Source organism: Triticum aestivum, chromosome 2A (assembly GCF_018294505.1).
Source record: "Triticum aestivum cultivar Chinese Spring chromosome 2A, IWGSC CS RefSeq v2.1, whole genome shotgun sequence".
Classification (NCBI taxonomy): domain Eukaryota; kingdom Viridiplantae; phylum Streptophyta; class Magnoliopsida; order Poales; family Poaceae; genus Triticum; species Triticum aestivum.
The window spans coordinates 786,377,510-786,449,598 of record NC_057797.1 but is presented as its reverse complement, the minus strand read 5'-3'; the positions used below and the strand labels follow the sequence as shown (position 1 = coordinate 786,449,598).

Genomic DNA, 72,089 nt, shown 5'->3' with positions numbered 1-72,089 from the left:
TCCTTCGTTGCACTGCCCTCGCGTCTCGCCGGCGTGCCGCGACGCCTCGCCCAAAAAGAGCACGCCGGCCGCCTATCGTCCTCTGCCGCGACGCCTTAGCCCGCCAAGGCCAGCGCCGAGGCCGACAAGGCGCGCAGAAAAGCCAAGGGCCTCACCAAGTAGACAACCACTGCCAGTGCCCCGCCTCGCCGCGCCGTCTCCGCCGCACACGCCCTGGCTCCATCCTCCCACGCGAGGCACGGTGGCTGCCGGCGCAGGACGGAATGGATAAGACTACAGAGAGGATAGCGGGCTGAATTCAAATAACTATAGGGTCTTTTTTGTAAATGTGAAACGTTTTTCTACTACGCCACTAAAACAGGGATTGCGGGTTGATTTCATGTAAACTGAGGGGCTTTTTTATAAAACTGCCACGACGACGGACCCAATTTTCTTTATTATTAGGTAAAGATACGATTATTATAGTCTAATATGTACTCCCTCCGTCCCATAATATAAAAGCGTTACCCTAGTCATCCTATCCTCGATTGCCATAGTTTTCTTTGAGCGCGCTAGCCCGTGAGACTGGCCGCATTGGGTTTGGGGGGTGTTAGTTTGGAGTGTGCTCGATCCCAAAAATGGTTTGGCGCCAAGGGTATTTTCCATTCCCGCTACTATCCTCGCCCGCGTTGCCTTTCACAGCTTCCGGTTGTCCCTGGTCCCCTGCCTCCGACGGCATGGATGGCACCTCGACCCTCGCATCGGACTACATCATTTTGGAGTCCGGATCCCTCACCTCCGAAGGCTCCTACGACTCTTGTGGCTGATGTCCTCCGATAATTGGTCGCTGCCGCCTAGACAACACCTCGTCCACGTCGTCGCCAAAGATCCAGACATAGAGGTGGCAAAGCCGACAATGGCACACGAAGGCGGCGGTGTAGGGATAGGAAAAGAGGGCACAAAAACTAGATGCTCGCAGTCTGATAACCCACAGGTATGGCCATCGATTATAGTCACTAGTTGACCCATTGTATCTTTGGCGCAAAGACCAATTACAAACAAAACAGAAAAACTAGGATTTGATTTAATTTAATTAATTAGACAAGCGCTCCTAGGTATTTCAAAAGCATGCCTGGATTATGCATGTGAGGTCTTGATTTTTCAGATGAAGTTTCTCTTCGTATATGGTCATAAGGTGTACCAAGGCAAGGGCGCTCCGAGGAGTGATGCACGAAGTGTAGGCTTTTTCCTCTTGAACAGTAACTTGAGAAATCTAGTTGTGAGTGGGCAGTCGTCATTTTTGGACAAAACAACTGACGATGATTCATATGGCGGAGAGCTTGGCATCTTCGCAATAATATTATCATCGGTGACGGAAAGGACACAATACAAGCTTCTGCAAATTGTATCCCGAGCTATGTGTTATGCCACAACCCTAGTTTATCACTTATTAATTAGGAGTTATCGTGTGCACATGATCATTTAATAGCATCATTATTTAATTGTGAAAATCAGGATAATTCATAACCTCATAAATTCCAAAATACATCCCAAAAATGAGTGCACCGATATGTGTCCTTTAGAAGTCTCCCTGTAAACTATCAAGAATTTTGTAAAGATAAATAACACACTTGTAGTTCAAAGCCTTTTTTTAATTAATATTGGCTTTATATTACAGGAATGAAAATTGGAAATCTTAGTGGGAAAATGTCAGCCAGGGGGGCTGTTCCAGCGAACACCCTATTTTCCGTCGGATTCGTTTTCACAAATCCCGGCGTGGGATCCAAACCACGTTGGATTTCCAAACCAGTTCACTATAAGAAAAAAGACAACGGACTAAGTTTCAAAACACAGAGCTGGCAGACCCCTGGGTTTCAATCCTAGTCTTACCCGTTTTTCTTTTTTTCATTAGATGGCATTTTCTCTAAGAAAAATCAACATGATAGTTTAAAATTTCAAACTATGTCACATGACATTTAATTCTTTTTTATTATAAGATATTTCATTTTTTAAGATGGCATTTTTAGTTATTTAGGAGATGGCATTTTTAATATTAAGAGATGGAATTTTTATATTAAGAGATGCCATTTTTATTACTAAGAGATGGGATTTTTTATTAAGAGATGGCATTTTTCATATTAAGAGATGGAATTTTTATTATTAAGAGATGGCATTTTTATTGTTATGAGATGAAATTTTTCATTAAGAGATGGAATTTTGTTTTTTTAAATGTCATTTTTCTATGAGGAGATGCCACTTTTTTTATCATGTCATTTTTGTTTCTTTCATTTGTGTTCACATGGCAATTCAAATTGTTGGGCCACTGCATTCTCTTATATTTTTCAACATCCACAATTAATTTTTAATGTTAGAGGACAACATTTTCATAAATTTAGAGGATGGCATTTTTTTATATATTTCCTATGTGTTTTTATAAAAAAATAATTTTTGGGGTTCATTGCATTTTATGATATAAAAAAGCTAAAAGGGTATTTTGGGTCAGTGGGGGATTGCGCCGGCCTGCCCCCCCGGCGAACGAAATGTTCGATAAGGAGGGGGGGGCTCCCCAATGCATGGATGCCAGATATTGGGGTCCGTAAAAATATATACAAAACATATATTTCCTTAGTGAGCCTCATAAACTTCTTCACAAGGTTTCAGCTCAGTTTGGGTGTCCAAACAATTCAAAATTTGTTTGAATTGAATAAAAGCAAAAAATTCAGGCTAATAAAAACAGAAATAACAAAAAGGAAAGAAGAAAACAACATCCCTTGCATGCTGGGCCAAGCCCAGAGCACTAGCGTGTTGTCTTCTACCTCGATCAGGCTAGCTAGCTGGAAACACGTTCGTGTCATCTCCTGCTTCCGTCCTTTGTTGGTATTTTGAATGTTTGTTCGCACCGTAATGATCGCAGTGGAATGTAGATTCCATCCCTGCATTTCGCACCACGATTTGTACATTATGTGCTACGAGATCGAGCTCGAACAGAATTGTCACCGCCTACCTTGCGGACGATTGCCGCCTTTATATGCCACCTCCCCATCTTGCCTGGCGCCAGTAGGACCATTCGCCGGAAGCCTCAATTCAAACCCAAACCTCAGCCCGTCTAATGTTTGGTGAGAAGAGAACCACATCGGCGCCCAGGGCACGCCGCGACCGGCGATGTTCGTCGTCTGTGTAGAAAATATAGAACCTACAATATCCGTTGTTAGGTTCTATATTTTCTACAGTCTGTGCCGCCATCAGCTACACCGTGCCGAGGAATCCTTGCCTCCGAGCTTCCTCCTGACCAGCAAGTTATTTTCAGTACTCCCATTGGACCCCCCAACTTGTTGAAAGATGTGGAGTATGGAGGACTACAAAGATGTGCAGAACAGAGTATGCTATGCGGAGTGATGGTCTGCTGGTAAAAGAAGCAGAGTATGCCAAAAAAAAGCAGAAACAAAAACACCTTTTTTTGAGGGAAAGCCATCATGACGCATTTTATTACTTCAAAAAATGTTTACATCGTTCACAAGAACTGCAGAATAAAGCTAGGGGCCGTGTGCGGCCCCGGGCACGACCACGTCGTCCTGGGCTCCTCCTCTTCTTGCGGTTGGCTCTTTACCGCCACCGACGAGGCCTGGCTGCACATCGTCAACCGGGTCACCAGTGAGCAGGGCACGCCCCCGGGCATCAACACCATCCCCTGCCTAGGTGATGTGGATGATATTGCTCCTGATGCTTGGGTGACATTTTTTTGAAGACAGTGGGGTTTCAGAAGTATGAAAACAATATAGTTTGCAGGGTTCAGACTAGTGTATTAATTTGGTGTTTGTTCTGTCTTGTGATTGCTTCAAACTTCAACCATGTTATAGCATGCATCATAAACCAACTGCATCTGGGCCGAATTCATTGTTTTGACCCATTTTGAAAACTTTAGCACAATTAGACCCTAGTTTGAAAAAAATTCGTGATCTGACCCTTTTCCTACCGCCATCGTCCTTGGCGGTAGGGTAACACAGCCTACCACCGGGGGCTATGGTGGTAGGACATGACGGTCCCGTCATGGTCATCAAATGTTGAAAATACCTTACCGCCATAGTCTTTGGCGGTAGGATAGCGAAGGTATAAATTACATGTGGCGCCCCATAGAACCTAAGCACTTTGCTGGTAAGTTGGCTATCGCGTGAGGGTTAGCTTTGGTCAGTCTTAGGTTCGATACTTTGTAACGCCATATTTTTGGTTTATTTTTATATTGCCCAATAAAAAACAAAATTTGCTCAATTAATCTTAGGATATGGATTGTTGGTAAAAACATTATTTTTACTTATTTGTAACTGTATTATTGGTAAAACATTTTTTTACTTATCTGTAACCTTATTAGTTATCCAGAGTTTTTCCTTGTCGGCTTGTGGAAGGTTCGAGTAGTTAAGAATCATGTGGTATTGTAGGAAGAGAAATCCATCTGCACCACCATATCTTCCAAACACCTAATGACAAATTGCAAAATGATGTTCATATGATTAGCAAAATTCGCGTAAGGTGATACCGTACATATATCAAGATATAATTAAAAGAGCGTCAAGAAGGAAAGTGAAGTCAATAAAATGTCATATCTCCTGACTAGTTATAATGATGAAAATATCACGATGATATAAAGCTCATCGGTATCTTTTATGCCGAGTAGTTGAACTTGAAAACGGAAATTGGGGATTTTCTGTTGCATTTGATTTGCTTTAGTAACCATCTATTGTTGTCAATAATTCTGTTAATTAAAGCAAATATCTACTGCATACCTGGTTCGTCATGCAACCCTTTGGTTGAGGGGACTATAATAGCATACCATAGTTAACTGAGCAAAAATGTGTGTAGTTGCAAAGAACCGGACGCGATTTGGTGAACATGGATGCGTGTGCATCCTTTATGAATAGTAAATTCAAAAAAATGCTTGAAAAAACAAAAAAAATCTGAATTTATTTTTGTAATATACATAGTCAACCGGTATACTCGCATATGAAGTTTCACGAAGAAATCACATCCGTGGTAATCTTGGCAAAAAGACAAAATTGAAGCAATATTAAAAAACATTGTTTACTGAATAGTATGGTCGTATTTGTATTTTCTTCACTAAGAACACCATGGGTGTCAATACATCATGAAACTTTACAAGTGAGTAGAATGATCGACTAAGTTTCATCTGCGAAATTTCAGGGTTTTTTAATCTTTTCTAGTATTTTTTATGAATTTGCTATTCACCTTTGTATTTTCGCAAAGAACCCGAGTTAATAACTTAATAGGAACATCATCTATTAGAAATCATTCATTTTAAGTGGCACTAGGTTCAACACTGTAAGTGGTGACTATATTTTGGAGAACATCTATAAATGCAAGTAAAAGAAGAGTTATTTGGGGGTAATAAGCACTCACTTGTATGCGTGTGACAGAGTGCACCGGTCAACAGCAAGATATGCATTGCTCTCCTCGGCAAGAATGATAACTGTCTTGAATATCCGTCCATATAGCAGCCTCCACTCCAAGGCCACACGATCTACAGGTCCACTAACATGCATGATCAGCACAACATTACCAAAGTTCTTTCTCCACTGATATTATCATATTCATTTATATCTTTGCGGGATTCTTTATAAAGCAGTTACAAATAAGTAAAAAAATATTTTTATCAATAATCCATATCCTCAGATTAATTTGACAAATTGTTTATTTTTATTGGGCAAAATAAAAATGAACTAAAAATAAGGCCTTACGAAGGCTCGAACACAAGACCGACCAAAGCTAACCATCACGCGCTAGCCAACTCATCAGCAGAGAGCTTCAGTTTTATAAGGCGCCACACGTAATTTATACGTTGCTACCCTACCGCCAAAGACTATGGCGGTAGGGTATTTTCAACATTTGGTAACCGTGACGGCACCGTCATGTCCTACCGCCATAGCCCCCGGCGGTAGGCTGTGTTACCCTACCGCCAAGGACGATGGCGGTAGGAAAAGGGTCAGATCACGAAAAAAATTCAAAACAGGGTCAGATCGTGGTAAAGTTTTCAAAAAAGGTCAAAACAGTGAATTCGGCCGCCTGTTGACGATCAAGGTAGATTTTTTTTAGGGTTTGAAGGCAGATCTGAGGGGTAAGGTCTTGAGAGGGTACATTACATTACCAGACAAATCGGTGGCATCTGGTTTGCATTGTTAAGAAAGCTGTCGTTTTTGCCCATTTATGTTACTGCTGGAGCAGCATCCTCTGTTTTTTTTACCAGCAGATCACCATCTCACTGCACCGAGGGTGCATCTGTAAGACATGTGGTATCTGCAGTGCATCTTTACTCTGGAATTGTTGATTGATTATTTCGAAAGGAATTGCGGTGTGCGGCAGAGCAAGCTAAGGTAGTTTACCTTATTTAACTTGCTAATACTCCCTCTGTTTCTTTTTAATCTGCATATAAGATTTGATTAAAGTCAAACTTTGTCAACTTTGAGTAAGTTTGTAGAAAAAAGTATCAAGATTCACGATATGAAGTCAATGTTGTTAGATGCATCATGAAACTAATTTTCATACCATATAGTTTTAACATCGTAGATGTTGATATTTTTTCAAATAAACTTGATCAAACTTTGCGAAGTTTGACTTTGACCAGATCTTATATGCAGACAAAAAGAAACGGAGGGAGTACTACAGTTTATGCATTTGGCAGCGAGTAGCCAGATGAGCAAGGTCTCCAAGGGATATAATTCTTTATTCTACTCTGGTTTGGTTTCCTCTTCTGCATGCGTTCCACACACAACTCTGTGTTTTATTGTGTTGCTAAAATAGAATCCAGTAATCTATTTTAGCTGTGAACAAGCAATTATTTTTGAAGGAAAACATGGGCAAGCTGAGACTGAGAAATCGAGCAAAGCAGAAGGCTCTGTTACGAAGGTGTGGAGAAGGTAGAGAAGATATAATTTGGTCTTCTCATGTACTGCTTCAACTGTGTCGTAAATTAAAAAGAATATAAGGACATCTCTTTCATGTTTCCACTCGATCATATTCCATTCCGTTGTGTACAGTGCTACTCATAGCATGCATGATCACGGCCTCTTGATGATCATGCAGATTTGAGGTGTGGGGTGTTGAGAGGGCACATTACATTTCCAGCCAAACCGATGGTGTTCGATTTTGGCTTGTTAAGCAAGCATTTGATGCCTTTGATTATTGAAAGGAATCAATCTGTGGTTTTTGCCCATTTCTGTGGTTATCGGAGTAGCATCCTCTGCTTTCTCTTACCAACAGAGCATGGCTTTCTTACTGCACTTTTCTCAAGATATATACATACTGAGGTTTCAGTAACAACTAAAGAGAACACTTTGGGAAACAAATATAATTTCACATATGCAACAAGGAGCAGTTTCAGGAAGGATTTCCACTAGATAGTTTTGCAAGGGCGGGATTTCTGCTGCCACAAAGTTAAACTAAATGCCATTTTTAATTCTGATGATGGGTGGCAGGAAGCTGCAGTTTGAGATGTAGGGTTGCTGCTCATGTTGGTGCTGGGTGCTTTGGGTGATTTTGACAGCCTGAAACCGGCTTACTGCACTTTTTTTTGAAGATAGTGGTATATGGGGTATCAGAAGTAAGAGAAACAATTTGCGCAAAGTTCTAGCATAGCTCAAGCTACACGGTATCCTCTATCCAGCTCGTTCAATGCCTTTGAGATTGGTGCTTGTGACAGACTTTTTTGGAAGCCATGCAAGGTGATTAGCTGTAGTAGCAGTAGGCTCTTTTTTGTATCCTGTTCGCATGCGAACAAAGGACAAAGAACTCTCTTCCCCGTCTCTCTTTCTCATGCATTAAAGTCTCCTGACATGCATGCACAACAGTCTCACTTTCTCCACATGCATGCATTAAAGTTGAATTCATTTTAAGAATATTTGAAAATAGAACATATTCAATAGAGCGTGGTCAGGTAGAGGAACAGAGGATAAATGTTGTCATGAGTTTGATGAGCACAAGAAAATGAACTTGCACAGCAGGTACCATTATGGCCTGATGAGCATCGCAAGAAAGGAGTAGAACAGATTCATTTTCGTACCCAGATATAGTAGTGTCACTTCCAGAGGTTTCTCCACTCTCCATCTCATGGTGATTACCTTTGAGCCATGCCAATATTGCGGGGATGGTACCATCACTCGTGCGAATATGTGGGTAAATTGCCTCCGGACCGGAGCTTGGGAGGAGTAGAAGACGATGTGTTGCCGGGGATGAAGATGACACACCTGTGGTTAATCAAATAGATATGTTCCTTGCGAATCAACCTGTGGTTGAGTTGGTTAGGTGGACAGTGGTATCCCCAACCCACCAGGATTCAAATCCTGATGCTCGCATTATTCCTGGATTAATTTCAGGATTTTCGTCGATGCGCTTTCAGTGGGAGGAGACGTTCACGTCGATGACGAGGCGCTACGGTGACTTCGTAAATCTCAAAATGATAATGTTGGCTCAGTCTTGAAGGAAATATGCCTTAGAGGCAATAATAAAGTTATTATTCACTGGTAGAAAAAGAGGCTTCCGTCCAGCCCCATTAGTCGCGAAACTGTAGGAACCGCGACTAATGAAGTCTTTAGTCGCGGTTCGGCAGACGAACCGCGACCAAAGGCCTGGGCCCAGGGCGCTCGGTGGCCAGCTGGTGCACGTGAGGGGCTTTAGTCGCGGTTGGCCAGGCCAACCGCGACTAAAGGTGCGCAAAGGCCTTTAGTCGCGATTGGCCAGGCCAACCGCGACTAAAGCTCCTCCCCTATATATACCAGTTCAGCACGCTCACTTAGCCATTTGGTGCCACTTCTCTTCACAAGCTTCACAAGGGGGTGTAGGTTTGCTTTTGGTTCCTCTTATACACACAAGGTGTTTGATGAAATGCCCTAAGAGGGTGAAACAAACATGATATGAAGTGTTGGAGCCACACTTGAGGTTCCTCATTTATTTTTTCCTCCTCGATCGCGGTTAGCAACTTGAACCTTTCATGCATGTGTGTCATTGATAAAATATGCATGTGTGCAGTTCATTGTTTAATTTATATTGTTTGTAGCTAGTTAGTTTAACAAATGCATGATGGTTAATTATATATTTTATATTATAATAATGCAGATGAATCAGCAATGGATGTACGGTAACCGACTCTCCGGCGAGTTCACTACGGGTTTGAAAGATTTCCTCGTAGTGGCTAATGCGAACAAGCAGGGGGGTTTTGTTATCTGTCCATGTGTTATCTGTAAGAATCAGAAGGGTTACTCTTCCTCAAGAGATGTTCACATGCATCTGCTTCGGCACGGTTTCATGCCAAGCTATAATTGTTGGACCAAGCATGGAGAAAGAGGGGTTATAATGGAAGAAGATGAAGAAGGGGATGATTTCATCGATGAAAGCTATCTTGCTCATTTCGGTGATACTTTCATGGAGGATGCTGAAGGTGAAGGGGAAGGTGAAGAAGAGGCACGTGATGATCCCGTTGATGATCTTGGTCGGACCATTGCTGATGCACGGAGACGCTGCGAAACTGAAAAGGAGAGGGAGAATTTGGATCGCATGTTAGAGGATCACAGAAAGGCGCTGTACCCCGGATGCGATGATGGTCTGAAAAAGCTGGGCTGCACACTGGATTTGCTGAAATGGAAGGCAGAGGCAGGTGTAGCTGACTCGGCATTTGAAAACTTGCTGAAAATGTTGAAGAATATGTTTCCAAAGGATAACGAGTTGCCCGCCAGTACGTACGAAGCAAAGAAGGTTGTCTGCCCTCTAGGTTTAGAGGTTCTGAAGATACATGCATGCATCAACGACTGCATCCTCTACCGCGGTGAATACGAGAATTTGAATGAATGCCCGGTATGCACTGCATTGCGTTATAAGATCAGAGGCGATGACCCTGGTGACGATGTTGAGGGCCAGAAACCCAGGAAGAGGGTTCCCGCCAAGGTGATGTGGTATGCTCCTATAATACCACGGTTGAAACGTCTATTCAGGAACAAAGAGCATGCCAAGTTGTTGCGATGGCACAAAGAGGACCGTAAGTCGGACGGGGAGTTGAGACACACCGCAGATGGAACGCAATGGAGAAAGATCGACAGATGGTTCAAAGATTTTGCAGCTGACGCAAGGAACATAAGATTTGCTCTAAGTACGGATGGCATGAATCCTTTTGGCGAGCAGAGCTCCAGCCATAGCACCTGGCCCGTGACTCTATGCATCTACAACCTTCCTCCTTGGTTGTGCATGAAGCGGAAGTTCATTATGATGCCAGTGCTCATCCAAGGTCCGAAGCAACCCGGCAACGATATCGATGTGTACCTAAGGCCATTAGTTGATGAACTTTTACAGCTGTGGGGTGGTGTCCGTGTGTGGGATGAGCACAAACAAGAGGAATTTGACCTACGAGCGTTGCTTTTCGTAACCATCAACGATTGGCCTGCTCTTAGTAACCTTTCGGGACTGTCAAATAAGGGATACAATGCATGCACGCACTGCTTACATGAGACTGAAAGTGTACATTTGCCAAATTGTAAGAAGAACGTGTACCTTGGGCATCGTCGATTTCTTCCGAAAATTCATCCAGTAAGAAAGAAAGGCAAGCATTACAACGGCAAGGCAGATCACCGGCCGAAGCCTGCGGAACGCACTGGTGCTGAGGTATTTGATATGGTCAAGGATTTGAAAGTCATCTTTGGAAAGGGTCCTGGCGGACAATCAGTTCCGAAGGGAGCTGACGGGCACGCAGCCATGTGGAAGAAGAAATCTATATTCTGGGAGCTAGAATATTGGAAAGTCCTAGATGTCCGCTCTGCAATCGACGTGATGCACATTACGAAGAATATTTGCGTGAACCTCCTAAGCTTCTTGGGCGTGTATGGGAAGACAAATGATACAAAGGAAGCACGGCAGGACCAGCAACGTTTGAAAGACCCTGATGACCGGCATCCGAAATGGTTTCAAGGTCGTGCCAGCTACGCTCTGACCAAAGAAGAGAAGGTCATCTTTTTTGAATGCCTGAGCAGTATGAAGGTCCCGTCTGGATTCTCGTCCAATATAAAGGGAATAATAAACATGGCGGAGAAAAAGTTCCAAAACCTGAAGTCTCACGACTGCCACGTGATTATGACGCAATTGCTTCCGATTGCTTTGAGGGGGCTCCTGCCGGAAAATGTTCGAGTAGCCATTGTGAAGCTATGTGCATTCCTCAATGCAATCTCTCAGAAGGTAATCAATCCAGAAGTTCTACACGGTTACAGAACGATGTGATCCAATGTCTTGTCAGTTTCGAGTTGGTGTTCCCGCCATCCTTCTTCAATATTATGACGCACCTCCTGGTTCACCTAGTCGAAGAGATTTTTGTTCTCGGTCCTGTATTTCTACACAATATGTTCCCCTTCGAGAGGTTCATGGGAGTATTAAAGAAATATGTTCGTAACCGTGCTAGGCCAGAAGGAAGCATCGCCAAGGGCTATGGAAATGAGGAGGTAATTGAGTTTTGTGTTGACTTTGTTCCTGACCTTAAGCCGATTGGTCTTCCTCGATCGCGGCACGAGGGGAGACTAAGTGGAAAAGGCACGATCGGAAGGAAATCAACGATATGTATGGACGGCCATTCTCTGACTGAAGCACACCACACTGTACTGACCAATTCCAGCTTGGTGGCTCCGTACTTTGAGAAACACAAGAATATTTTACGCTCGGACAACCCGGGGAAGCCTGAATCCTGGATTAGGAAGGCCCACATGGAGACTTTCGGCAGTTGGTTGAGAAAACATTTAATGAATGACAATGATGTTGTAGATCAGCTGTACATGTTGGCCAAGACACCATCTTCGACTATAACGACTTTCCAAGGGTACGAGATAAATGGGAATACATTTTACACGATCGCCCAAGATAAAAAGAGCACCAACCAAAACAGTGGTGTCCGCTTTGATGCAGCAACCGAGAATGGGCAAAAGGTCACATATTATGGTTACATAGAGGAGATATGGGAACTTGACTATGGACCCTCCTTTAAGGTCCCTTTGTTCCGGTGCAAATGGTTCAAGCTAACAGGAGGTGGGGTAAAGGTGGACCAGCAATACGGAATGACAATGGTGGATTTCAACAATCTTGGTTACCTTGACGAACCATTCGTCCTAGCGAAAGATGTCGCTCAGGTTTTCTATGTGAAGGACATGAGTAGCAAACCGAGGAAACGGAAAGATAAGAAAACGATCAGTGCATCATGCGATGATCCAAAGCGCCACATTGTTCTTTCAGGGAAAAGAAACATCGTGGGAGTGGAGGACAAGACAGACATGTCAGAAGATTATAATATGTTTGCTGAAATTCCGCCCTTCAAAGTGAACACCGACCCAAGCATTAAGTTAAATGATGTGTAATAATTTATTGTACCAAACTTTGTTGAATGGATCATGTGAATTATATTACCCGTGATGTGTTTGATGTCCATTTTCGAATGATACATGAAATTTGGAGTGATGTAGTCCATGACGCTCCATGGATACCAAAGTTTGACGACCGGCCTCTGGTATATTATTTTGAATTGAATTAGTTTTATTTTTCTGAATTTTTTGATATATTATTTGTATTTTTAACATTTTGAATTGAATTAGTTTTATTTTTCTGAATTTTTTGATATATTATTTGTATTTTTAACATTTTGAATTGAATTAGTTTTATTTTTCTGAATTTTTTGATATATTATTTGTATTTTTAACATTTTGAATTGAATTAGTTTTATTTTTCTGAATTTTTTGATATATTATTTGTATTTTTAGATTTCTGAATTGAATTAGTTTTATTTTTCTGAATTTTTTGATATATTATTTGTATTTTTAACATTTTGAATTGAATTAGTTTTATTTTTCTGAATTTTTTGATATATTATTTGTATTTTTAGAATTTTGAATTGAATTAGTTTTATTTTTCTGAATTTTTTGATATATTATTTGTATTTTTAACATTTTGAAAAAGAAAAAGTATTTGGAAAATACTTTTAGTCGCGGTTGGCCTGCCCAACCGCGACTAAAGGTGGTTGCACGCGGGAACGAAAAAGTCCTTTAGTCGCGGGTCGCCTCCCCAACCGCGACTAAAGGTTACCCTTTAGTCGCGGGTCGCCTCCCCGACCGCGACTAAAGGCCCTTTAGTCGCGGGTCGCCTCCCCAACCGCGACTAAAGGGGGGGGGCTATAAATACGTGCGCCCGACCCGTCGCCTCCATTTCTCCGCTCGTTCTCTGCCGCGCCGAAGGCCTGCCGCGCCCTCGCCCTCGACGCCGCCCGCCGTCGACGCCGCCCGCCGTCGCCCGCGCCCTCGACGCCGCCCGCCGTCGCCCGCCGCCCCCTCTCGCCCACGTACGGCGCCCGCCGCCCCCTTTCGCCCTAGTACGCCGCCCGACGGCCTCCCTCGCCCACCACCGCGCCGCCTCGCTGCCCTCAACGCCGGCGGCCGGCCTCGCCGCCCTCGCCGGCGTTGATCGAGAGAGAGAGAGAGAGAGAGCAGAGAGAGAGAGAGAGCAGAGAGAGAGAGAGAGAGAAAGAAAAAGAAAAAGAAAGGAAAAGAAATGAAAATAAACAAAAGAAAAAGAAAAAGAAAATAAACAAAGGAGAACATTTTTTAAAAAGAAAAAGAAAAAGAAAAAGAACAATAAACAAAAAGAAAAGAAAAACAAAACAGGAAAAGAAATGAAAAGAAATGAAAATAAACAAAAGAAAAAGAAAAAGAAAATAAACAAAGGAGAACATTTTTTAAAAAGAAAAAGAAAAAGAAAAAGAACAATAAACAAAAAAAGAAAAGAAAAAACGAAACAGAAAAAGAAATGAAAAGAAATGAAAATAAACAAAAGAAAAGAAAAAGAAAATAAACAAAGGAGAACATTTTTTAAAAAGAAAAAGAAAAAGAAAAAGAACAATAAACAAAAAAAGAAAAGAAAAACGAAACAGAAAAAGAAAGGAAAAGAAATGAAAATAAAAAAAAGAAAAAGAAAAAGAAAATAAACAAAGGAGAACATTTTTTAAAAAGAAAAAGAAAAAGAAAAAGAACAATAAACAAAAAAAGAAAAGAAAAACGAAACAGAAAAAGAAATGAAAAGAAATGAAAATAAACAAAAGAAAAAGAAAAAGAAAATAAACAAAGGAGAACATTTTTTAAAAAGAAAAAGAAAAAGAAAAAGAACAATAAACAAAAAAAGAACAGAAAAACGAAACAGAAAAAGAATTGGAATTTCCTCCCTCTCCGTGACGCCGTCGTTTGCCGCCCCGTCTCGCGCTCTACCGCGACACCCTCTCCCACCCCTTCCTCGCCCCCTCCTTTTGCCACCGCCCTTTCGCCACCGCCACCGCCACCGCCCCCCTTCTTCACTTAATTAATTTGTTTTTACTACATGTTTTCAGGACTGATATAATGGCGGACGATAGAGCTGACCCGATTATGGACAACTATGATCCGGACGGTGAAGCACATATGTTCGGCATCATAAACGGCGATATTCTATATGTGCCGACCGGAGAAGAAGAAGATGATATCTCTTCTTATCTGAACCTTGACGGTGAAGATGAAGGGCGCCGTCAGCAAGATGATGCCGAACAAACGTCGATAAACGACGATCTTCAAATGGAAGTAGCAACCACCTCCGGCGCCGAGGTATATATATACATTGAGCCTCTGGTGATACAAACTAACTGATTTGAATAAATATATGTGTACTAACGCGCGCGACTCTTTCTTATTTTAGCCCTCGGCCGGATCGTCGAAACAATCGAGTACGTCGTCAAAGCGTGGCGCAACCAAGACGATGAAACAAGGAGAAACATGCACCATCGAGGTTGTCGACAGTGCAACCGGCAGGCCGCTGGAGCCCCGCAAGAACGCCACCAAGTTTGTCAGCCAATGCGGAGCCATTGTTAGAGACAACGTCTCGATCACCGTCCAGGAGTGGAATGAGCCAAAGAAGGCACGAAATGATGGTTTCACTTTTGTCGATAAGAGAACAAAAAAAGATTGCTTCAAGAACCTTATGGAACATTTCGTTCTACCTCCGGAATACAACAAATTCGATGAGGAGGGTAACAAGATTGAGGAAAACAAGGAGAGGAGGAGGCTAGTCAAACAGTTCGCTCTTCATAAGATGGCCGACGCATTCCGGAAATTCAAGCAAAATCTAGCCCATGACTTTGTCAAGGAGAACAAGACTCCGGATTTCAAAGGACAATATGAGAAACTGAAACATGATTGGCCAGAATTTGTGAAGCAAAAGAAATCGGAGCAGTTCATTCAAATATCGAAAAAAAATAAGGAAAATGCGGCTAAGAAGGAGTACAATCATGTTATGGGGCCAGGAGGGTATCGCATTTGGGTGCCTAGGTTGGAGAAGATGGAGAACGAGCTGAGGGCGCGAGGAATCCGTCCAGGTACGGAGGGATGGGACCCAAGGGCCAAAAGCTGGTGGTACGGGCATGGGGGAACGCTGAACCCGGAGACAGGGGAGTGTGTTTACCGGGGCAAATTAATTAAACCCACCCAAGCCCTTATTAACGCAATGAGGGATGCTCAACAGGGGAAGATCAAGTTCAACAGAAAGAACGACGCGCTGACAAAAGCCCTCGGGAATCCTGAACACGGAGGACGTGTACGAGGCATGGGGCACATTCCGTGGAAAATAGGGTTCCCCCAGAACGATGACCCGTACGGTTACAGAAGCCGTAAGAGAAAGATGGATCGGGAAGCAGATGTTGTGGCGCGGTTGGCATCGGAAATGGATGTGATGAAGAAAACCATGAGTGTACTAGTAGCCGAAAGAGATGCAGCTCGGGTGCAGCATGAAGATCATCCAGCGGATCTCGGAAGCCAGCAGCGGAGAAGCAGCGTGGCTTCCACGGAGGCCCCACCGGCTGGTGCAGATGCACCGACGATCGAAATTACTGCACCGGAGCCTCTGGTGGTCGAAATTACTGCACCAGAGCCTCTGGTGGTCGAAATTACTGCACCGGAGCCTCCTCGCTACCCCGTGGACGATATAAAGGAGATGAAAGAATGTCATCTGTATTATCCTATCGGGAACATGTCCATGAAGGTAGCCATCGGCAGTGCTTTACCATGTTTACCTGGAGCACTCCACCACAACAACCCCATTCAAGATGGCTATGCTCGTGTCACGGTGGAGGACATAGTCCAAGGGTTTGAGGACCTGGAGATTGACATTGCTACACCTGAAGGGGAGAAAAGACTTGGAGATGTCAAGCGCCATTTCATTCTATGGCAAAAGAAGTTTATCAAGTTTCCAGGCGAGGCGCCAAGGACAACAAGTCCACCCCCCTACGGTGGTGGTGGTGGTGGTGGTGGTGGCGGTTCACCTACACCTCCGTCACGTCAGCCGACGCCGCCCCCCAGTCCACAACGTCCGGCGGGTGATCAGCCGCCGCCCCCCAGTCCTCGTCCGGCGGGTGATCAGACGCCGCCCCCCAATCCACCTCCGGCAAAGAAGCAGAAGCAGTCCTGGATTATTAACCCGGACCCTTATGTACCTAAGACCACAAAGGTACCGGAGCCATCACTGAAGCCTCTCCCCACAAGGTCTTGGGAACGTAGTGCCGAGGAAGTCGACGCGGCCGCGGCTGCTGATTTGGAGAAATGGAAGGCGGACTGCAAGAAGAAAACAGAGCCCGAGCCCAAGCCAGTATTTTCTGATGAGCAAAAGAAGTGGGCTAAGTCATTTTTGAGCACACCGTCCCAAGCCGCGAAGAATCTGCCTAACGACTATGCACGTGAACTTCGCAGGCAGGCACTCATGTTCAAGGAGAACAAAGAGCGGGAGAAGGCCGAAAGTAAAAAAAGCGGGAAACAAGTTGCCCAGCTCGGGGAACAAAGTAAACAATCGATTGCCCCGCTTATAGTGGAAGCCTTCTGTCCGGATGCCCCCGAGATCATACAAGCTGCGGCAGCACATGGATTGACTGTAACGAGTGCCAGAGAACAAGCGGCCAACTTAGGTATTACTCTTCGTGAACTGTTAGGCCTTGATGAGGCGCTAGTGAAGGAGGTAGTAATTACATATGTCAAGAATGGGCCTCTCGTCGAGCCTGCGCAGGAAAAGGATCTACCTCCACAAATGAAAGGTCTGCTGAAATGGTACAAGGGTTACATAAAAAATAAAAACGCCAAAGAATATATTTATGCGGAAGTTAGACATGAGCATCACTTCAAACATTACTATGTACAAATTGAACTGAGTGAATTGTTCCAGCTTTTCAATCTGCGCGAGCTCGATAAATCTATCATCAGTTGCTACGTTCTGTAAGTGATTTATTAATTTCTACCCCATCTCGTTCATATTGCCTGCACTATATATATGTCCTAACTATATTGTTGTGTCCGCTATTATACATGCAGAATGAAGATTAAGGAATGCAGAGTAAGGAACATCCATGATGTTGGGTTCATTGACCCACACATCGTTAATGGACATGTGTTGGAGCGTTACCCCGCCGACGTGGAGGCAGACCTGTGGCAGTTTCTTACAAAGCAGGAACTCAAAAGTGATATTCTATTTCCTTACCATTTTGAGTGAGTGTTTCTGTCTTGAGCACATTCTATTTCCTTGCCTCTACTTGACTAGCTCGTGAATCAAAGATGGTTAAGTTTCCTAGCCATGGACAAAAGAGTTGTCATTTGATTAAGGGGATCACATCATTAGGAGAATGATGTGATTGACTTGACCCATTCCGTTAGCCTAGCACTTGATCGTTTAGTATATTGCTATTGCTTTTTTCATGATTTATACATGTTCCTGTAACTATGAGATTATGCAACTCCCGTTTACCGGAGGAACACTTTGGGTGCTACCAAACGTCACAACGTAACTGGGTGATTATAAAGGAGTACTACAGGTGTCTCCAAAGGTACATGTTAGGTTGGCGTATTTCGAGATTAGGTTTTGTCACTCCGATTGTCGGAGAGGTATCTCTGGGCCCTCTCGGTAATGCACATCACTATAAGCCTTGCAAGCAATGTAGCTAATGAGTTAGTTACGGAATAATGCATTACATAACGAGTAAAGAGACTTGCCGATAACGAGATTGAACTAGGTATTAGATACCGACGATCGAATCTCGGGCAAGTAACATACCGATGACAAAGGGAACAAAGTATGTTGTTATGCGGTTTGACCGATAAAGATCTTCATAGAATATGTAGGAGCCAATATGGGCATCCAGGTTCCGCTATTGGTTATTGACCAAGAATAGTTCTAGGTCATGTCTACATAGTTCTCGAACCCGTAGGATCCGCACGCTTAAGGTTTCGATGACAGTTATATTATGAGTTTATGAGTTTTGATGTACCGAAGGGGTTCGGAGTCTCGGATGAGATCGGGGACATGACAAGGAGTCTCGAAATGGTCGAGATATAAAGATCGATATATTGGACGACTATATTCGGAGTTCGAAAAGGTTCCGAGTGATTCGGGTATTTTTCGGAGTACCGGAGAGTTACGGGAATTCGCTGGGGAGTATATGGGCCTTATTGGGCCATACGGGAATAGAGGAGAGAGGCCAAAAGGAAGGAGGCCTGCGCCCCCCCTCTGGTCCGAATTGGACAAGGGGCGCAGCCCCCCTTTCCTTCTTCCTCTCCCCCTCTTTCCCCTTCTCCTACTCCAATAAGGGAGGTGGAATCCTACTAGGACTAGGGAGTCCTAGTAGGACTCCACACTTGGCGCGCCCCCTCCTAGGGCCGGCCTCCTCCCCCCTTGCTCCTTTATATACGGGGGCAGGGGGCACCCCATGACACAGAAGTTGATCTTTGTGATCGTTCCTTAGCCGTGTGCGGTGCCCCCCTCCACCATATTCCACCTCGATCATATCGTCGCGGAGTTTAGGCGAAGCCCTGCGCCGGTAGAACATCATCATCGTCACCACGCCGTCGTGCTGACGGAACTCATCCCCGACACTTTGCTGGATCGGAGTCCGGGGATTGTCATCGAGCTGAACGTGTGCTGAACTCGGAGGTATACCGTATGTTCGGTACTTGGATCGGTCGGATCGTGAAGACGTACGACTACTTCAACCGTGTTGTCACAACGCTTCCGCTTTCGGTCTACGAGGGTACGTGGACACACTCTCCCCTCTCGTTGCTATGCATTACCATGATCTTGCGTGTGCGTAGGAATTTTTTTAAATTACTACGTTCCCCAACAGTGGCATCCGAGCCTGGTTTTATGCGTAGATGTCATATGCACGAGTAGAACACAAGTGAGTTGTGGGCGATATAAGTCATACTGCTTACCAGCATGTCATACTTTGGCTCAGCGGTATTGTGAGATGAAGCGGCCCGGACCGACATTACGCGTACGCTTACGCGAGACTGGTTTCGCCGTTACGAGCACTCGTGCTTAAAGGTGACTGGCGGGTGTCTGTCTCTCTCACATTAGCTGAATCGAGTGTGGCTACGCCCGGTCCTTGCGAAGGTTAAAACAACATTAACTTGACGAACTATCGTTGTGATTTTGATGCGTAGGTAAGAACGGTTCTTGCTAAGCCCGTAGCAGCCACGTAAAATTTGCAACAACAAAGTAGAGGACGTCTAACTTGTTTTTGCAGGGCATGTTGTGATGTGATATGGTCAAGACGTGATGCTATATTTTATTGTATGAGATGATCATGTTTTGTAACCGAAGTTATCGGCAACTGGCAGGAGCCATATGGTTGTCGCTTTATTGTATAAAATGCAAACGCCCTGTAATTGCTTTACTTTATCACTAAGCGGTAGCGATAGTCGTAGAAGCAATAGATGGCGTAACGACAACGATGCTACGATGGAGATCAAAGGTGTCGCGCCGGTGATGATGGTGATCACGACGGTGCTTCGAAGATGGAGATCACAAGCACAAGATGATGATGGCGATATCATATCACTTATATTGATTGCATGTGATGTTTATCCTTTATGCATCTTATCTTGCTTTGATTAACGGTAGCATTTTAAGATGATCTCTCAATAAATTATCAAGAAGTGTTCTCTCTGAGTATGCACCATTGCGAAAGTTCTTCGTGCTAAGACACCACGTGATGATCGGGTGTGATAGGCTCTACGTTCAAATACAACGGGTGCAAAATAGTTGCACACGCGGAATACTCAGGTTAAACTTGACGAGCCTAGCATATAACAGATATGGCCTCGGAACACGGAGACCGAAAGGTCGAGCGTGAATCATATAGTAGATATGATCAACATATTGATGTTCACTGTTGAAACTACTCCATCTCACGTGACGATCGGACATGGTGTAGTTGATATGGATCACGTAATCACTTAGAGGATTAGAGGGATGTCTATCTAAGTGGGAATTCTTAAGTAATATGATTAATTGAACTTAAATTTATCATGAACTTAGTCCTGGTAGTATTTTGCAAATTATGTTGTAGATCAATAACTTGCGTTGTTGCTTTCATATATTTATTTTGATATGTTCCTAGAGAAAATTGTGTTGAAAGATGTTTGTAGCAATGATGCGGATTGGATCCGTGATCTGAGGTTTATCCTCATTGCTGGACAGAACAATTATGTCCTTAATGCACCGCTAGGTGATAAACCTATTGCAGGAGCAGATGCAGATGTTATGAACGTTTGGCTACCTCAAAATGATGACTACTTGATAGTTTAGTGCACCATGCTTAAACGGCTTAGAATCGGGACTTCAAAGATGTTTTGAACGTCATGGACCATATGAGATGTTCCAGGAGTTGGAGTTAATATTTGAAGCAAATACCCGAGTTGAGAGATATGAAGTCTCCAACAAGTTCTATAGCTAAAAGATGAAGGAGAATCGCTCAACTAGTGAGCAAGTGCTTAGATTGTCTAAGTACTACAATCGCTTGAATCAAGTGGGAGTTAATCTTTCAGATAAGATAGTGATTGACAGAGTTCTCTAGTCACCATTACCAAGTTACTGGAACTTCGTGATGAACTATAATGTAAGGGATGACAAAAACGATTCCCGAGCTCTTCGTGATGCTGAAATCGACAAAGGTAGAAATCAAGAAAAGAGCATCAAGTGTTGATGATTGACAAGACCACTAGTTTCAAGAAAAGGGCAAAAGGAAGGAAAGGGAACTTCAACTAAGAATGATAAGCAAGTTGTCACTCCCATGAAGAAGCCCAAAGCTGAACCAAAGCCTAAAACTGAGTGCTTACACTGCAAAGGAAATGGTCACTGGAAATGGAAATACGCTGAATATTTGGTGGATAAGAAGGATGGCAAACTGAACAAGAGTATATTTGATATACAGGTTATTGATGTGTACCTTACTAGTGTTTATAGTAACCCCTGAGTATTTGATACTTGTTCGGTTGCTAAGATTAGTAACTCGAAACAGGAGTCACTACAAGGATTCGGGTCTATTGCAACAAAATCGTTCGTCGCAATACATGCTGATTTGTGGCGATAAGTACCTATTGCAACGAAACAACATTCGTTGGCAGCCGTTGCGACTGGACACATGGTAATAGGTTATTGCCACAAAAAAGCAACTTTGGCAATAAAGTGTGCTATTGCAACAATCATGTGGGAAGTTGCCACATGTTTTCCCGTGGCAACACTCACCTGATGCCACAATTTGCTTTGTGGAGATAGGTTTAATGCAACATGTAACAAATCATGGCGACTAGTAGCTCGTGGCGATAGACATTTGTGGCAACACACTATGCCAGCGATGTTTGTTTCGTGGCGCATACTCTTCCATGGCAATAGTCAACTGTTGCAATAAACTATGGCAACAATCCTTGCTTTCGTGGCATTAGGCATTTTGCAAGGAACCGCTACACTTGTGGCATTAAGTTATGGCAACAAATATTCCAGTTGTCGTAACAGCAAATTGCAACATACTAGTTTTGGTGGTGATAAATAGATATCACAACGGGTGAACTGTTTGTAGCGAGAAACTATTGCGACGATATAAGTTTTCGTGGTGCTAACATGTGGCAACCAAAAGTGGGTTGTGGTAATATCCTATTGCAACCGTAAAAAAATAGAGGAATTCAAATATAATATTCGAAACCATACCTATAATATGTAGATTCATACAAATTCATAATTCTCATAGCAAATATCCATCAAATGAAACTCAAATGTAATTTAGCCATCCTAATTAAGTGCCAAGACTAAACTGTCCGTGATCTAGAGTCCAGTCGAGCTAGTTCTTTGGATCCTGCAATCAAGAAATAAAATATAGTTCTATTTAATGAGTCCAACATAACATATGCCATACAATTTTTCCAGACCCATTGTTAAAAAGAACTATTGCTAGACTAACTGGAGTAATACTGTGTCAGCAAGCATGTAAATGAGGGATCAGAGTTTTACAAGTGTAAATGTCTAAAGCATAAACACAAGTACATGTATTAAAAGCTTCACCTATTGATTTTAGTTGTGACTCAATCTAGAGTTTCACTTAAGTTCATGTCCCTAGCTAGCACATATTCGTTTTGTGTAAGTTGTGACTCGATGCAGCAACAACACATGGTGAAAGAGAAGAAGCAGCTAGTTAATTAGGAAGGGCAATGACGTAAGTATAAAATGCAGGTAAACATGAAGAGAAAGCAATGTTGTGACTTACCATTGTTTTAAACATTTGAGAATTCTTTGTTGCAGCTTGTATGAGCGCATTTGGAGAAATAACAATTAGCCTTCCACCTTGAGTCTTATTAGGACTAGATCTCTGTAAAAGAGTATTTTGCAAGTTTGTACTACTATTTTCTTTCTCAATCCTCTTCATAGTCACCTGCAAATAGAAGTGCACTTTTAGCAATGTACTAGTAAATGTGCATGTGCAATGCACGTCTTGACTAATACTCCCTCCGTCCCAAAATTCTTGTCTTAGATTTGTCGGATGTATCTAATACTAAAACGTGACTTGATACATCCGTATTTAGAAAAATCTAAGACAAGAATTTTGGGACGGAGTGAGTATTACAATCATATGTGAAACTTCACTTGTGTATGTATTCAACGTGCACCATTGAATTAATCGTGTGAAATCAGCAAATATACAATAAACTTTACAAATCGATCTAACAAAAGATCAAACATTACCCTGGTCATAGCAAAGTTTCAGCTTGTAGTGTAGCAAGTTCTTCATCTTCAGCTATAGCTTTCTGTGGAGCAGGGAGAATTGCTTGCTTATTTACAAGACATACACTGCTACCTCCAATTCTTCAAGTTCCTCCTTTGGTTAATCCTGCACATTTTGTGCAATAGTATTAATGATAAGACTCAGCTAAAACAATGAAACAGAAGATAGTAATAAATCTTAAATACTACCTTGTTCAAATTAGCAAAAGCAAGAGGATCTGACAATGCATCATGAATTTGTTTGATATGTCCAGTCAGTTTGTTAATTCCACCCATATCTTTTCAACGCACCAATATTTCAACAATATGCATGTAGCAATCAAAATATCTAATTTTCAAGGCTGAAAAGCTACACATGAAGCATTTGCAAGACCGTGACCATAGTAATGGTATACCTGGGAACGAAATTGGAGATTACAGTGACAGAGCATAAAATAAAGTAGTTGGGCGCAAGAGAAAAGTTCCACATACAGTGAGATGGCTCATACGTCCATAAGACTACATTGCTATTTTTCCAATCGACAAAGCCCAAGTCCAAAATCAAAAATATCAAGATGTATTGACAGTTATCGAACTTGCAAGATATATTCTTTAAGCTTGATTTGTCCAAAACCATCTTAAACTTTCATAAATCGGAAAAGGCGGGTGGACTTCCTCCTATGATAAATGTGCAGGATCGAGCCCCTCACACACGTCTCCTCCTCTATTCTCTCTGTTCTATTTCTCTTCTGGAGCAGATTCATTTATCTCCCCATGATCCAATCGCACTATCAAAGGTCCTGATTGTACCACACTAGGTCAATTACTTCTCACTTTTCTCTCAAGTTTCTCACATCTCTACTCTGCTTCTTTGAGTCCGATTGTTTTGGGTGAACAATTCTTCAGTTAACCTCCAGGGTACACAGCTTGTTTCTATGGACGCCGAGCCAATAATTAATACCTTTTGTTTCGATTTAAAATTATCCATTTAGACGAGAACAGGATCATACAGATACATATTAACAGAAAACACATCTAGGAGTAGATGGAACTTTATCTGAAGCCACATGACGCGGACTTCAATTCAGCCTAGGCAATCTAGCGAAAACTACAGAGAGATGCCGGTCCAGGTGCCAGGAACTTGGAGGGTTATACAAGTTGCAGCCAAATTGGCTTCCAATTGAAGCAGGAAAGTAGGGAATACACACACAAAAAAAAGATCGATCTACATCGCTCGCTATGGAGGTTCAGGGATGCGGCTTAGTGATGAACCTGGTCGCGGCGTCTCCACCTCCGGGTCGGCCATGTGGCGAGCAGCCCCGACGTAGGCAGGCCGGCACTGTGCTCGCGATGCAAGGAAGAAGACGGGAACTCCGTCGGCGCCGACGCCAGACCGCATCGCTGCCGCTGGCAGCATGGCCGAGGATACGGAGACGCGGCCCGCGTCGGCGGGCACGGAGGAGAGGGCGAGATCGAGGACGACGAATCCTCGTCTTGCAGTGGACTCCGGTGTGGTTCGTTGTGTTGACGCCGTGACGGAAGAACCAGGACGAGAGCTCAGATCCAATCACCCGTGAAGATGCCGTGTGATTTGGTTTAGAATTGTATAATCATGGGTAGTTAGGAAGGCAAGGATAAATAGAACTCTATTTTTTTTGGTGGGAACACAAAATATTGGCGCAAACTACAGTAAACCAAAATTAGGTGGTGGGAAAGTAATTATTTTTGGATGGAATGTTTAGAATAATAAAATAAATTGAAAAAGGAATATTTCAAAGCAATATGAGATATATATGCTCCTAAAAATAATGTTACTAAAATATGTTTGTCAAAAGTTATTTCTTGTTGAAAAGACCACCAAATCCGAGAATCATGGAGGCGCGATCCGGCGCCTTCCCTTCTAACTTTCTCGCCGTCGATATTTGTATATTTCTTATTTATACATTGTTTCCCGGTTATTTAGTATACATGTATGGTACGTATAAGTAGTTCAACGTAACCAATCCAGGGCATCATATGTTTAGAGGATACCGTATTTTGCATTGTTGTTGTCATTGAGTGTTTTCAAGTCCCGACAAAATTGTCTCACAACTGTCATCTTCCTTCTGAACTAGATCGGGAGATTCCCGATGAAATCGTCTCACGCCTGTCTTCTTCCTAAGTACGGCGGTAGGCGGCGTGTGGGAAGCTCGCATCCATGGCTGGTGGAGAGGCTCGAGCTCGCGGACGAAGGTCGGGAAGAGGGACATAGGAACTGCTTGGTCAACACCGAGGATGGAGGAAGAGGGCAACGGTAGCCATGGCCGACAAGGAGCGGCGTGCAAGGTCAGAGGGGCGGCTCGCTGGATGGGGCTTGCCGTCCCACATAAGTAGGGGTTGCGACTGGTGCTAGAGCATTGTCGCCGGACGACCCGGCTGTAGGTACAAACAGGTTTGCACTACAATTTCAGAAAATCATTTCAGAAAGTAGCTTGAACTATAGCACACAGAAACCTGATGTGACCCTCACTTTAAAACTACTAGGTTATATTCTTGCCTTGAAACACAAGTACAGATGGGATGGGTTGATGAGATGGTCGATCTATGTCTGTCTTGATCTCACATTTTGATCTTGAGATGGGGTGATCTAAACATCTTTCATCTTACCGAACAATCCATGGAGAGTTCCTCCGCGGTAGAGTAGGTCCAACAAAATAGAGATTAAACTGTGTAAATTAATAACCAAACCAATTTCGTTATGAGATCTTTTGTGTTAGGAACGTGTTGTTACATCATGGATCTACTATTGTATATCTTTGTTTATTTCCTAGTTGCCATGACAAAATTCAAACTTTGAGAACAAATATTGCTTTGCAATGAAGTTAAATTTAGTCCTAGCATTTCACACACAAACTAAATCTCATCCGGCCAGCAAGAAAATTGTGTGCAAATCCTCTATGTTTCTAAGCTCCCTCAAATTGGGGCGCTGAGAGCGCTCCGGGCTATGGTCGTGTGGTGGACCCTGTCCATCAGCGCCAGGAAGCGACAACCCAAGCTGGTTTAGACATGTATTTTGTGTGTCGATCACACAGGATTCTTCTGTATCTTCGAGTCGTCCATATGTTATGTAGTGCTTCGTGATTTGATTGGGTTGGGGCTTTTGATTTTGCGAGCTGCCACCTGGTCACTTTCCTGCTTTGAAGTAATAATCCTTTATTTGATACTCTCACTCTCCTGCAGTGTAGATTATTGCTCCTGATTAAGTTCCGCATCCTCCAGAATAAAAATCTTTCTCTCTGATTTATAGTCGAGATAATTGCATCTATCGTCCTCGTAGTCGTTGGCTGGCTAGGTCCAACTTGGTCCTGGTGGTTGCAAAGTGCTTCAATACGGTCCCGGCACAGGAAAAATACGTGCTCAATACGGTCTCTGAGGTTGAAACAACAGTCCTGACTCTAGACGCTGCATAGTATCTCGTATTTCTATAGCTAACAGGCCCATTCGTTTGTGGGTCGAGTAATACAAAGAAAAAAGCGTGCCGACAAATAAAAGGAAAAAACACGACGTGGGGATTCGCACGCTTAAGCTTCTGCCCCATCGTTGGGCAAGGAAGCCACCAGGCCGAATCCGTGATATGTTTAATATGGGGATGCATCGTTTATTATATAGATATCCCGTCTTTTAAAAATTCATAAATTTTAAAAATGTTCATGAGTTTTTTCAAAAACATTCATCGCTTCCCACCATGCCAAATCCGTGATATGTTTAATATGGGGATGCATTGTCTATTATATAGATATACTTGTCTTTTAAAAGTTTCGTAAATTTATAAAATGTTCATGAGTTTTATAAAAAACGTTCATCGCTTCCAAAAAAATCATGATAGAAAAATAAAGTTCTTGTCCACAAAAAATGTCCATTATAGTTTTTCAAAATATTCAAAACAATTTTTCGGAATTTCTTTAAAATATTTCAATTTTATAAAAATGTTCGCCGATTCAAAATAAAATTCGTGAATTTAAAAAATATTCTTCACAAAAAATGTTTCTGATTTTCAAAAGTTGTTCCCCAATTTCAAGGAATGTTCGCCTATGCAAAAAAAAAAACTTGTCGACGAGTTCCAAAATAATTATTAGTCCATCATTATTTGGAATTTTTATCAAACTACGCAAACTTTTCTTTTACATTGTAAAAACATTATTTGTAAACTATCAATTTTTTTACATTGTATAAACATTTTGGAAAATTTCACATACATTATTTGGAAATATGTGAGTATTCCGTTAAATGTCACGTTTATATTTAGAATGGGAATAAACATTTTCTAAACATTGTTGGGAATTTTGTCAAACAATGCAAACCATGTACAGTGTATTCTGGAGTATGACAGTTAGCCCGGTCCTGCTCGTCCGAATGGGCCCATATGTCAGTGGGAAATAAACCCGGGCATGGGCAGCCCGGCCCGACGACCCGGCCCAAAAAACCCGGGCCGGGCTTGACATTCGGGCCGGGCTTGGGCTTTGTTTTTCAGCCCAAAAGATAGTTCGGGCCGGGCTCGGGCTTCAATTTTTCCGTATTTCGGGCCGGGCTTGCACATGCGCGTACTAAAAAATAGCATTCGGGCCGGGCTTTCGGGCTTCGGGCTTGATTTCGGGCCGGGCTCGGGCTTAAAAATGTGGAGTATTTCCGGCTTGAGAAATCAAGGTCGGGCTTTTACAAGCCCGGCCCGAAATCCGGCCCGGGCCGACGTTTGCCTAGGTTTAGTGGGAAATATGAGAAATAAAAGAAAAAAGACAGCACGCGGGGGTGTCGAACTTGAAACCTGTGCGCTGGTAAAGCACGTGCTAACCACCAGACAAAGCATGTATTTAGCACTTCTTATATATTAGTCTTTTCTATTAGGCATCTATTTAGGGTTTTTTTTGGGTGAAAAGAAATCTATTTAAGTTTTTTGAGAAAAGAAATACATTTAGGTTTTTTTTAGCAACAGAAATCCATTTAGGTATACATAGTCTTTTCTTTTGGGTTGGAGGGGCCTGTATTTTTTGATTTAAAGGTACGGCCCAGTTGTCTTCTGTGTGCTCTAGTTTTTTGTTCGTGTTCATTTTTTTGGCGATCTCCTATTTGGTGCGAGCGGCCTGGTGTGTAACCCCCTGCACTCAGTACGTACATTTTTTTTGAAATTGCAAATATTTTAAAATTCATGATTTTTTTCGAAATGGTAAACATTTTTACAAATTGGGGTGAACATTTTTCGAATTTAAAATTTGTTCAGCAAATTGAAAAAAGTTCACCATAATTTTGAAGTTGCGCACATTTTCTAAATTCATGAACTTTTTTACAAATTCTTGAATCTTTTTTGAATTCACAAACATTTTGAAATTGCGTACATGTTTTTTGGAACTTGTCAACAAGTATTTTTTTTTACATAGGCGAACATTTCTTGGCCATTTCAAATCCAAATGTAATGAGTTAAATAGTTATTCCTATCAAGAAAGTGTGTTCTATCCATTTATAAAGTTTTTCCATAGTCTTGGTTAATTAAAATTGGTGCAATTTAAAAATAATTTAATTACTCCTTAGAGCTTGCAAAAAATACAACTGAATATCTATAAATTTGAATAATATATTTTTCACTATTTTACTTGTAAATAATGCAACGTTACACTGATGTTGCAATATCTTTTCGAATATTACCACGAATGGTTATCCTGTTGAAATACCTAGTCTCTATTGCAATAAAATGACTGCTTCGCGCAACATAATTTTTTTGTCGCAATCGCTACCATATTGCAACGCCGATTTAGTTTGTTGCAATAGCTAGCCACTTTTTTGCAACAATTTTTGTAAAATGCAACGTCATGCCTGTGTTGCAATATCTTTCTGAATATTGCCACAGATAGTTATTCTGTTGAAATACCTAGTCTCTATTACAACAAAATGACTGCCCTCACGCAACAGAATCTGTTTGTCGCAATACTGCTGCCATATTGCAACGCCGATATAGTTTGTTGCAATATGAGGCCTCTATTGCAACAAAGTTACTATTTATCGTGACCAAACTAAGTTATGGCAATATGTGCTACCTATTACCACAACGAGAGAATTTGTGGTAATATTGTGTTTTATTGCATCAAAACGTAGTTGTAGCAATAAATTTTGTTGCAATAGACCGGAATCCTTGTAGTGAGTTACAGAATAAATAGGAACTAGTTGAGGGTGAAGTGACGATGTGTGTTGGAAGTAGTTCCAAGACTGATATGATCATCATCGCACACTCCCTATACTTTGGGATTAGTGTTAAACCTAAATAAATGTTATTTGGCATTTGCGTTGAATATGAATATGATTTGATCATGTTTATTGCGATACGGTTATTCATTTAAAGTCAAAGAATAATTGTTGTTTTGTTTACATGAATAAAACCTTCGATGGTCATACACCCAATGAAAATAGTTTGTTGGATCTCGATCGTAGTGATACACATATTCATAATATTGATGCCAAAAGATGCAAAGTTAATAATGATAGTGCAACTTATTTGTGGCACTGCCATTTGGGTCATATCAGTGTAAAGCGCATGAAGAAACTCCATAAAGAGGGATTTTCGGAATCACTTGGTTATGAATCATTTGATGCTTGCGAACCATGCCTTTTGGGCAAGATGACTAAAACTCCGTTCTCCGGAACAATGGAACGAGCTACTGACTTGATGGAAATAATACATACTGATGTATACGGTCCAATGAGTGTTGATGCTTGTGGCGGGTATCGTTATTTTCTGACCTTCACAAGATGAATTGAGCAGATATGAGTATGTCTACTTAATGAAGCACAAGTCTGAAACATTTAAAAAGTTCAAAGAATTTCAGAATGAAGTGGAGAATCATCGTAACAAGAAAATAAAGTTTTTGCAATTTGATCGAGGAGACAAATATTTGAGTTACGAGTTTGGTCTTCAATTAAAACAATGTGGAATAGTTTCACAAACTCATGCCACGTGGAACACCACAGCTTAATGGTGTGTCCGAACGTCATAACAGTACTTTATTGGATATAGTGCAATCTATGATGTCTCTTACCGATTTACCACTATCGTTTTGGGGTTATACATTAGAGACATCTGCATTCACTTTAAATAGGGCACCATCAAAATCCGTTGAGACGACGCCTTATGAACTGTAGTTTGGCAAGAAACCAAAGTTGTCGTTTCTTAAAGCTTGGGGCTGCGATGCTTATGTGAAAAAGTTTTAACCTGATAAGCTCGAACCTAGATCGGAGAAGTGCGTCTTCATAGAATACCCAAAGGAAACTGTTGGGTACACCTTCTATCACAGATCCGAAGGCAAGTTATTCGTTGCTAAGATGGATCCTTTCTAGAGATGAAGTTTCTCTCGAAAGAAGTGAGTGGGAGGAAAGTAGAACTTGATGAGGTAATTGTACCTTCTCTCAAATTGGAAAGTTGTTCATCACAGAAATCAGTTCCAGTGATTGCTACACCGATTAGCGAGGAAGCTAATGATGATGATCATGAAACTTCAAATCAAGTTACTACAGAACCTCGTAGGTATTTCAGAGTACGGTCCGCACCAGAGTGGTACGGTAATCATGTTCTGGATGTCATGTTACTAGACCATGATGAACCTACGAACTATGAGGAAGCGATGATGAGCCCAGATTCCAGGAAATGGCTTGAGGCCATAAAATCTGAGATATGATCCATGTATGAGAACAAAGTATGGACTTTGATTGACTTGCTCGATGATCAGCAAGCCGTGGATCTTCAAGAGGAAGACGGACACTGATAGTAGTGTTACTATCTACTAAGCTTGACTTGTTGCGAAATATTTTCAACAAGTTCAAGGTGTTGAATACGATGAGATTTTCTCACTCGTATCGAAGCTTAAGTCTGTCCAAATCATGTTAGCAATTGCCACATTTTATGAAATATGTCAAATGGATGTCAAAACTGCATTCCTTAATGGATTTATTAAAGAAGAGTTGTATATGATGCAACCAGAAATTTTTGAAGTAGTTCAAAATGGAACAGTCAAAGAAAGAGTTCTTGCCTGTGTTGCAAGGTGTGAAGTTGAGTAAGATTCAAAACCCGACTATGGCAGAAAATAGAAAGAGAATGAAAAGTCATTCCCTATGCCTCAGTCATAGGTTCTATAAAGTATGCTATGCTGTGTAGCAGACCTATTATATACCTTGCTCTGAGTTTGGCAAAGGAATACAATTTTGATCTAATAGTAGATCACTGGACAGCGGTCAAGAATATATACTAAGGAAATATTTCTCGATTATGGAGGTGATAAAAGAAGCCCGTCGTAAAGAGTTACATCGGTGCAAGCTTTCACACCGACCCAGATGACTCTAAGTCCCAATCTGGATACATACTGAAAGTGGGAGTAATTAGCTAGAGTAGCTCCGTGCAGAGCATTGTAGACATAGAATATTTGCAAAATACATGCGGCTCTGAATGTGACAGAACCGTTGACTAAGCTTCTCTCACGAGGAAAACATGATCATACCTTTGTACTCTTTGGGTGTTAATCACATAGCAATGTGAACTAGAATATTGACTCTAGTAAACCCTTTGGGTGTTGGTCACATAAAGATGTGAACTATGGGTGTTAATCATATACAGATATGAATATTGGTATTAAATCACATGGCGATGTGAACTAGAATATTGACTCTAGTAAACCCTCTGGGTGTTGGTCACATAAAGATGTGAACTATATGTGTTAATCATATACAGATATGAATATTGGTATTAAATCACATGGCGATGTGAACTAGATTATTGACTCTAGTGCAAGTGGGAGACTGAAGGAAATATGCCCTAGAGGCAATAATAAAGTTATTATTTATTTTCTTATTTCATGATAAATGTTTATTATTCATGCTAGGATTGTATTAACCGGAACATAATACATGTGTGAATACATAGACAAACATAGTGTCACTAGTATGCCTCTACTTGACTAGCTCGTGAATCAAAGATGGTTAAGTTTCCTAGCCATGGACAAAAGAGTTGTCATTTGATTAACGGGATCACATCATTAGGAGAATGATGTGATTGACTTGACCCATTCCGTTAGCCTAGCACTTGATCGTTTAGCATATTGCTATTGCTTTCTTCATGACTTATACATGTTCCTGTAACTATGAGATTATGCAACTCCCGTTTACCGGAGGAACACTTTGGGTACTACCAAACGTCACAACGTAAGTGAGTGATTATAAAGGAGTACTACAGGTGTCTTCAAAGGTACATGTTGGGCGTATTTCGAGATTAGGTATTGTCACTCCGATTGTCGGAGAGGTATCTTTGGGCCCTCTCGGTAATGCACATCACTATAAGCCTTGCAAGCAATGTAGCTAATGAGTTAGTTACGGAATGATGCATTACGTAACGAGTAAAGAGACTTGCCGGTAACGAGATTGAACTAGGTATTAGATACCAACGATCGAATCTCGGGCAAGTAACATACCGATGACAAAGGGAACAAAGTATGTTGTTATGCGGTTTGACCGATAAAGATCTTCGTAGAATATGTAGGAGCCAATATGGGCATCTAGGTTCCGCTATTGGTTATTGACCAAGAATAGTTCTAGGTCATGTCTACATAGTTCTCGAACCCGTAGGGTCCGCACGCTTAAGGTTTCGATGACAGTTATATTATGAGTTTATGAGTTTTGATGTACCGAAGGAGTTCGGAGTCCCGTATGAGATAGGGGACATGACGAGGAGTCTCGAAATGGTCGAGACGTAAAGATCGATATATTCGACGACTATATTCGGAGTTCGGAAAGGTTTCGAGTGATTCGGGTATTTTTCGGAGTACCGGAGAGTTACCGGAATTCGCCGGGGAGTATATGTGCCTTATTGGGCCATACAGGAATAGAGGAGAGAGGCCAAAAGGAAGGAGGCCTGCGCCCCCCCTCTGGTCCGAATTGGGCGCGCCCCCTCCTAGGGCCAGCCTCCTCCCCCCTTGCTCCTTTATATACGGGGGCAGGGGGGCACCCCATGACACAGAAGTTGATCTTTGTGATCGTTCCTTAGCCGTGTGCAGTGCCCCCCTCCACCATATTCTACCTCGATCATATCGTCGCGGAGTTTAGGCGAAGCCCTGTGCCGGTAGAACATCATCATCGTCACTACGCCGTCGTGCTGACGGAACTCATCCCCGACACTTTGCTGGATCGGAGTCCGGGGATCGTCATCGAGCTGAACATGTGCTGAACTCGGAGGTACCGTACGTTCGGTACTTGGATCGGTCGGATCGTGAAGATGTACGACTACATCAACCGCGTTGTCATAACGCTTCCGCTTTCGGTCTACGAGGGTACGTGGACACACTCTCCCCTCTCGTTGCTATGCATCACCATGATCTTGCGTGTGCGTAGGAAATTTTTTGAAATTACTACGTTCCCCAACAAGTCTCTCGGACGTGCTCATAGGGGTAGGGTGTGTGTGCGTGCGTTCATATGGATGAGTGTATGCGCGTGTATATGAGCGCTTATGTCTGTACTGATGCTCAAAAAAATATATTTATGTTTCTTACTTAATTGGGACCTCCATCGAATCCACAGTCTTCTGATGCGCGCGGTTTAGGTGGATCTGCTGAAAACTGAAGCGGAATCGACAGACACTTGATAATAAAAGAAATTGCCACTTGCATGGGAAGCTTGGCGGAAGGACCCCTCGAAGGATGCACGTTCATGAGTGCAGCTCGTCGGCGGCAAGACCGGCCGGAAGCTTGTCAAGCGTCGTTGAATAATCTATCTATCCTTGTGCACTGTGCAAGACAAGTGCAGCTTGTTTAGCTTCGTTGCAGCTCTTCTGAATTATATAGTCTGAATGGATAAGTAAGGAATCACACGGAGGAGCAGGTGACGGAGCTAGCCCTCGTGGCGCCGATAGTGGTCCTCCACGCCGTTGCACCGGCCGGCCGGAAAGAAATCTATTACTCCCTCCGTTCCAAAATACTTGACTTTCATTTGTTTAAAAATGGATGTATCTATATATTAAAATATGTTTAGATACATCTATATTTTGACAAATGGAAGACATGTATTGTGGAACGGAGGGAGTAGATGGGAAGCGTTCCTACTCTTCGTAGAGAGCCGCGTGGGGTTATATTGATCGAGGTAAGAAGAGCCCTTGCCGTGGTGTACAAGTTGTACCTTATCGCTAGGATACAGGTTGTTACATGAGGATAGAGTTTGTAGTTGTTACGAGGTAGAGGAAGGAGATAAACAGTTGAGATTACATCTCTATTTCTAACATCCTCCCCTAATCTCAACTATCCTACATTAAGATTTTTTTTGAATTCTTCAAATGGCTTGACTGGCAAAGCTTTGGTAAATCCATCTGTAACTTGATCTCTGGAAGGAATGAATCATATGTCTAACTTCTTTTCTGCAACCCTTTCTCTTACAAAATGAAAGTCAATTTCTATATGCTTGGTTCTGCCATGAAACACTGGGTTTGCAGAAAGATACATGGCTCCCAAATTGTCACACCACAAACATGACACACGATGCTGTTTGATTCTCAATTCATTAAGCAACGATTCAACCCAAATGATTCCGGCAGTAGCATTAGCTAGTGACTTATATTCAGCTTCAGTACTTGACCTGGATATTGTGGCTTGTTTCCTAGCACTCCAAGAAATGAGATTGGAATCAAAAAATACTGCAAATCCTCCCGTTGACTTCCTATCATCACTGCATCCTGCCCAGTCAGCATCAGAGAATGCACTAACAAGAGTGGAGTTGGAGCGCTTAACTTGAAGGCCCAAACTTACAGTGTATTTTATATACCGCACAATTCTTTTGACAGCTGTCCAATGTACATTAGTAGGTGCATGCAGATATTGACAGACCTTGTTAACAGCAAAGGAAATATCAGGCCTTGTCAGTGTCAAGTACTGTAGGGCTCCTACTACACTTCTGTATTTTGTGATTTCTTCTTCCTTAAGCAGTTCCCCTTCAAAAGCTGAAAGTTTTCTGAAGAAGACAATGGTGTAGGTGAAGGCTTACAGTCTTTCATCCCCATACGAGCTAGAAGTTCAGTGGCATATTTTTCCTGGTTTAGTGCTATACCATCTTGAATCTTCTTTACTTCAATACCCAAGAAGAAGTGTAGATCACCAAGATCTTTCAAAGCAAACTTTGAGCTTAAATCATGCAGAAGGGCATTAGTATCACTTTGTGAGGAGCTTGCAACTATTATATCATCAACAATACTAGCAAGAATATAGTTATGTTTGCTTTGTTGTAGATAAACAGTGAAGTGTGAGCCTTAGATGCAACAAAACCCAAACACCTTAACTGAGAGCTTAACCTTGAGTACCATGCCCTTGGTGCTTGCTTCAAGCCATAAAGTGCCTTATCAAGCTTGCACACATGATGGGGCACCTGCTTGTTTACATACCCAGGTGGTTGTCTTATGTAAACCTCCTCTTCCAAAACACCATGCAAAAACGCGTTCTTGACATCTAGCTGTCTCAAGCTCCATCCTCTGGACACAGAAATAGCTAACACAAGTCTAATAGTTGCAGCTTTGACAACAGGACTAAAAGTATCTTCATAGTCTAGACCATAGCGCTGTTTGAAACCTTTTGCAACCAAACGAGCTTTATACCTGTCAATGGAGCCATCTTTTTTCTGGTACAAGATGCCAAGTCTTGTTCCTCATAAGCGCTGAATATTCTTCATCCATTGCAATTTTCCATTTTGGATCTTCAAGTGCATCTTCTACTCTTGTTGGTTCTCCTGCAATGCACAACATACCATATGGAACGGTACCATCAGTTCGGACTTTTGGATTTCTTATACCTTTTTGCGACCTTGTCATGACACGTGAAGTTGTGACTAGTTGGGGTTGACTTTGACGTGCGCGTGACGGTCGTGCTACAGGAGATGGTGCAGATGACTTCTGCACAGAAGATCCCGATGAATCATCATATTTCCTTTCCACAACAGATCCCGAGCCAGACTGTGTGGCCTGATGTGTGTCTGGTCCGCTAGAGCAGGCAGCCACAGAAGATCCGCTGCTGGTCGCTGATGCAGACGCATGTGGCGGAGATCCCGATGCAGACCCCACCGAATCTGCTGTCGCTGTCGTCTGCCCGTGCGTCGGACGCGGTGCGGGGCGCGGCTCGTCCGCATGCAGTGACGTGGCGCCCGCGGATTGGCGCGGCAGGAGAAATCCACCGGGCGCGCGGTTCGACGCGTATCTGTGCCCCAGATCCGAGGCGATCAGGCGAACAGGAGTTCCAGGAGACTCCAGATTCACCTCGTGCTCCGTGCCGGCTTCGTTTTCTTCTGTTGCATGAAATATTGGCTCATTTTCAGCAAAATTCTGATCATTTTCTTCACCATTTTCTGCATTGTTTTCTGCTGCATGACCTGCATGACCCTGCACACATGGAGGCACAGTCCTACCGATAGGATCATCATCAGTTAGGTTAGTACAATCGTCGCCCCCATGATCAGAGTTTTGGAGATGTGGTGGAAGAAGAAGAATTTCTTGTTTGAGGCGTGCTCCGGCATTAGGATGAAGTGATGCAAAGGGAAAAACTGACTCATCAAAAACTACATCACGAGAGATGTAGACTCGGCCAGTAGAGACATCTAGGCATTTGACTCCTTTGTGAATACGATTGTACCCGAGAAACACACACCTCTTTGAGCGAAAGGAAAGCCTGCGTGTATTATATGGGTGAAGGTTGGGCCAACAAGCACAACCAAATACATGTAGCGGCTTATATTCAGGAGATGTGCCAAAAATACGTGTGATGGGAGTTTCAAATGTTATGACCTTGCTAGGTAGCAAGTTGATGAGGTACGTGGCAGTCAAGAAGGCTTCATCCCAGAATTTTAGTGGCATGCATGAATTGGCTAGTAGAGCTAGTCCTACTTCAACAACATGGCGATGCTTCCGTTCAGCGGAGCCATTCTGTTGATGTTGCATGAGGACATGAAACATGATGTGAAACACCAAGTTCTTGAAAGAAGGATTTTAGTTTTCTGTATTCACCTCCCTAGTCGGTTTGCATGGCAACGATTTTAGTGTTTAATTTGCGCTCAACAAGATTTTGGAAGTTCTTGAAGACTTGAAATACTTCAGAACGTTTCTTGAGGAGGTAGATCCATGTAAACTTGCTATAGTCGTTAATGAAACTAACATAATATGAGTGCCTACCAACGGAAATAGGAGATGGTCCCCACACATCTGAAAACACAAGTTGCAATGGTGCAGTGGAAATACTAGTAAATATGGGGTATGGCAACTGATGACTTTTAGCTTGTTGACATGGATCACAAATAGACTCAATATTCGACTCATGAGAGTACGGAAGCTTATTCTTGCTAAGAACAAATTTAATGATAACTGACGAAGGATGACCTAGTCTACTATGCCACTTTGATGATGAAGGCTTGACTGCAACTAAAGCTTGTTTATTTGATGGTGTTGACGAAGATATGATCGGGTAGAGACCTCCCACACACTTGCCCCTAAGAAGGATTCTCCTCGTGTCCAACTCCTTTACCAAAAAGAAATATGGATAGAACTCAATGAGAACATGATTATCAAGAGTAAATCTATGAACAGAAAGAAGGTTCTTTGATGTTGTGGGCACATATAAAACTCTGTTAAGATGCAAGTTTTTCATGGGGTTTTTGACAATTGAACTACCAACATGAGTGATTTTCATACCAGAGCCGCTTGCAGTATGGACTTGGTCATGTCCACGATACTTGTCTCTGATCGTCAGCTTGTCGAGCTCCCCTGTGATGTGATTTGTGGCGCCGGTGTCTGCATACCAGTTCGTATCAACGCCGTAGGAGTCGGTGACCATGTTGGCCCCCTTCTCCTTATCTTCATCTTCATCATCATACCTATGCCAACAATCACGAGCACCTTGGATGATGCTTGTAACAGATTTGGCACTCTGGATAGTCCCGTACTTGCTGCTGGCGTTGTTGCTGTGGGCGACCGCGGCCACCTCCGCCGCCCCCGTTTCCACCAGATGGAGCTGGGGAGGAGCGCCTGCCTCGGCCGTGCCCCTTGCTATTGCTGCATCCGTGGCCTCTACTGCAACCGCGTCCACGCCCCCTGTAGGCTAGGTTTGCTGAAGTTTTGGAACCTGCGTCAGGGCCATCGCCGAGCATCTCCACATGCTGATCAAAGGTTGCGATTTGAGCAAACAGACCATCTACCGAGATTTGATTCTTCACTGCTCCGATGGCTGCCACGACAGGATCGTAGTCTCTGTCAAGGCCGGCAAGCACATAGTCAACCATCTCTGGATCCGAGATGGGACGACCTGCCGCTGCGAGCTCATCCCCCAGATTTTTCATCCTGGAGATATAGGCACTGCTGGACATGGAGCCCTTCTTTGTGTTGGTGATGGCGATCCGTAGATTGGTGATGCACGGTTGGGATTGCGAGGCGAACAGAGTGGTGATGGCAGTCCAAAGCTCGAACTTCGTCTCATTGCTTGCAACTTGGGCGAGAATCTCCATTGAAAGAGAGTTCAGGAGATGGCTGAAGACTTGCTGATCCTTCGATATCCACTGTGCGTACAGAGGATTTGGTGCTGCGGCGGTAGTTTTGTCCGCCTGCTGCTGCTGCACCGTCTTTGGTGGCGCTGTATCTGATCCATCCAGGAGGCCGGTGACCTGCGCTCCTCGCAGGCCCGGCATGACCTGTGCCTTCCACAAGATGAAGTTGGTCTTGGTGAGCTTCTCTGATGGGAGAGCACCAAGGTTGAGGGAGATGGTGGATGAGGATGACATGGTGACGATGATCGAGGATGGTGGCGAGGGTAAAGCAAGGAAGGAGGCTGCTGGCTAGATCGATGGGAAGAGGATGACTCTGTATACCATATTAGATGGGAAGCGTTCCTACTCTCCATAGAGAGCCGCGTGGGGTTATATTGATCGAGGCAAGAAGAGCCCTTGCCGTGGCGTACAAGTTGTACCTGATCGCTAGGATACAGGTTGTTACATGAGGATAGAGTTTGTAGTTGTTACGAGGGAGAGGAAGGAGATAAACAGTTGAGATTACATCTCTATTTCTAACAGGACGTGGCTAGCTTGTACGTGCGACTCGTTAGAAGGTGCTCAGCGGGTTGCAGTGTAGAGGTCGAGACCTACGCCAACAATTGATATCTAGAGCCTTGGTGAGCTTTGGTCCTTCTCCTTTTGGTTGGGTTGCTGATGTGAGTACGGACTACAGTAGAACATAAAAGCCCACATCATAATCTCGATCACTCACAAATTAAGAGGTTTTGTGCACACGCGCAGCCCAGCTCAGCCCAGCCCAACAAAGAGATTAGGTTAGCAGCAAAGACGTGGGAATTCGTTACTAATAGCTTGGCTTCACATGACTCAGAGTGGGCGTTGACCTGCGAAGCTCATGCCCTCTTCCTCCTACACTGTAAATCTGAATCTGTATATATGTATGTACTTGGCATTTGGTTGCAGATTTATTTACCACTAATTGGCAGCTAGAGAGACTGCGCTGTCAAGCAGCAGCTAGAGGGACTGCTGCTGCTAGGAAATATTTTGGGTCGCCGATGTGGAGTTGCATAACTGTTTTGGTTGGCTGTGAGGTTGTTTTATTTTGGTTTTCATCTGTTTTTTAGTACTGCCAAGATCTGAGAGCGCCTAGTGAAATTTGATCTTTATAAAAGCAGGGGCTTGAAGCCTATTCGCCAAAAACTACTGCCAATGCTTACATCTGCGTTGGATGTAAAAAGCTTACATCTGCTTGTTTGTTATGTTAGTACCTTCTACTCGATCTGGCCTAGACGTAATTCTTATTTCGGTTGCAACATGATGCTTGAACTGTACGTGCTATGTTCTGTTATTGTAATAATGATAGTCGAATCTGACCATGAAGTCATTCCAAACATGGTGTTTTTCCCCCAAGTAACAAATTACGTACTCACTCCTTCCCAATATATAAGGCATTGCACAATTTTGACTATAATTTTCACTTATAGTATGTCTACAGAATTACTATAAAGATATAAGAAATAAAACTATTTTGGAAGGCAAATGCAATGATGCCATTTATGCATGCTAAATCCATAAAATTTTGTATAAATGAGTGGTCAAAGTTGTGCATTAAAGATTGTGCAAACTCAATCATGCCTTATATTTTTGGAAAGACGGAGTAATGAAGTACTCTTTGAACTGCAAAAATGTCTTATATTTAGATACAAAAGAAGTAATATACTACAGAAGTCACTATGCCAATTCATTGGCTACCTTTCTGTTTTCTTTGAGCATATTAACTGGCTACGTGAGTAACCGGGGATTTGGGTCTAGCTAGTAGCTTTGGCACCTAGGCTCATACATACATAATGAGTTTTCTCTTGTTTTTAGTTTATAATTACAAAGTGACCATAAATGGAACGCAAAGCTTGTACTACGCGAAGCGACCTAGAGCAGATGTTAGATGTGGAAACAGCCGAGCCCAAGGCCCTACCATTATTACTCCTAGAGGAAATCACAGACAATTTCTCTGGCGATCGAGAGATTGGAAGAGGAGGGTTTGCAGTGGTTTATAAGGTATATACATTCCAATCTTAATCATGCTTGATTCAAAACCTCAAGCTGGCCATATTATGCTAACACATGTTCCGGGAGCAGGGAATCATTGGTGATAGGGCGGTTGCTGTGAAGAGGTTGTCCAACGCTTTTATGGATGAGAAGAGTTTCACCGAGAGGTTCAATGCCTGATGCGGGTAAAGCATAAAAATGTAGTTAGATTTCTAGGATATTGTGCTGACAGACAAGGAAGCATGGCAACATACAATGGTAAACTTGTCATGGCAGATATCCACCAAAGATTGCTTTGCTTCGAGTATATACCTAAAGGGGGTCTTGATAAGTATATCACTGGTATGACTATGCGGCCTCTAACATCATTGTCCATTTTCTCTATATACTAGAAATTATCTAATGTGTCATATAACATTTTGACATCAAGTATGTTGATAACATTTTTTCTCCTATCCCGTTTATAGATGCATATCGTGAGTGGAGAAACTGCTATAAAATTATCAAAGGTATTTGTGAGGGCATCAAGTTCCTTCATGACAATCATATCATTCACTTGGATCTGAAACCCGCCAATATACTACTCGACGATAGCATGGTACCGAAAAATTACTGATTTTGGCCTCTCTAGATGCTTTGATGAAAATCAAAGCCGGGATATTACCAAAACCATATTAGGAACAATGTAAGCTAGTAAACACCTCTTGTAAGTTTCTCTGTGAGTTGAACCCCACTCTCCTTGTCCACTAATCGGTCAAATATTTTCTATTTTTATATAGGGGATATTTGGCGCCGGAATTTCGTGAAGGGGGTGTAATCGCACCCAGTGCTGACTTGTATAGTCTTGGTGTTATTATAATAGAAATACTGACCGGGCAGAAAGGGTATCTAGGGACTGGGAATGTAAGAACAATCAACTTCCTTTATTGCTAAGAAGGACCGACCTTCAAATAATTTTCACCGTTTTAATATGCATATTATCACTATTTTTAGCATGGGATGTACAGCAGTGTTATTTGTGGAAGCACACCTAGTAGTGGAAGCATAGTTTTGGCTGCAAAAGAATAGAAACAACAAAATTCTTTTTAAAGAAGTTTTCTTCTTAATATGACGCATCATTTCTGAAAGTGCAATTTACATCGAGATAGACCTGGCTTCTTAATATTGGGACATGGTCTACTTTTTAGAGAATTTGTGTTCTTTGTTTGATGCTTGAACGTATGTGGTCGGTATATGGTATACATATTATTTCCTATATAGAAAGATGTTGTCAATCCATTTCATAGACCATAACCCACCATTGAAATTTTTCAGGTGCTTGAAAGTTGGAGTGATAGGTGGGAGAGATCACAACAAGACAGACTATCCAAACAAATACGAGTATGCTACGAGATAGCTTTAGAGTGCAGAGACTTCAATCCAAAGAAGAGACCTGCTAGCACGCAAGATATAATTGACAGGCTACACGGGTACCACTAGGATACTTGCAATAGAACCATTTGAGTTGACTGAGTATGGATTTTGGTGCTCCATTGAGGACTAGGCTAGGAATCCTGTTTAAGGCTTGTTTTGTTTGGATTTTACTTCTACTTTTGCAGCTTTTTCACTATGGAAAAATAAAAGCCAAAAAAGCTCCTAAATTGATGCTTTTTAGCTTCGGCTTTTCGCTTATACCAGCATATAACAATATTGATTCATAAGTCAAGCCGAAGCAAAAGGACCCTATTTAAGAGCTTTCGTGACCTTTTTGTCAAAGTGAAAAGGCTGCAAAAACAGAAACAAAAGCCCAAACAAATAGGGCCTTAGTCGCATATCCCTGCTATTATTAGTTTTGGACTGTTGTCAACGGAGCAACTTTAAAGTTTTGACCATCAAAATATATGGAAGTAATTAGCAACAAAAACATCAAACTATATTACTAGTTATGTTATGAGATATATTTTCATAATAATCAATTAATTTACATGTATGAAACAACATGCCCGCTTCATTCAAAATATTGAAAAATTAAAGCAAATTGGGCATCTTCAACGTTAACCCAACAATCAACCAAAAAAATAAAGTTGTAGGAGTTCCATATGTAGGAATGCTATATATTATGTCCTCCCTCCATTTCGAAATAATTGCCGTACCACCTTTGAAAATTACTTTGAAGGATATATATTTTGGGTTGCCTAGGGCACATCTAGATGTGCCATAGTTATTGCACATCTAAATGACTCGATTAAACTAAAAAAAAGACAAAATAAAATGGTCTGTCTAAGACACATCTAGTTATGTCACATCTAAACTGATTTCCATTCTGTTTGTGGTCAATTTTTTTTGTCCTAGTTTTTTTTATTGCTGCATTATATATTTGTTGAGCTTAGATGTGACATTCTTAATAAATATCTAGATGTGAATTAGACAAACTGAAATGAAAATGCCTGCACGAATCTTTGTGTAAAATCAGTGGCGCGTAACTTAGATGTTCAATAGTTAAAGCACATCTAGGTGTGTTTTAACGGAACTGGTATATTTTTACTTTTCTTGTTGTCCTCTTTGCTTTGCTTAGTATGTTACTCCACTATTTATTTTATTGTAAAAAATAAAAATAAAAGACTAATTCATGCGCATGCATCCGCTCTCAGACAGGGGAGGCTGCCTCTTGTACCTCAGGGATGGCGGCGTCCGAATCCAAGGGGAAGAGCAAAGACGTGTTCTGCTCCGTGTCTGCCTCCTCTGAACCTAGCCTCTCCTCGGGGATCGGCGTACAGTCTGGTTGAGACGAAGCCTCTGCTCGGCGCGCGCGGCGCGGCAATGGCGACGAGGGTGTCGTCGATGTATGACATGGTGGAGCGGATGCAGTACCTGTACGTGAGCGTGGTGAAGGCGTGCGACCTGGACATCACCGGCGCGATGGACGCGTACGTGGAGGTGAAGGTAGGCGAAGAAGGCAAACCCAGTAGTGATGAAGTTGGCCTTCTCCTTCGTCCACCTGAGTTCCAACGACGTGGAGGTCATCGTCAAGGCCAAGGCCAAGGCCGCGCTCCGCGACGAAATAGTCGGCCGCGTCGTCTTCGACAGCAAGATACACGCCAAGGACAAGTCGGTGGATGAGCGGACTGAAGGAGTCGGCACCCATGGCGTTCGAAAGCAAGATCCACCTGAGGATGAGCCTGGAGCTGGCGTACCACGTGCCAATGGAGTCAACGTACTATAGCGGCGACCTGCAGCCGGCGGCGGAGAAGTTCCGAAAGAGCGCCATCGGCGTGCTGGAGGTGGGCATCCTTGGCGCACGTGACCTGGGCGACAACAAGTACCCCTACTGCGTGGCCAAGTACGGCGTCAAGTGGGTGCGCACGCGCACGTTGCTCCTCCGCACGGTGGGGCCAATGTGGAACGAGCCGTACACCTGGGAGGTGTTCGACCTCAACACCATCATCACCGTCGTCGTCTTCAACAACAACCACCTCTCCGGCCGTGGCAACGGATCAACCAGCAAGGACCAGCCGATCGGCAAGGTGCGCATCCGGCTCGCGACACTAGAAAGCCACCGCGTGTACACGCATTACTACCCGCTCATGGCGCTGAGCCCGAGCGGACTGAAGAAAACCGGGGAGCTCCACCTCGCCGTCCGGTTCACCTGCACGGCGTGGGCAAACATGCTGGCGCAGTACGGGTGGCCATTGCTGCCCGAGATGCACTACACGAGCCCTATCTCCGTGCTGAAGCTGGACTACCTCCGGTTGCAGGCGGTGCAAGTGGTGGCAAAAAGGCTCGGCAGGGCGGATCCGCCGCTGCCTAGAGAGGTGGTGGAGTACATGCTCGACGTCGGCTCACACATGTTCAGCCTGCGCCGGACCAAGGTCAACTTCAACCGGATCTCCTCGCTTTTATCCGTCGCCAAGGGCATCTGCAAGTGGAAGAACCCATTGACGACGATTTTGGTGCACGTGGTGTTCCTCAAGCTGGTGTGCAACCCGGAGCTGATCCTGCCCGCCATCTTCGTGTGCTTCATCATGGTCATGGCGTGGAACTACTTCCGGCGGCCACGGGAGCCGTCGCACATAGACACGGTGCTGTCACGCGTGGAGCTCGCGCAGCCCAACGAGCACATAGACCCGGTTATGTGGTGGTACACCGATGTGGCCTACCCCGACGAGCTGGACGAAGAGTTTGACACGTTCCCGACATCCAAGCCGGATGACATCGTGAGGCTGAGATACGAGCGGCTGCGGAGCCTGGCCGGGATGGTGCAGACGGCGGCCGGCGACGTTGCTGCGCAGGGGGAGCGCGTACAGTCGCTGCTCCGCTGGCACGACCCGAGGTTGACGCCCGTCTTCATGGCCCTCTCGCTGGTGATGGCCGTCGTATTGTACCTGACTCCGGTACGGATGTTGACCATGGGGATGGGGCTCTACTTCCTCCGGCCGCCGTGGTTCCGAGGCAGGACCAACCTGCTCTTCAACTTGTTCAGTCGTCTGCCCTCCATGGAAGACGAGATGCTATAAGGTTGATGCATGCAACATTATTTTTTCTTCTCTTAACTACTCATGCTATAGTACTCCTCCCCCCCGTCACAAAATACTTGTCGGACAAATGAATATATAAGTATTATCGAAGCGGAGGGAGTATTATGCAGTATTTTATTTATGTATAGATGACTTTTCTCACTTGCGTATTAAGCATTCATTACTCTCTGTTTAGATCTGTTTTTCTAGGATGATTCTTTTGCAAGGCACTTTCCTATGGAATATCAGGCAGGATACTTGCCAATATCTATATCTAAATTGGTAGCCCCCACTAACTATTTCTTCCAACATGCAAGCATATGCCACATCATTGCTCAACAACATGAGAAAAAGCTCACCCCCACTGCCATATGTCTCTCAACATGCAAGCAGTGTCACTTCATCATAAAATGCATGGGAAAAGGACTCATCTCAACATGCAAACATACATGACAACTTCCACTTTATTATGTCATATATATTTAATAAAAAAATACAACTATATAGTGATCAAACATGAGCATTTTCATTCTATTATGTTATATATATATATATATATATATATATATATATATATTTAATAAACATTTTACAACTATATAGTGATCAAACATAAGAAATTGTATGTATTTTTTAGTTTTAACTTTTTATATTATTACTTGAAATATTCATGTTTCATACAATGAATCACATTGAGTTATGTTGCAAAATATCCCCGCAACAACGTGCAGGGTATCAAATGATGACGAACTTGCATCGATCTCAAATTTATTACAAAATCCATTTTTTTGTGTAACGTCCTATGCAGAGACCAGACATGTTCTATGCTATTTTACCAGAGAGAGAGAGTAACTAGCAGGAGTGATTTAGCTAGTTTCATGCTGCTCTTAATTAGTACTTGTTCTTTCATGTCCGTGTTCTTCGTTCTGAACTTAAGTGATTTGCTTTTGTGGTGTTATATATGAACGCTTATAATATCATGACAATCATGTTGAACTCGATGATATTTTTGCTTCTGGTACAAGTGAATGTTTCTTCTTTAAGCTAGTAGCTAGTGCTGGTGGTGATCAGCTAGTTAATTATTATATCATTTAATGAAAGAAACCGCAGATCACTGTAGTTGATCAAGTATAATATATATGGATATGGCATATACTTGATCACTTTGCTAGCTAGCTAGCTAGCTAGAGATATATCCATCCAGTCGAAACTAATCCGCGATATTTTCACCTAATGATTTAACAACTCATTATAATGTAAAACAATCAATAAAATTAAATTGAAAACACAAAATTAAAGAATTTTTTTAAAAAAAAAACACCCAAACATTTAGTACCGGTTGGTGTTACCAACCGGTACTAATGCCCTACTCGCAAACGGGACTGGCTCGTGCCACGTGGTGGCACTTTAGCGCCGGTTCGTGACGAACCGGTACTAAAGGGAGGGGATCTTTAGTCCCCACTCTTTAATGCCGGTTGGAGAACCGGCACTAAAGCCCGTCACGAACCGGCACTAAAGGCCGGTTCTGTACTAGTGCCCCTATCCAAGTCCTTTGCTCATGTGATTGCAAATGGCGGACAAGGGATCACAACAAGGGGCGCCGTGGGGGGCACTGCACTCCACACCCTATTGAGTCAAATAAAGCACACTAGCTATGCTGCAAACTGCAATTCCCTCTGAAAGTCCAGCTTTCAACCAGCCATCAGACAACCTGAACAGGGCATTGTAGTAGATCTTCAGAGTCTCCTCTCCCTCCCCGTACCCCCCGCGCCGCCCCCCCGAGCGGGGCGACCGGGCCGGCCCTCCCTCCCCTCGCCGCCCAGCCCCCACCTCCCACCCCTCCTCCCGCCGCTGCTGACGGCTGACGCGGCCGGGAGTTTCCCGCACGGCGCCGTGGTGAGGCTGGCGGTGGCGGCCCTCTTCCTCTCCCCCTCGCGGTTTCCGGCGACGGTGCACCTTGGTGGGCGGTGCTCTAGTGTAGATCGGGCGCAGATACGACGGCGACAAGGCCCTTTGGCGGCGGGGGTTGGCCGGCGGAGCCCTGCAGGCCCAGATCTAGGCCCTTTTGGGCCTGATCTGGGTCAGGGCAGGTTGGTCTGGCCTCCGGCGGGTCTCCTCCAATTGGGCTAGCAGGATGCGGTCGTTGGGATCGGCGGTTCTGCGTTGCGTCGGCTGCAGCACGGCAGCTGGAGCTTAATGGGCCCGATCTGGGCCCGACGGGGCAGGGGGTCCGACGTGCTCTCGCACCTACGTCCTGTCTGCTACGGCTTGTGCCAGTGGAGGTTGTCCCCTCCCACGTGGCCGTGGTGCTCCCGGTCCCTATCGGTGGTGGTCCCGTTTGGTTCGGCCGGCCTCGCAGCGTCTGCGGTGGAGAGACGACGGTGGTGTCCTCGTGACTGTGGTGGCGCAGGTTGGTGGGCGGTTGGCGTGGTGGAGCCGCCGGTTGGTCCTGGGTTGTGGGTATGAGGTGTAGGGCGAAATCCCTCTCGGGTCCGACCAGCACCGACGCGGTGATGCCTGCGCGTGCCATCAACCTTCTTGAAGGGCGTCGGGAGTACCTCTCGCCCGCCCCAGATAACGAAGGATAGCTATTGACTTATTGGGGAACCTTCCCTCCGTGTACCGGGAGAAATCCTAGGATTCGTCCGGGCAGCAGCGTCGTCATCATCGCAGTCCTTCTTGAAGGTGTTGCTTGGTTCGCGGCGACTCGATGGCATTGGAGCGTGGTGGATGTTTCCGGTGGGCGCAACACTTGCGGGATGCTTCAGCTTTCTTTCATCCGGTGCTGCCGGCATATCTTTCTCTTGCTTTTCTCTTGTTTTTCTTTTGGGCTTGATTGTGTTGTTTGCCCCCGCGACGAACTTCTGGCTGTATCGGGTGGTTGCTATATTAATATAGTGGGGCACAAGCCTATTTCGGCAACTCTGTGGCAGTCAGAAATAGTCATCCAAGGCGCCCGCTCCCGTGCAAGATGCTAAGATTAACGAGCTAATCTATTCTTTACTTCTGAAACCTGAAACCATATGTCTGCTTCCTCATTGTTCATAGTACAAGGTAAGATTGTTTCCTTTTTTTTTTCCTCCCAGGCACGTGCCAATTTTATTACGAGAAAGCATCGAGACAGTGACGCATGTCTTTATACAAGCAAAAAACCAGAGAGAAAGGGGAAACCAGGAATGAAAAAGACCAACCCTAAAAAAAAGGAATGCAAAAGATCACATGCACAAACCACAGAACAAGACGGAAAGATCATGATAGTCAGATACAGAGGTCATGCATGGCAGGTGAACAGGGTTACGATGCACCAAAACACACAACTGCATACATAGTGTAAATGGCACCGGTGGTCCGAGAACTTGCATTGCAGGTGCACTTAAGTCACGGTACTTGCAAACCGAAAAAATCCGTCATATAACTCGCATTGCGGGTGCAGATAGGTCACATATGCCATCTGAACCGGCCAGCTATCCTATTTTCGAGAAAACTTGCGTTGCGGGTGCAGATAGGTCACATTTCTAATTTTTCGTTCCTAGACATTTTTTTTAAAGTCACGAATCACAAATATTTTTCATGAATATTTTTAAATTTATCATTTGAGAACATTTTTTAAAGTCGCGAATCACAAATATATATTTAAAATGTTCACAACTTAAAAAAATGTTCGCAAATCACAAATATTTTTCAAATTTATCATTCGCGGACATTTATTAAAATTAGTGAACAAATAATTTTCAAATTAATCGTTCATGAACATTTTCAAATTTATTGTTCGCAAACATTTTCAAAATTTTCATTCGTGGACATTTATTAAAAGTTGCGAATCACAAATATTATTAAAAATTATTTTTTAATTTATCGCTTGCGAACGTTTTTTACAGTGGTGAATCATAATTTTTTTAAGTGTTCAACACTTATAAAAAATGTTCGCGAATCACAAATATTTTCCAAATTTATCATTCTCAAACTTTTTTTAAAGTCGTGATCAAATAGTTTTCAAATTAATCATTCATGAACATTTTCAACTTTATCGTTCGCAAGCATTTTCAAATTTTTTGTTCGTGGACATTTTTTTAAAGTCACAAATCACAAATATTTTTAATAAATTGTTTTTAATTTATCATTCGCGAACTTTTTTTAAAGTTGTGAATCACAAACTTTTAAATGTTCACAACTTTAAAAACATGTTTGTGAATCATAAATATTTTTCAAATTTATTGTTCTCGACCATTTTTTAAAGTCGTGAACAAATAGTTTTCAAATTAATCATTAATGAACATTTTTAAATTTATCATTCGAAAATATTTTCAAATTTTTCGTTCCTGGACATTTTTTTAAAGTCACGAATCACAAATATTTTTAATAAATATTTTTGATTTTATTGTTCGTGAACATTTTTGAAAGTCGCTGATCACAAATATATTTTTTTAAACATTCATGAACATTTTTTTAAAGTCGTGAACAAGTATTTTTAAATTTATCATTCACAAACATTTTTTTAAGTTCACAAATCACATATATTTTTAAAGTCGTGAACAAATTTATCGCTCTTGACCATTAGAGGGTGAAAACCGGGCAGCTGGCCGGTTCAGATGACCTGGGTGACCTATCTGCACCCGTAATGCAAGTTCTATGACGGATTTTTCCGGTTTGCAAGTACCGTGACTTAAATGCACCCACAGCGCAAGTTCTCGGACCGCCAGTGCCATTATATACAACATGGCGTCGTTTTATTGGTTACAGAAAATTTACTACGGTTGTAGTACTAAGTAGAAACTCATAGTTTTCAGCAAAAATATGGGACGGGAAACAATTGATGGAATAAAACTGCACAACTGGAGAAGCAGGCACGCATGGAGAGATAGAAAGAGACAGCGAGACCAAGATATGCAGTAAACATCACAATTTCCTTTCATTCATTGTGGCCGACAATTTAAGTCTCGTTGTCCACGGGTCTTCCAACTTTCAGTTTCCTTCCATGCAGCTACCGGTTCCTCCGTGCTCGCCTGTCATTTCTTCACCTGTATCTACAAGTAGCAAGTTTGGTCACATGTACGTAATTCTGAAAGCATCACAAATTTCTTTCGGAAAATCCTAACATATCAGGGTTAAGTACAGACTAAACACTGGAACTAACAAGCAGAAACAAGACATACAATATGTGTAGGTGTCATAAACAACTGTATCATACTTTAATGATAATGATTTAAATAGGATAGTTACTGCATAATACACGAGTTCTTTCCCGTATATAGGGACTTCCAAACAAAAGAGAAGTCAAAGCTGGATGGGATACAGTGTTAGCAAAAATACCTTACGTAGCATCCCCGGATCATCTTCACTTCCTTCAACTTTGGACAACTGTATATAGTCACCTTCTTTATTTTTCCAATTGCCTTTCTTCCACCAATTGAAACTAGGTTTGGAAAATCCTCAATGTTCAATTCCTCGAGTGATGCAAGAGTAGTGCGCCAAATATTGCTTGGGATGGATGTTATACTTTTGCACCCACTAATGCGCAGTGAGACGAGGGATGTGAGGTTCTCTAGGCAACTGGGAACACATGGAGAGGTATCCCCACATTTCTGTAAGCTGAGACTTTGGAGAGACGATGGCAGCACCAAGCCCATTTGCCAGTTCAGACTTTCGCAATCCCAAACCTTGAGATGTTTCAGATAAGGAAAACTCACAAACCTTTCAACTGGCAGGGACACTAATTTGGGACAAGAATAGATGTCAATTTTCTGAATAGCAGGTAGTTCTTGTGTTAGGAGGCCATCAAGAGTTGACAAGCTATCACAAAGTGCAACTAATAGGACATTAAGGGACGAGAATGATGTAATACTGTCTCCAATAGATGTAAGAGATTTTGACTGAATTTGCAACTTCTGTAGAGCTGGGAGATTCCACACTTGTAGTTGGATGGACGTGACAAAATCACATCCGAAAACAAAGTTGGTGAGAGAGCAACAGTCAATATTGCAAAGGAGACCAGCACTACTCAGTTGTAGCTTCTTAAGGGACGGTAAAAACAATCTCTGGAGGCGGATATTTGGACAATTGCACACGTCCAGTTCTTCAAGGAAATTAAGTTCCCCAAACTCTTCAATTGGTAGAGATTCTAACATCTGGCAACTTTCAATTCTTATTTTCTTGATGGCTGGTACATAGTCTGGATGCAGAACGCCTAACATATTTGAACACCCAGATATCGTTACGTTTGCCAGGGATAGGAAAATACCAACTGCAGGTGTCCCATTTACGCTTATGCTCTGTGAGATCATGGCAGAAGAACAATCAACAAAACTGAGTGATTTCAAGCTTGGCATGTTTTGTGGCTGAAACCAGCTTGGGAGCGAGACACCATGATAATTCTCAAGGATCAGAGACTTGAGACTGATATGAGGTTGCAGAATTTCAAGCACTTCTTTATGATGGATGGACTGAGACTCAGGGGAGCCTACAAACGAATGCATCCTCAGTTTCAACTCGTCAAGATACATCTTATTCTTCAATTCAACTTCTACTGTATGATCATTACTTAGGCTGCCAACATTATATATCTCCAAGTGTCCACGAAATTGGTTCAGATTCTTCATTAACCTAATTTCGCGTCCCTCTGCCTCAGCATCAAGTCTCATGCACAGCCCAGCATAATATGAAAATCCATGTGAACTGAAGCTCTGTAAATTGACCAACTTACCGAAGTCATTGGGCAAGCTTTCTAGAATGCATTCCCCAACATAAAAAAACGTCAGATAATATAGCCAACAGAAAGTTAAAGGAATCCTCTTCAAAGGACAAGATCTGTAGATTTTAAGGTACCGAAGATGCTTCCAATTGCCGATACTATCTGGAAACTCATTTGTGAAGGGACAAGAAATCACACGCATGCACAAAAGTTTAGTACACCATTGGTCCATTATAAAGCTTGTTTTTCCCTCTAAATCCTTCTTGCAAATTAGGGTACGCAGCTTTGTGTACTTGCATAGTCTCAACAAGCTGGAATCGTCAAAGTCACTGCTAGGGAGTACGTATAGATGACGGACATTCTGGGGAACTTTATCAAAGTCACTCTCGTTTCTTAAGATGAAGCAGTCGTGCTCTAAAACTTGTTGTGCCATGTCATGCAGCAAGTCATGGATTACGTATCCACCACTAACTTTTCCAAAGAAGGACCGTGCTACAAGGTCTTCAAAATACTGACAACCAATATCTTGAATTGGAACACCACCTTGAGGCTCTACAAAGCCTTCTGCTACCCAAATTTCAGCTAAGTGTTGCTTCTGGAATATGTAATCTTTAGGGTACACAGCACAGAATCTGAAGCATTGCTTCAAATAAAATGGTAAGTACATATAGCTCAACCGAAGGGCGGGCAAAATCTCAGTCTCCTTTTGTTTTAACTGCCACAATTCACTCTCAAGTATAAAATTCCAATGTGATTCTTGAAGGTCCATGCTTAACATGCGTCCCAGAGTTTTGGCAGCCAAAGGAGAGCCCTTCAGTTTAGGAAGTATTCTTCTACCAATGCATTCTAACTCAGGATAATTCTCAGAACTCTGAGATCCAAACACACAAGACTTAAAGAAATTCCAGAATATGTCATCCTTTAGACCTTCTAATATGAAGGGCTCCAGTGTGCGCACTACCTCAGTAACCTTTGAACATCTAGTGGTGACCAACATCGCACTTCCCTCTTGGACACTTCTAAAAGGTGCACAAAACCTCTTCCAACATTGCCCATTTTCCTTCAAGGCATCATCCCAGATGTCATCAAGGACTACCAATAACCTTTTATCTTTCACATGATTAAAAAGAGCACGCTGAAGACAATCCAAGTTATCACTTGTTACCTCCTTTTCAGTACAAGATTGTATGGCCTCTTTAGTTAACCTCTTCACATCGAAGTCATCTGACACACAAATCCAGATTATCGGTTCAAAGTATGACTCCACTCGCTTGTTACTGCAGATATGTTGGGCCAAAGTAGTCTTTCCAACACCACCAATTCCAACTATAGGCAAAACAGGAAGACTCAATATTCTTGACTTACTAACTTGGTTCCTTGCTGATGCGCTTGTTGATGGATTTTCTGAAATAGCCATGAGCCTGCGTCTTAAATTTGTAGGTACCTTGAGAAGTCCCAATACCTGCTTCATCTCATTGTTACGACCAAACAGTTTTGCTTCATTTGGCATAGAAGTGGTCTCTGGCCTGACTAATTTGTCAAAGTGTGGTGTAACTCCACGAAGCCCCATATTGTCCAGTTGACTTGAAAGATGATTCAACCTCAATTGGACATCATTCAGTTTGTTGAAGCTGCCTTGGATGATGGTATCCAAGAAGTCAATGAAAGGAGATTGGCTTGCATTGCCCTCCACTTGCAACTTCATCTCATACCATCTGAACTCATCAATAAGGTCATCGGCCTCAGACACTGCATCCTTGAGACTCGGAAGGAGCTTGGCCACATAGTGTTCATGGCTTCTCCACTCTGCTTTATTAATGAGGTCATACATTGCAGGCAGGGTATCCTTGAGAAGTTGTAGGCCACTCTCCAACTTTAATACACTGTCCTGGAGACTTTGCTCCTGTGAGCCACTCCATTTAGAGTTTATAGATGAAATGGCAGATTTGGCCCACTGAAACAAAGTGACGCAGTCATTAATGGCACTAACAATCCCAATGGCCGACAAGCTCATGGTGGCTGCAGTCTGGACAGCTACTTTTGTCCTGCAATCAAATAAGACGCAATTAGCATTATGGAAGTAAATTTTGCAGTCAAAGTGTAAATCAAGACGACTATTCATATACAATAACTTGACTATTGTAGTACTTATTTTCTACAGATATGTTTCACCGAAAATTGCCATCAAATGTCAGCAAGTTAGAGAAAGATTGTTTAGTAAAAATATATTTATAAAGTGTTGATATGTCTTTGCAATTTAGTAACAACTATGTTCTACTTTACTGTAAATCATGGACGGTTTACTCAATATATATGTTGTGAAATATACACTTTGATGTTCAAGTGAGATTTATTCATATATGGAACTAGATAAAGAGCCTGAGGCGGAACATGTTGGAGTTGAAACATTAAAGATATGTCCCTCCTTTTATGAATTTCTGTAACCCTGGAAGCGGTACATGAAAAAACCAAATTATTTTCTCTGCTTTCTCTGCATCTTTGTAACAGAGGGCTCTGCTTGTCTCTTTCTCAGCTTTGAAAAAATTTCCCCTCAATTTTTAATTCAAGAAAAATGGCTGGTTCTAAGCTAAAATATTTTGCTGGGTTGTAATTTTAACAACACAGAAAAAAAGGTATAATGGTCACCAAATGAGCTTCATATGTGGAAAGATATCAAGCTGTGCTCACCTGGAACGATGCTGCTTGTCATGGACAAGCGCTGGCTTTCAAACGCGCAGGAGGAGCAGGAGAGAATTGAACCTAACAATGTTGGATGGATTGATGAAGGGTAGCCTACCAATCTACAGGAGTAAACTCTCACACCTTCTGGGGACCTTCCAGGAAGAACCAACCATGGACCCAGGTGAGCTCACAGCTTTGTTCGCATAGATTTGGTCGACTGAAACAAGCTGACACATTCACTGATGGCACCAATGACCCCAATGGTAGATAAGTTCATGGCGGTTAGAGTTTGGACATCGTCCTGTGAGCAAGCATTGGACGCAATTAGCATTATAGATGCAACTGGAGTTTTGGAAGTAAATTTGCAGTCAGAGTACACTATGTTTCCACCAAAAGTTGGCATGAAATCAGTTTGAATGGTTACTTAAGCAATCAGCGAGTTAGACGAACTTTATGAATGAATAGCCATGAAGTGAAAATAAAGCTAAAAAGTTTCAATTTCAATATGCCTTTGCAATTACTAAAATGGTACTTTACTTTTGAGTAGAAATCATGCACGCGTTACTTTACTCAATATATATGTCGTGAAATATACACTGGGATATTCAGTCGAGATTTATTCACATATGGAACTGAACCGAGAGAAAAATGATGCAGTTGAAACATGAAAGAGATGTCCCTCTTTTTATTAATTTAGACGAGTCTGGAAGCAGTACATGAAAAGACCAAATCATATTCACCACCTAGCTACTTCACATCCTCATAACAGAGTGTTCTGTCCCGCTTCCTCTCTGCTCTAGTTCTGTCTTCCTCAGCTTTGCTGAATTTCCCCCGATCTTTCTCTTCAAAAAAGAAGGCTTGCTGTAAGCTAAAATAGCTCGCTGGATTCTACTCTTATCAACACACAGAAACAAAACAAAAAATGGTATGTGGAACGCTGAAGAAGAAAACAAAAGGTTCAAGAGGGGGCTGCTCACCTGGATCGGTGCTGCTTGGCGTGGAGGAGCGCTCACTGTCAAATGCACAGGAGGAGGAGCAGGAGGAGGGGAGAAATGAAGCTAACAATCTTGGATAAGAGTGAGGGAGGGGAGCCTAACAAGCTACAGGAGTCAACCCTCACAGCTTCTGGGTAGCTTCCAGGAAGAAGCAACAATGATCCCGGGTGAGCTCACAGCTTTGTCCGCTTGCTGTTGTATCGAGGTGTAAAGCTATGATACCAACATATCTTAAATTCATGATGCTACCTGCTCCTTGTTGTTATGCTAAACTCATGATGCTATCTGCTCCTTGTTGCATACAAAACTGATGATGCGGCCTGCTCTTAAATCATATGTTTTTTCCTGAGTATCTCTAGCATTAACGAATAGACGAAGCAAGCCGAATACTGACATCCTCAATGACGCATATACTGTGTGAAAGCAGAAACCAAAAACTTGCTGAAAAAGCTCTCAAGTCACATGCATATACAGCATTAGTGAGCTGAAGTACACTGCCCTAGTGAGCTAAATTCTCTTTGAAATAAACTATCCATCCTAGAAACAAGTGCAGCTTGTTAGTTTGGTTGCAGTCTGGAATAAGCAACCACAATTACTGTTCTATTCTGTTTAGTCTGAACTAAACCTCACAAGGAAATAATTAGTTAATAACATTGGTTGCAATCATCATAGGCTAGAAGTTAAGCCAGAGTCCTCCACACTAATTAAACTATTTCATTGAAAAACTACGTGGAAAAGAAAAGAAATCAAGCCGTGAATCTGGTAGATGATCGGTGCTACAGCTACTTGCTGTCGACGAACGTTTGTTGTCAAAAGCACACTTGCAGACCTTAGCAATGAATAGTCAGCAATGTTGGATGAGACCACGCCTCCATTCCCCTATTTGCCCTGGAGGAGATGCTGCTACTGTTGTGCTTCTTCCTCAGTTTGTCACGTAGCCCTTTGGCTGTGAATCTTGCAAAATTTCTCCTCAGGCGGCGGGTGGTCCCCCGGATAAAAAAGTGTGGCATACTGCGACTGCGTTGACTATTACGGCTTGATTAACAACATCGTCCATAAATCGTGCACATGGTATCTGTGTGTATAGCAACGTTCATGTTGTATTTTACCTCTCCAGGAGGCCGAGACGATGTAATTCTTTTTGCATCTACATCATCTGTTGAAGAGGTGTTTCTGAGTCTTGAAGATGCAAAACATAGTTAATTTTGCATACATATCTTCTATTGGAGATGGTCTAACAATCTTGGACAAGAGCGAGGGAGGGGAGCCTAACAAGCTACAGGAATCAGCACTCACATCTTCTGGGAATCTTCCAGGAAGAAGCAAACCATGTTCCCGGGTGAGCTCACAGCTTTGTCCGCTTGCCGTTGCACCGAGATGTAAAGCTATGATACCAACATATATCTTAAATTCATGATGCTACCTGCTCCTTGTTGTTATGCTAAACTCATGATGCTACCTGCTCTTAAATCATCCCCCCCCCCCCCAAGTGTCTCTAGTATTGACGAATAGACTAAGCGAGCCTAATATCAACATCCTCGATGACGCATACGTTAAACATATCTTGTACAGGTTTTAGCGTGTCCTTGTGTGTAACACGCTATGAGGCCTTGAGGCTCACGGCGATGGTAGTTAGGAGGTTTATTCCTTTTGTGTTTTATTTCTCTTATCTCCTAAAACCTCCTGTAATATCTCCCGATGGTTAGCCTTGACGCTGCCATCTCCTGTACCGACTCCCACAATCAATATATACCCAGCGGGTCTCCATGTATGGAGATTGAGATGCTTAACCATAGGTTTGTACAGCATATACTGTGTGAAAGCACAAACCAAATACTCCCAGCAACACAGCGAGACAGAGAAATGATAACAAAGAAAGTTGTTAACCCTGTCAACCAGCTGTTTCCCTTGCTCCCACTGAACCCCAACTTTGCTGATACCTGAGTATGCATGTACATATTGAGGGATGTGTGGCCGGAAAGAGTGGTGGTCTGCTGGTGGAAGAAGAGAGGAAGCTACTCCAGCAGCCCTGGAAACAGGCGACCAAAACAGAAGACGATGGTTGCAATTTGAAACAAACACAAAAGACTAGTCTGAACCCTGAAAACAAGTACAAGTAGATGTTATCCTTCTGAAACTATCTTCAAAAAGCTCTCAAGTCACATATATAGCATTAGTGAGCTAAATTCCCTTTGAAATAAACTATCCATCCTAGAAACAAGTGCAGCTTGTTAGCTTGGTTGCACTCTGGAATAAACAACCATAATTACTGTTCTATTCTGTTTAGTCTGAGCTAAACCTCACAAGGCAATAATTAGTTGATAATATTGGTTGCAATCATCATAGGATAGAAGTTAAGTCCAAGCCCCACACAATAATTAAACTGTTTCATTGAAAAACTTAAAGAAACCTAAAAGGGCCACCTTTTTGTTAGCTGTGTTGCAATCTGAAAGGCAAAAGGAACTAAACTGTTCCTAAATTCACTAGCCTGCTACTTCATCTGTACTGCAGTAGTACAAAAAAAAGGGTGTCATAGTCGCCAAATGACCCTAGCAATGTTGGATGAGACTGGGGGGAGGGGGGGGGGGGCTTATCAGTCTACATAGTCAACCTTCAGAGCTTCTTAGGAAGAACTGTCGGTGTATAAGCCCAAGCCCCACACAATAATTTTATACCCCAACTTATGCACAGACAGTAGTAGCTTCCCTGCTGGCCAACGCTTGTCGAAGATTACCAAGACCAAGATTCAAGGCCCAGTTGCGCAAAAACTACTGGGAGAAGATCAAGACAAAGCATCATGATCAACACCGAAGACAACCCTTGCTGGCAAACGGCAAGGTGAAGGCCCGGCAAGCTCTCGCTAGCCCCCAGCGCTCCACCTCATCGAGTAGGTAATCACTAATCGATGAGGTGTCGAACCCGCAAGCAGTTAGGTGAGATTTGCCGGGCACGTGGCAACATGTTGAAAGAAGGTTAACCATTAATGACACCGTCCAGAGAGTGTGTCATGTAAATAGGAGGTAGTGATGGGTGACTTGAAGTCCGTAGTGTAGTGATGGGTGACTTCGCGGTAAAGTTTCGAGTTAGGTCTAAGACGGATGGCTTTAACTGGGCTTTGGTGGCGGTATATGGTGCCGCGCAGCCCGAGTTTAAAGCGGAGTTTCTAGCAGACCTCGTTAGAATATGTGGGTCAGAACAACTACCGATTTTAGTTGGAGGTGATTTCAATATCATCCGGAGGCGAGAGGAGAAGAACAATGATAACTTTGACGGCAGATGGTCCTTCATGTTCAACACCATTATTGAAAGTTTGGATCTGAGAGGGCCGAAAGTTTACATGGGCTAACGCTCTGCCAAACCCAACCTACGAAAAACTTGATCGGGTTCTTGCAAGCGTGGAGTGGGAACAAAAATTCCCGTTGGTCACGGTGCAAGCTCTTTCGAGGGGAATATCTTATCATACCCCGTTGTTCGTGGACTCAGGGGAGCCGAACCACGTGGGTAACAAGAACACCTTCTCATTTGAGACGTCATGGTTCGAACGTGAGGGGTTCTTAGATTTGATAGCCAGGGAATGGGGTAAAGATGTTCGAGGCAAAACTCCTATTGAGCGATGGCAGAATAAGATTAGGAATTTGAGAAGCTTCTTGCGGGGTTGGGCTAAGCACCTTAGCGGTGTGTATAAGATTGAAAAGGATAGACTCCTTTCTCTTGTACATGACCTGGACATAAAAGCCGAGTCCAATAGTTTATTACCCGCAGAGCTTCAGGTTAAAAATGAGGCGGAGCAGAGGTTAAAAGAACTGCTCCGCGAAGAAGAACTGAAGTGGGCTTTACGTGCTAAAGTACGTAGAGTGGTCCAGGGGGACGCGAATACTCAGTTCTTTCATTTAATTGCTAATGGCAAGCACAGAAAGAAGCGAATCTTTCAGCTTGAGCAGTTCGAGGGTACGATTTTAGGTCAGGATAACCTAAAAACGTACATCACTGACTACTATAAGCAGTTATTTGGTCCACCGGAGGATAATACGGTGTCTCGATGAGTCCAGAACTGAGGATGTACCTCAGCTTTCGGCTGCTGATAATGAGCTTCTGGTTGCCCCGTTTTCGGAGAAGGAGGTTTTTGATGCTATTGCACAAATGAAAAATAATAAGGCTCCCGGACCGGATGGTTTCCCGGCCGAGTTCTATAAGAAGTGCTGGCACATTATTAAGGGGGATTTACTACCTATGTTTCAGGATCTATTCTCTGGACAGCTTCAACTATTCCACTTGAATTTTGGGACTATCACACTACTGCCTAAGAAGACGGATGCGGTCAGAATTGAGCAATTCAGGCCGATCTGTCTCCTTAATGTTAGTTTCAAAATCTTCACCAAGGTCGGGACCAACAGGCTCACACAGATTGCGCATTCTATGGTGCAACAGTCCCAAACCGCGTTCATGCCAGACAGAAACATCCTAGAAGGGGTGGTAGTCCTGCATGAAACGCTCCATGAAATCCACTCCAAAAAATTAGATGGAGTGATTTTTAAAGTGGATTTCGAGAAAGCGTATGATAAGGTAAAGTGGCCATTTCTCCAACAATCTTTGCGTATGAAAGGGTTTGATGAAGCCTGGCGCAGACAGGTACAGTCATTTACGCAAAAAGGTAGTGTGGGAATTAAAGTTAATGATGACATAGGTCATTACTTCCAGACACATAAAGGCCTACGACAAGGAGACCCGATGTCCCCTATCTTGTTTAACATTGTGGTAGATATGTTAGCAGTTCTGATAGGAAGGGCTAAGGATAATGGTCAAGTAGGTGGATTGGTGCCTCATCTTGTTGATGGAGGTATCTCTATCCTACAATACGCTGATGATACAATCATCTTTTTATGGAGCATGACTTGGTTAAGGCAAGAAATATGAAGCTGGTTTTATGCCTATTTGAACAATTGACCGGGTTAAACATAAACTTTCATAAGAGCGAGCTGTTCTGTTTTGGTAGGGCCAAAGATGAACAAGACGCTTATAGGCAATTGTTTGGATGTGAGTTGGGAGAGCTACCTTTCTCATACTTGGGGATTCCTATCCACCATCGTAGGCTAACAAACAGAGAATGGAAGTGCATTGAGGACCGATTTGAGAAGAAACTGAGCTGCTGGAAGGGCAAGCTCATGTCATATGGAGGCCGGTTAATCCTAATTAACTCGGTACTCACAAGTTTGCCGATGTTTCTTCTTTCGTTCTTTGAGGTACCAGTTGGTGTTAGGAAGAGATTGGACTTCTATAGATCGCGGTTCTTCTGGCAGGGTGATGAGCTTAAAAGAAAATATAGGCTTGCTAAGTGGGATATCATTTGTAGACCGAAGGACCAAGGGGGTCTAGGTATTGAGAATCTCGAAATTAAGAATAAATGCCTTCTTAGCAAGTGGCTGTGGAAGCTTTCGTCGGAGACTGATGCTATGTGGGCACAGATCCTTCGCGGCAAGTACCTCCAGTCAAAAACTTTGTCACAGGTATCTGTAAGGCCGACTGACTCGCCTTTCTGGAAGGGTCTCATGAAGGTCAAGTAGGCATTGTTTAATAGGACAAAGTTCGTTGTTGGAAACGGCACAAGTACACGTTTCTGGGAGGATACTTGGCTCGGTGACACACCCTTGGCCATCCAATATCCCTCTTTGTATCGCATTGTTCAACGAAAGGAGGTGGTCGTTGCTTCGGTCATCCAATCTACCTCCCTTAATATTCAATTCAGACGAGTGCTAGCGGGCAATCGTTGGGAAGAATGGCTCCATCTAGTTAGGAGACTGATGGACATCCAGCTTTCTCAACAACCCGATGAATTGCGCTGGAAGTTGACTAAGTCTGGAGTATTCACAGTCAAATCAATGTATATTGATGTTATTAATTCGAACTCCATTCCTACGTCCAAACATGTTTGGGATGTCAAAGTTCCTTTGAAAATAAAAGTGTTTATGTGGTTTGTCCATAAACAAGTAATTTTAACTAAGGATAACTTGATGAAGCGTAATTGGACAGGACCTACTAGGTGTAGTTTCTGCGATCGGGATGAGACTATTAAACACCTCTTTTTTGATTGCCCGCTGGCCAAGGTACTCTGGCAGACGGTCCACATTGCTTTCAATATCAAACCACCGAATTCTGTTAATGCTTTATTTGGGGGGTTAATTATCCTTTTGTCCTCAGTGGTGTCCATGTGCTCAGTTTTGCCCTCAGATGCGAATTGTCCTCAGTTTTGCCCCTAGTCCGTGCGCACCGACTCGTTCCGTGAACTCTGCCGTCTCCGTCAGGTCAACCTTTTGACTCGGCCCTTACAGGTGGGACCAGGCGGCACAAACGGCCAATTTTATTCAGACCGTTGCACGCGTGGCTTGTGGGACCCAGCAAAGAGCCGTTGAGCAGAGAGCCGTTGGCGGGTGTGCTATATAAGCGGGCGACAGCGGCGGTGACCACGGCGACAGAGAGCACGGCGGTGACCACGGCGAGAGAGAGAGCACGGCGGCGGGAAGCTAGCTGTGGAGGGCGCGGCGGTGGGAAGCTAGCAGTGGAGGGCGCGGCGGCGTTGAGATCCCCTTCGGCTCCGAGCTCCATGTCTTCCTCAAGCTCCCGCGCCACCTCGCGGATGCAGAGCCGGGCGCGTGTGGACATGCCTGTCTTCGTCTGTCCGCGGTGCCGGGCGGGCGTTGATCGAAGGGTTTCTCAGACACCGAGGAACCAGAATCGTCCGTTCTACGTGTGCAGCGAGAATGGGGTAAGAATCAGGGCAATTGCACCATTTTCGTCGTCGGGATGTTTGAGCAATGGGTTGATCTGTTTAGTGTTCATGCAGGTGACATGCTTCTTTCTTTGGGTCGATGCTCTGGCCAAGACTCTGATGAATGAACTGCAAGAAGAGCATGAAGAATGGTTGCGCATGCTGCCACGAACGGCAGTGGCCACACCACGAGCTCCGGAAGAAGAGATGGATGGCGAAGCACGCACTGACAGAGAGCTAGCTATTGAGCTTAGGATGTTGAAGAAGAAGGTTAGGAAGCTTGAAGATCAAGCACTACCAATACCCATTTGCAAATACTTTTAGGCATTTGTAGGTATGGTAATCGCACTGGTTGTAATGTTAAAAATGTATGGAAAGGCATGAATTATGAAGGAATTTGTAATCTTGAAATTGTTTGAGAAATTCACCTAGTTTAAATGTTGGTTAAAGTTGTTTAAATGTTGAAACAAAAAGAGAAGAAGTGACCAACATTTAAATATGTTGGAAAAAAAGAGAAGAAATTAGGAATTCAGAAACTTTTGATCAATGAAATGCAGCTCTCTGCTCTGCCTTTCTGTCCGAAAAAAGGTTGCTCTTGGGCCAAATTCAGAGCGTAGAGCCAAGTGCAGGCTAGACTAATGGGCCAACTGCATCCAATTAGGCCCATTCAGGGGTTTTCTTGCGTATTTTTTTGTTTTCTATTCTGATTTAATTTAGGCAGTAAATCATAATGCTGAAACTTTTTGTGGAAGCTAATTGAATTATTCCGGAGCCAAACAATTAAGGTTAGAAATTTTTTGGAGCTGTTAATTAATCCAATTCAAATAATTTAAATCAAAGACCAAAATGTCATGGAAAATGTGCCTCAACTCTGGTAGAGGTTTACGCCAGGTGCCAAAATAAATGAACATTTTTTAAGGGCATTACATTGAGGAAAACATAATATGTATAAAAAAATGAAGGGTGGAAAATGCACAAAAAATTGGTGCGGCTGGGGACTCGAACCCAGGACCGCGTGGGTTTGTGGTGTTTAGGGCTGCGCTGCTAACCGCTAGGACAGATGGCAAGACTTTGACATAGGTAGGGAAGGAAGGTATACATAGTGAGACTGTGATTTTTTTTTAAAAAAAAAATAGTGAGATCGTGAATGTTTGCACACGCGTGAGAGTGGTTTTCCTTTGTTTTGCACTTAAATTTTGGAGGGTTGGAAGGTTGAAAATGTATGTTGCACTACCACATGATTTTGGTCAGAGTGGCACTTGGTTTAGGGTTAGAGTGGCACTTGGTTTAGGATTTAAAGGGAATAAATTTACATGTTAGTTCATGACTTTTTGTTTGAATGAAACAGAGGGCTTCTCACCCCCTACGATTTTCATTAATGAAAACCACAAGTTCTTGAACTTCATGACTTGTTTAGGGAAGAAATGATAAGTTTGGGCACGGACATTTTTTAACACACATAATGAGATAGAACACACCGTACCATTACAATAACTTAGATAAGTTCACGGACAGTTCATGGACACATGACGAAACATGACACGACACGACATGACATAGAAAAGCAACAAATTAAAACCAAACATGACGAGCTTGACTCCGGGCTTGAACATCTTCATCTTGACCTCCTTCTTCCACCTTGGCCGCGCGCGCCCCTTCAACACCATCTTCATCTTCACACCTCCTCCTCGTCGTCGTAGGGAAGGGAGTGCATCTGGCCTGGAGCGGGGAAGATGCGCTCGTAGTTGGTGTAGATGTTGTAGATGGTGAAGAAGATGGCCTCGCAGCCGCACCAAAAGACTTGGCCGAGGAGCTCGCGCGCGTAAAATGGGTTGGTGAAGGTGACCGTGAGCAGTAGGAGGATGCCGCCGCGGTCACGAACCTCGTTGAGGGTGAACATCCTCGGCGAGCCCCGTGGGAGGTGGGCATAGCCGGCTCTGAGGAAGGCGCGGGTGAGTTCGACGGAACCCCTCCACCTTGAAATAGCCCACACACGGAGCTCCCTCTCCACGAGCACGCCCGGTGGGTAGCGCAGCTCCGGCACCACAGGCGGACGGCGGAAGGTCGGCCCGTTGAACTACATCTTCTTCACTTGGTCTCGCTTGGGGAGGGCTTGGTCGCTTGGGTGTTTGAAGTTGGAGAGGATCGGATCTGGCTTGTGGGTGGGAGAGGAAGAGAGGCACCCCATTTATAGGCCTGTGGGTGGGAGAGGAAGAGAGAAAGGATGAGAACGGTGCGTGCGTGAATCCGGACGCGTGTGTGTATCAGTTACGTTTTGCACACTTAAATTTTTGCACGAAAACGATGCATCTTTGACCGGGCAGTGCATGTGAACCGCTGCCCTGAACCACTGCCCTGAACCACCTAGCTCGCCTCGCTAGCCTAGCTCGCCTAGCTGGCCTAGCGCGCCTCGCTCGCCTCACTCGCATGCATGCACGTCACCGCCTCCCACGCATGCGCAAACCCACGTAGCCGCCTCCATGCATGCAAGGCCTGGAAAGGCTGAGACGGGCTATTCACTGCGATCTCAGGCCCAGACAACGAGACGGCCCAACGGTCCATCCAGCGCGTCCGATATTTGTTAAAAAAACAATTTCCCAGCCAATCAGATTGCATCTCGTGGATCGCCCCCCTCCTCCCCACAGATTTCTTCTAGAAGGGTTAGATCGACGGCCCTTGATCACCGCTAGGGTTAGATGAACGGTCCTTATTCAGCGCTAGGGTTAGCAGGGTTTGGGAGGGGTTTGGAGCAGTCAAAGCTATGTTTGACCAGATTTCAAATGAGCATAATAAATTAAATAAAAATCAGAAAAACGAAAAACCTGCGCACATAGTCTTCTTATGTCATATACTAACGATTTAAGTTGATAAACAAGCTTTACATACATTTAAATGATAAGTTCATGTGTATTGTATGATATCTCGAGTATCTCAAACTCTCTGGTATGAAGTGAAGAGAAGTGTTTTGGGGAAATGAACATGAAAATTTCAAAAAACTCACCACAGCTTCATTTTGGAGTGACTAAGAAGGATCCAGGCTTAGTTTTTCATTTTGATGTTTTACACTTGTTTAAATCTTGGTCAAAGTTAAGTTTGACCAGATTTCAAATGAGCATAATAAATTAAATAAAAATCAGAAAAATGGAAAACCTGCGCACATAGTCTTCTTATGTCATATACTAACGATTTAATTTGATAAACAAGCTTTACATACATTTAAATGATAAGTTCATGTGTATTGTATGATATCTCGAGTATCTCAAACTCTCTGGTATGAAGTGAAGAGAAGTGTTTTAGGGAAATGAACATGAAAATTTCAAAAAACTCACCACAGCTTCATTTTGGAGTGACTAAGAAGGATCCAGGCTTAGTTTTTCATTTTGATGTTTTACACTTGTTTAAATCTTGGTCAAAGTTAAGTTTGACCAGAATTCAAATGAGCAAAACAAATTTAAAAAAAATCAAAAAATGGAAAAACCAGCGCACATAGTCTGTACATATAAAATATATGTGTAGGAAAGTTATTTGGCTGATTTAGATAAGGTCGAAAAAAACCTTGCTTAGAAATGAGGCCGTTTACCCTATCTTTGGACCCCTCTTTTTAGCACATTTTTCATGAAAATTTCAGAAACCTCACCACAACTTCATTTTGGATTGACTAAGAAGTATCCAGGCTTAGTTTTTCATTTTGATGTTTTAGACTTGCTTAAATCTTGGTCAAAGTTAGGTTTGACCAGAATTTAAATGAGCAAAACAAAATTCAAAAAAATCAAAAAAAAGGAAAAACCATGTGCTCATTCAAACATCATCCAATAGATATTTAAACATCATGTCAAACATACTTCTAACGTAGGTCCAACATCATCCAACAGAAATACAACATGTCAAGTGATAAATGTTTCATAATACAACATCATTCCTTATTCATAATGTTTCATAATTGTTCATAGATAGCGTTGGGGCTTCTGTCTGTTCCTTGAGCTTCTTGCCATCACTTTGCTCCTCGTGCACCTTGTGCTCATTATTTCTTCTCTTCTTCTCTTGGTTGTCGGTACCTTGCGCGTCTTCTTCAAACCTACCATAGAGCTGTGCAAAACATAAAGGGTCCAAACATAAACGGTAATGAGATCGTGTCAAGTGATAGATGTACAGTAGTATTTGACCCTTGCAAGATTTACATACCTAGCAGAACTCACAACAACAGAAGGTTGGTCACCATTTGGAGCCTCACTTGGATCACCATGATCACCATTTAGAGCCTCACTTGGATCACCATTTGGAGCCTCACTTGGATCATCATTTGGAGCCTCACTTGGATCACCATGATCACCATTTAGAGCCTCACTTGGATCACCATTTGGAGCCTCACTTGAATCATTATTTGGAGGATATTTTGGATCATCGTCAAAATCATGCGGCTGTTGACCATCATCATTTGGAACCTCGTCAAAATCCTCATCTGATGCAACCGGCTGTTGACCATTATTTTCATCATCTGTTGAGGCAACCGGCTGTTGACCAACATTTTCATCATCTGTTGAGGCAATCGGCTGCTGACCAACATTTTCATCGAAGCCTTCATCGAAACTCTCTCCGAACGCTGGATCTACTGTGTTATCACAATACTTACCGAAATGACCAGACCCACCACATCTTGTGCACTTACGCTTCCTCGCTCCAAGTCCAGCTCCTTCGCTGCGAGGTCTTATTCGACTCTTCCTTGGTCTACCTGCTGCTCTCTTCAGAACTGGAGCGCAAAGCTTGAATCCAGGGTCCACCATGTCCCATTGTTGTTTTCCCTCCATAGCAGGCAAGGCATAAGCATATGTGGCTTTGAACCTTGCAACAGAGTAGTAATCATGCACATACTGCTGTATGTTCCCTGCTGGACCTGGAAGAGAAGTGATGAAAAACAAGGCATGAATGCATGGCAACCCAGTTATCTGCCATTGCCTACAACTGCAAGTTCTAGCTTCTAAATCCACTGGATATCTCCATTCCCTCTTCTCTTTATCCAAATATGATATCTCTGCTGTGGTACCCGAGCAAAGCGTCATGTTCATTTCCAAGCCTATTGTCTTCTGCTTCAGTTCATTCATCACGGCAGGGATGATAATGTGGCCCATGAATTTTGCCTCGGCTATTCCTGCACGATAATGAAATTTCTGCATGTATTCTATCCTTATCCTGTCAAGCAAATCCACCACATAATGACCCTTTAGTTTCCGGATCGTTGAGTTGAAAGACTCTGCTAGATTATTGTGCACATAGTCAACTTTGCTCACTTCACTGAATTGGCTTCTGGCCCATAACTTGGAGTGGTGTGTTTCCAAGTATTCTTTCACTTTGGGATTCATGTATAACTGCCTCAAGTGGTAGTTGTGCTTCTTCACACTACATGTCAAAGATGCTGGCCATAAATTGTCGGTATACACCTTTCCTTTGAATTTATTCATGAAATTTGCAGCAAGGTGACGCATGCATTCCCTATGCTCTACTCCAGGGAACACATTGTCCACGGCCACTTCTAAACCTTTGCAGGCATCTGTATGAATGACCAACCCATTGGGATGTCCAATAGCCCGGCGGAGATTATGCAAAAACCAAGTCCAGCTCTCCCCAGACTCTGTCTCCAGCACACCATAGGCAACTGGAAATACAAAACTATGTGCATCAACTGCACAAGCTGCTACTAACTGTCCTTTAAACCTTCCTGTGAGAAAAGTGGCATCAATAGCCAAATAAGGCCTGCAGCCTGCCAAAAAACCCTAGCGACAAGCCTCAAAGCAGACAAAAACCCTTCTAAAGCATTCCTTGGTCTTTGTCACTCCCCTGAATGTGTACTCCACGGTGTGGTGATCAATATCTACAATACTACCTGGGCTTGTCCTCTCCACTTCACCTTTGAATGAATACAACAATTGAAAACTTTCCTGCCAGTTACCATAAATAGAATCCATAGCATGTTGTTTACCATTGAACAACCTCATGTATGGTAAATCTATCTTGAACTTATCTTTGATGTTCTTCTGCAATTCCTTTGGACCCACTTGCTGGTTTTCTTTCACCCACTTTTTTACTTCTTCTGCCACCCATCTTGACTTGGCTCTACTGATTGTATCCTTCCCAAGGGTTGATTCCTGGCATGTGTGCTTAAAAGGATTCACTTTGACCTGAACATTAGTGCTATTCCGCATTTTAGCTGCAAGCAGCCTCCATGGACAACCCTCAGTCGGACAGTGCACTCTGTAACGTACTTGATCGCTCTTGTGAACTTTGAAAGTACGTTCTACCTTGATGCAGTATGTCACAAGTGCATTTCTACACTCATTCATGGATGCAAAAAATGTACCTTCTTCCATTTGAGGGTTCAAAGGGTCCCATTCAACAGTTGCAAGGTCTTCGTCCTCACCCATCGCGTCATCATCCACACGGACTGCATTGTGAGCCTCATCTTGGTTTTCAGCCCGAGGTGACCGTTGTAAATTCTGAATAACATCAGAATATAACTTCTCTTCATCAACCCCAGAATTGTAGCCATCAGGCTCCACTTCAAGGGCGACCCTACTGCTGTTGCCCACACTTGTCGAGCCACCACGTCGCCGTGCACCAACTGAACTGTTCTGGCTAGAGATGCCATTACGACGACTTGATTCTCCCAGAGATGTTGCACCCGCCATCCTAGGTCCAAATGCCTGCTCAAGCACATCAACTTGCAGCCTCACATGAAAATTATCTTTCTCTTTATGCCTAACAAATATGGTAGCTAGCTCTTCATCATTACTAACTGTCACCCAATTCTTTTCCCCATCATAATATTTGTATACCACTTCACCAAGCAAACCCCAAGGATATTGGCTACAAATTACCTCCCCAAATTGTCTGAAACTCCAATTACTAGCCATTGGCAACCGATAATCAAAACCTCCTTGGTATTTCTTCTTATCCTTTGCATCGAACATGTACCGGTCCCTTCTAATGTGCACCATGAAAGCAAACCGCAACTCCATCCTAACCGGCGAAAAACAGAGACGCAATCAGCACACTAATTGGGCAAACCTACTCGAATCGAGTGTTCAAATGCACAATTAAGCTCAATCTAAACAAGAGGCGAGACTTACCCCTCGGGAACCCAGTCGTGGACGCGGCGGATCTCCGGCCCGATGCCTGCCTCGCCAAATACTCCGGGGTCGCCGCTGCTCACCATTTCGCCCTAGGGTTCTTCCTCCTAGTTCAAATAGCTCCAGCAGCCCCCCACCTTTGAGCGCTCCGGCCGGGCGCACGGAAGGAGGCCGCGCCGCGAATCGAGCAGGTGGCGGGCGCCCCACCCGTGGCGTCGCAGGAAGGTGGTGGGCGTCACAATGAGCCGTGGAGCGTAGGCGCAGGGAGGTAGCGGCGGAGCAGGCCGTGCAACTGGTGGCGGGGCAGGTGCTGGCCGCGGCGCAGGTGGCGGCGGCGGCGGCGCAGGACAGCCGGCCGGGCGGATGGGTGTGAGCTAGAATGATTTGGGGATTTAGTTGCAGGGGCCTACATGTCAGCTCCAGACCCATGTCCACGCGGTCCCACGTGTAAGCTCCGGACCCACAACTACTAACGCCGGCGGACGGAATGGACTCAAATATGGCCGTTTGGCCTCGTCGTAGTTGCTGTGCTCGGACTAGGGGCAAAACTGAGGACAATTCGCATCTGAGGGCAAAACGGAGCACATTGACACCACTGAGGGCAAAAGGATAATTAACCCTTATTTGGGACATGGCTTAATGGGATTGAGCCTAACTTAGCGAGACATATTCGGGTTGGGGTTTGTGCTTTGCTGTGGACTATCTAGAATTGCAGAAACGATCTGGTCTTTAACAGAATATCATGTATACATTTTTTGCAGGTTTTATTCCGGACTACGGCTCTGATCCGTTCGTGGTCGCTACTCACCCAGACGGAGGCCAGGGAGCATTTGGTTACTGGGTCTATCCGTTGGGAGATGGTAGCTCGGGTTATCTTCAACCGGTTTGGATGGCGGTCATGTAATAGGATAGGCATTTAGTATTCCTACCTAGTTTACCCAGCCGGTTGTGGCATCTTGATGTGGCTAGTTGATGTATCTAGCTTCTTCGGGCTCTGTGTGAGCTTGTTCTGCTTTTTTTTCACTTATGAGGACCTTTTGAACCATGTTGGCACTACTTTATTTTGTTAATAAGAGGGCCATATGCATCGTACTGATGCAGAGGCCGGGGTTTCCCCCCTTTCGAAAAAAAATGTAAATAGGAGGTAGCTGGGCGAGAGGTGCAGAAGTCTTGCCGGGATTTCTCCTTCACATGACACCTAATGGAGTATTTAATGCTTTTGTCCTGAACTGGTAAAATTAGGTATGATAGCCCTGTTTGATATCTAGTCAATATGTAATGATTGTTTTACCACTGTGGTAACCCTTTGAGCTATAAAAAGGAGGACTGGGGCAACTTTTACGAGGATCGAACCCTAGCACAACTTGCATGCGTAGCTGCTCTCACTCTGCACCTTGCCGGGGAAAGCGCTCCTTGTACATGTGCCCATACACGTCCAATACACAAAGCAGGAGTAGGGTTTTATACCTCACCGTGGCCTGAACCTAGGTAACCTTTGCATTCTCTGTTAATTTTGCTCTTTGTGCTTGTGCATTCCTTTAGCGGAACCATAAAGGGGCTAGATGGCCCCATAGATGGTCGTACGCACGACAAGAACCAGCCATAGTCCCGGGCGAGCCACAATTTTGTCCCGGGTGAGTGCACCGAGGTATAACCTATATGATTTCATATCTAAAATTTATGATGCTACCTGCTCCTTATTGCACACACGGAACAGACTCGGACGTGAACTCTTGTAAGTCCATTTCCTACACGAACCATCACCTATTCCAATAGGACACATACTACTCTAGCTAATCCTAACTCGGACACCGGCATGCAACTGCAAGCCAACTCGTACCCATATATACATCACTTGTTACTTTCCAAACAGTTAAGTCAGGTAACATGCAAACACGATTCCTAGCCGGACTAATCAACTTATCTAGAAACTTATTAATCTACTAGGCATTGTATGGATTATCGGATCAACAGGGAGATTGCTGCGTGAAGCGGAAGAAGATGGGGCGGAAGGAGCTTGCCGGATCGTGGGGAAGACCTGTACTTTAGGTCAATTAATGACCCTAGGTACGTCGGTGGCGTAAGATTGTGGAGGAAGGGAACTGCAACAGAGTTGTTGTTTTTTTCTACAAAGAGAAAAAGATGTGTTTTTGGCATCCCCTGAAAGATTTCACTCCAGACGCTTGGACGTGCGACAATGGGCAAGGGCTCCTAAGGATATCTCATCGTACGGCTATATATCTAATTAATACAGAGATTGTACGGATAGTTTGGGTTGTTTTTGAGGATTAACGTGGAGCATCGAATGGTGCATCCAAGTAATCAATACAAGAGAATTAACGTGGAGACTCGAGTGATGCATCGAATTACAAACTATAAGATAGGACCATGCAATATGTCCTGGATTGCAGATAGATTGTGGATTGACATGTTTAAAATATCGTGCAGTGTGTCTGGATTACAAATACGTACAAAAGTGCAGTGCCATTTCTGAATAAAAGTGAAGTACCCCAATGTAGAGAAATTTGACCGCACCATTTCTGAACACCATTTAGAGCACGACTTGTCATTTCGTGTATGCATCATACCTCAACTCCATTTAGAGCACGACTTGTCATTTCATTTCTACAAGAGAACAGCCTGCCACAAGTAGGCAGCAGGCTTCAAGAACAAGCCACGAAGGAAACGAAACAA

The 72,089-nt window shown here is 43.3% G+C and overlaps 2 protein-coding genes and 1 pseudogene across 4 annotated transcripts in view; 1 reads left to right on the top strand and 2 right to left on the bottom strand.

Annotated features, from left to right (window-relative positions):
- Positions 1-40,500: 40,500 nt before the first annotated feature.
- On the top strand, positions 40,501-45,146 carry LOC123186793 (FT-interacting protein 3-like; annotated as a pseudogene).
- Positions 45,147-49,830: 4,684 nt separating this feature from the next.
- LOC123186792 (putative disease resistance protein RGA4) lies at positions 49,831-55,598 on the bottom strand. 3 transcript variants are annotated; one of them, XM_044598496.1, is made up of 5 exons: positions 55,494-55,598; positions 55,260-55,358; positions 54,523-54,817; positions 50,457-53,879; positions 49,831-50,170 (listed from the first exon to the last, which is right to left on the bottom strand). In XM_044598496.1, exons 4-5 carry the CDS (start codon positions 53,846-53,848, stop codon positions 50,161-50,163), a joined length of 3,402 nt encoding a protein of 1,133 aa, XP_044454431.1. In that variant the 5' UTR covers positions 53,849-53,879; positions 54,523-54,817; positions 55,260-55,358; positions 55,494-55,598; the 3' UTR covers positions 49,831-50,160. The 3 variants fall into 3 exon arrangements, with proteins under 3 accessions (XP_044454431.1, XP_044454433.1, XP_044454432.1); XM_044598498.1 differs by having other exon boundaries at positions 49,831-50,164; XM_044598497.1 differs by having other exon boundaries at positions 55,233-55,358; positions 55,494-55,555.
- Positions 55,599-72,020: 16,422 nt separating this feature from the next.
- LOC123038341 (PI-PLC X domain-containing protein At5g67130-like) overlaps positions 72,021-72,089 on the bottom strand; it is a 2,649-nt gene continuing 2,580 nt past the window's right edge. The window contains exon 7 of the mRNA XM_044462178.1: positions 72,021-72,089. This exon is cut by the window's right edge and continues 111 nt beyond it. Within this exon, the coding sequence (XP_044318113.1) occupies positions 72,021-72,089 (69 nt within the window).

Coding starts and splice junctions, on each gene's coding strand:
- LOC123186792 (XM_044598496.1), bottom strand. CDS start 53,848: ATGAGCTTGTCGGCCATTGGGATTGTTAGTGCCATTAATGACTGCGTC.